This window comes from Adiantum capillus-veneris, chromosome 1 (assembly GCF_014529385.1).
Source record: "Adiantum capillus-veneris isolate H3 chromosome 1, ASM1452938v2, whole genome shotgun sequence".
NCBI lineage: Eukaryota > Viridiplantae > Streptophyta > Polypodiopsida > Polypodiales > Pteridaceae > Adiantum > Adiantum capillus-veneris.
In genome coordinates, this window is record NC_140931.1 from 131,524,309 (window position 1) to 131,596,397 (window position 72,089).

The window sequence follows — 72,089 nt, forward strand, 5'->3', positions numbered from 1 at the left end:
TGAAGAATTGCACAAACCCCCTTACGCTGGACATAGAGGATTTGCTGCAACTTTTCAAAATTTATGTCGTGATTTCTATTGGCCTACTATGAGAATGGATGTTAAACAGTATGTGTAAACTTGTTTGATTTGTCAAAAAATCAAAGCAGCTACAGGTAAGAAATTGGGACTTTTACACCCCCTCCCCATTCCTGAAAGACCTTGGGAACATATTTCAATGGATTTTGTTACTGGTTTCCCACTCACAACGCACAAACATGACATGATATGGACTATTATTGATCATTTCTCTAAACAAGCGTACTTTGTTCCATGTAAGAAAACACTCACAGCACATCAAGCTGCACTTTTGTTTCTTAAGACTGTTTTTCCACATCATAGTTTGCCTAAAGTGATTATTTCTGATCGAGACTCAAAATTTTGTAGTGCTTTTTGGACTACTGTATTTGAAAATCTTGGCACTACATCTGACTTCACTTTTGCATTTCATCCTGAATCTAATGGTCAAACCGAAGTCACCAACCGCACTATTATTGACTTGTTAAAAGCTTATGTTTCTTCTTAACCTAAGAAATGGGATGATTACCTACATATTTTGCAGTTTGCATACAACAACACCACTCACACTGCCACAGGTAAATCTCCATTTGAAATTTTATATGGTCACTCACTTCCTACTCCTGCTTCACGTCTTTCTAATGTTGTGCCTGCCGCTGATGATTTCACTACTGACTTTCATGATATTTATGCAAGTGTGCATTCTGCCATTAAACACTCACAAGAACTTTACACCAAGCATGCTAAAAAGCACCGCAAGGCGCACCAATTCAAAGAAGGTGATCATGTTTTACTTCGCATTGAAAAACGAAGGATCAAAAGTGTTGATACTAATGTCTTTGTTAAGCTTGCTCCTCGTTTTTATGGACCCTTCAAAATTTTAGCTGTCATTAATGATGTTTCTTTTCGTTTAGAACTACCTGCACATTGGCACATTCACAACGCCTTTCACATTAGTCTTTTACGCCCATTCCGAGGACCCCCACCTACACACCAAATTTATGAAGACCCACCTTCACTTGTAGACCAAGAAGAGCAACTCATCCCTAATAAAATAGTTGACCATGAGACCACCACTACACGCACTGGAATGGTTTATAACCGTTACCTTTTGACTTTCAAGGGCCACCCTAGAGAGGATGCCAAATGGATGCCTGAAAAGTTTTTTCGCAACTTCCCCGACCTTCTCCACATTTTCCATCACTCGCGGTCCAGTTGATTTATCTATTGAGAAACTGAGGACAGTTGCTATCCCTGGTGGGAGGGATGTTACGAGACTGGGCACCCTCCTGTTGTAGTGGTTAGCTGCAATTGGGATAGCTGGGCGTAATGGTTAATTATGTGCTGTCTATTTATTTTACTAATTGAGTTGATGATGATTTTGTAGAGTGGAATGCGAGGAGTTGATGAAGAGGCGACGGCAATTACTCTTGGCCATTTTATATTTGCACAGTACCTTAGAACATCAATTCAATAAGCCACTATGGCTCTGTCAATAGTTGTAGTGGGAACTCCCCTTATGGGTCATGCAAGAACTAATGAGCTTCACTCATTTGCAAAAGTAAAGTGGTTGTAAAAAGAGGGGCCTCAATTTTTGGCACCTTAAACTCAAAATAATATATTAGATACCAACTCCACAAGTGAGGTGCCGTGGAGTTTGGGGCTAGATTTAGGCCTTTCTCTTGCAGATTCTCTTCTCTACTCTCTTAAGCTATGGTTATTTGCTGTGTACTCTCTAATCTAGTCTCCATCTCTTACACATCTCTTACACTCTCTTACAAGCTTTTCTATGTCAATTCTATGTTTACTGTGTGTGTGTGCGTGTGTGTGTGCGTGTCATAGTCTAGGTGAGTGTGTGTGCTTGGAAATTGGAAGAAGAGGTGGACAGTTTGATGGTGATTGCTTGGAAGCTTGTGTTGAATATTTTAAGCGGTTGATCTCCCCCTCTTCTCCCAACAACACACACGCGCGCTTGCGTGCCCTTCCTCCCTTTACAGTGTTCGAAAATAATCGTTTCTCCAAACATACTAAATTCCTTTCCTTGAATTTGCGAGCATGAAATTTTAGAAAATTAGGTTTAATTTGCAGGGTTTTACACTATGTTTCTCTATTTTGGCGCAAAATTTCTTCTTTTCCTTTTGATCTCAATCGGAAGTTTTGAAATTGAAAACTACACGATATTAAGGTGAGACACATTTTTCCCGAACAATATCCCTCTAGCTCTTGCTTCAGACAAGTGAACCCTAAGCAGATATCGAATCCAAGCTCACGTCCTTGATCACCCGGTATGGTTCTGAAAGTGAGTGGGAAATTGAGGCGCCCTGGCTCCAAATATCAACTTATCAAGGCCGTCCACATCACAACCATGGTAGTCGTCCTTAGCCAAAGCTCTTTGATTAATCGTTGTTCAATAGCATTGCTTCCATAAGCATTTTCCCTCTTATTGCGGGTGTATTTCTTTCTCTCTTGTTGTTGCTATTGTGAAGCAAATGCTCGAGCAGTTCTTGTGATCACCCTCACAAAAGCAAATCAGTTGCAGTGCAACACGTGCGAGAAAAGAGGGTAAGAAAATCATCCAATGAGCGCAAAGATGTGGCAAGTGGAAACTCAAAAAGAGCTTCCAGGACCTTGAGTCCTCGACGCCCACAACTAGCCATAGCCACCTGTGCTTCAATACTCGGAACTCGGCACGTTTGTGAGTTTGGATGAGTAAAATGTCCACCTGCCACTACGTATCGCCCTTGCGTTTCGTCTCATCTTAATGTTTTACCTTCTAGTATGGTCGGCAGCCGGAGGCTGCCTCTCTCTCTCTCTCTCTCTCTCTCTGCAATTTCATATCCATCTACTTCAGTCTTGAAGGATCAACCATCAAATATACGTTTTGAGTCTGTTCGACAGTCGTTGCTAATCGCGTCAATGCAGGAGGCAGTGCTGGTTGTCCAATGTTCAGCACTGCTAAAAGACCTCTCTCCCTCTCTCTATAGATATATCTCTCTCTATCATGAGAGATAAAAGGCGACTCTCTCTCTCTCTCTCTCTCTCTCTCTCTCTCTCTCTCTCTCTCTCTCTCTCTCTCTCTCCAATGTTCGAGGAGAGTGTGCCTCGAGTGTTCAAGAAGAGTGTGCCTCAGCTTCTAAGGCCTTGATCCGGTTGAAAAACCAAATCAACTGGTTGAAGGGGGGGAGAAGCAGAAAACCCGCTTATAAAATTTGAAAAAATAGAGTAAAATTGCAATGATCATTGGTTATTTTACAAAATTTCCTCTTTGGATCTACCTTAAATGGAATTTTGTATGTTAGTGAAATTGTTTTTTCCCATACAGTCTGGTCCTCGTTGGTAGTACTCTCTCTCTCTCTCTCTTTCTCTCTCTCTCTCTCTCTCTCTCTCTCTCTCTCTCTCTCTCTCTCTCTCTCTCTCTCTCTCTCTCTCTCTCTCTCTCTCTCTCTCTCTCTCTCTCTCTCTCCCCCCCCCCCCCCCCGCTTGCTCCAGTTGGAACTTGGAGGATTTTGAGACTGAGCTCATCGCTCAGGCTACGCTCCCAGTTGGCTCAACTAATGCACTAATGCAGAGACCATAACCTATCTATCTCTCTCTATCTCTCATGAATGCGTAGGAGTGCATATGGACACGCCATATACGGGGACTGGTGCGATGCTGCAAGGACACAGGCACACTTGCATGGAACCAAGCCAGCTTCGGGGATCCCTGTCAGGATCACGGTTCACTGGTTTGAACTTTGTCCTTACAGAGCGATGGCAAATACTCCTTGCATTCAAAGTGTGCAGGCCGGCCTAGGCAGTGACCAGTAAGTCTCTCTCTCTCTCTCTCTCTCTCTCTCTCTCTCTCTCTCTCTCTCTCTCTCTCTCTCTCTCTCTCTCTCTCTCTCTCTCTCTCTCTCTCTCTCTCTCTCTCTGGCTCAGAAAGTCTCTCTTTCTCTCTCTGTCTCGCTATCCATTTGCGCCACCACCGGGCTTCAGGGAACACTGCGAGAACTGAGGTACTTCCGCCACGTGTAGGGGGGGGGGGGGGGGGGGGGGGGGGGGGGGGGGGGGGGATCCCTCTAATTTGGATCTACCTTAAATGGAATTTTGTATGTTTGTGAAATTGATTTTTCCCGTACAGTCTGATCCTCATTGGTAGTACTCTATCTCTCTCTCTCTCTCTCTCTCTCTCTCTCTCTCTCTCTCTCTCTCTCTCTCTCTCTCTCTCTCTCTCTCTCTCTCTCTCTCTCTCTCTCTCTCTCTCTCTCTCTCTCTCTCTCTCTCTCTCTCTCTCTCTCTCTCTGTGCGCTCCAGTTGGAACTTGGAGGATTTTGAGACTGAGCTCGCGGCTCAGGCCGCCGCTCGGCCTGCTCTCAGTTGGCTCAACTAATGGAGAGACCATAATCTATCGTATGAGTGCATACGGACACACCATATACGAAGACTGGTGCGATGGTGCACGGACGCAAGCACACTTGCATGGAACCAAGCCAGCTTTGGGGCTCCCTGTCAGGATCACGGTTCACTGGTTTGAACTTTGTCCTTACTGACCGACGGCAATGAGCAGTGGCAAATACTCCGTGTGTAGGCCAGCCTAGGCAATGACGAGTAAGTCTGTGTGTGTGTGTGTGTGTGGCTCAGACAGTCTCTCTTTCTCTCTCTGTCTCCTATCCATTTACGCCACCATTGGCCTTCAGGGAACACTGCGAGAACTGAGGTGCTTCCGCCACGTGTAGGGGGGGGGGGGGGGGGGGGATCCCTCTAATTTGTGGAAATTCCCTAAATATCCATCAAATTTCAAAAATTTCTAATTTTTAATTTATCTATTTTGGCTGGATTGCTCAAAATTTTATTCCTTTTCGATAACTGGGATCCGTTTTTGAGTGCTTAGCATGTCGCTCTCCCTCTCTCTCTCTCTCTCTCTCTCTCTCTCTCTCTCTCTCTCTCTCTCTCTCTCTCTCTCTCTCTCGTATCGCTGTTATTAATCGCCCGCTGCCCTCGTCGTGCGTACAACACAATGTGTCTTTATTTTTTTGTACAGCTACGCACTCCCGCCAGTGCTCAATTTTTATTTTTATTTTTCCAAAAACTTGGCAAACCTACAAATGTGAAACAATAGAGGTAAATTGAGAAAATGTATAGGGGGGGGGGGGATCCCTCTAATGTGAGGGAATTCCCAAAATATCCGTCAAATTCAAAATTTTCTAATTTTTAATTTATCTATCTTGGCCGGATTGTTCAAAATTTTAACACTTTTATTCCTTTTCGATAACTGGGATCCGTTTTTGAGTGCTTAGCATGTCTCTATGCAGCTTTGTCGCTCCCCCCATCTCTCTCTCTCTCTCTCTCTCTCTCTCTCTCTCTCTCTCTCTCTCTCTATATATATATATATATATAGTATCGTTGTTATTAATTGCCCGCTGCCCTCGTCGTGCGTATATCACAATGCATCTTTATTTTTTTGTACAGCTACGCACTCCCACTAGTGCTCAAAAAAACTTTTTTGCAAAAACGTGGCAAACCTACATATGTGAAACAATAGAGGTAAATTGACAGAATGTGAAGGTTTTTACACCGAATTACACTATTTTTCACAAAATTTTGCGGGTTTTCTCACCTTCCAACATAGAATTTAGAGGTAAATTTCAAAATTTGTAGGTGGGATTACACTAAACCTACGTTTTTTTATGAGCATTGAAGTCTCTTGCCCCCATGCGTGTAGCTTGTAGCAAAGGTCAGCAAACGGGCTTCCCTCCATCTGCCGTCTGAGCAACCACCAGAAGGGACGGTTGAAATTGAAAACGGCATGATATGAAGCTGAGACACATTTTTCAGTCTGTCGGCTTTCAACGTTCGCACGAAACTGGCCTAGGCCTGGACAGGTGCCAGTGGAAAAGTCTCTCTCTCTCTCTCTCTCTCTCTCTCTCTCTCTCTCTCTCTCTCTCTCTCTCTCTCTCTCTTTGCGTTCGCACGCTCTGTGTGTGTGACAGTGTGTGTGTGTGTGTGTGTGTGTGTGTGTGTGTGTGTGTGGTTCACAGTCAGGGCCCGAGCCGCCAAAAAGTCTCTCTCATATTCTCTCTCGTTCGAACCTCGTCTACATGGCACACTGGCCTGAGCAAAAAGTCTCTCTCATATTTTCTCTCGTTTGCACCTCATTTGCAGGGCACACTGGCCTGAGCAAGGAGACAATGACACGTGTCGGGGGAGGGAGCCGGAATTCCCTCCCCCATTATCCTTAGTATAGATAGATAGATAGATATAGCTAAGTGATTGAGAAAAATCATTTTTCCAAGCATACAAAGTTCCTTTCCTTGATTTTGTCAAGAAATTTTTCTAGAAAATTAAGTTTTTAAAAATATTTTTACACTATTTTTCTCTATACTAGGGCATGATTTCTCCTTTTCCCCTTGCCCTCAATATTTTAAGTTGAGACACATTTTTACAGAACACTGATATAGCTAGATTGTGGACGGTATAAAATGGAACGCCTGCAAGCTTAGTGCAAGTAGGTTTGATAGCAGTAGAATAGTAGCAACATAGCATTTATATGGCGCCTAACATAATGTCATGCAACCTGCTGACTGTAGTGTTGGTGATTGTGGAAGACGTCCAGGGGCTCAACCGGAGATCATGAGGAGGAGGCGGGGAAGAAAACAGGCAAGAGAGTGCTATTACACAGTGAGCAATTGACGTGGAAGACTCCACCACCTTCTTCCAGGCCAGTGACGCCGCCTCCACACTACAAACCACCCACCCAGAGCCTGCTAATCCGCCCGCCCCTCCCTGCGGCGATTGCAATAGACACCCTATGACATGTTTCCAAGACCGCCCGCATGTTGTATATTTCCCTGTGAGGAGTGGACCTTACGTGTGTGTGTGTGTGTTCCTTAGGTCGGGAAGGAAACAGAGATGAGAGCTTAGTGGAATGACAATCCTAGGAAGGGCGAAGCAGTGGTATGCGAGGCAAGTCGGTAGGCGTGCAGGAAAGGGGTAGTATGCAGCGGGTTGGGAATCAGGCACGTTGCGAGACTCTCTCTCTCTCTCTCTCTCTCTCTCTCTCTCTCTCTCTCTCCCCCCCCCGTGTTATTAGTCAATCACCGCACTCGCCTTTGTACCCTCTATACGACTGAACACTCATTAGAAGTCCGCTAAGGCCTGCACAGTGCAAGGTTGCCTGCTTCACTCTCGCTCGTTGTTTCTCCATTCGGTTACATGTTTCCAAGACCGTCCGCATGTTGTATATTTCCCTGTGAGGAGTGGACCTTATGTGTGTGTGTGTGTGTGTGTGTGTGTGTGTGTGTGTGGGTGTGTGTTCCTTAAGTCGGGAAGGAAACAAAGATGAGAGCTCAATGGAATGACAATCCTATTAAGGGCGAAGCAGTGGTATGCGAGGCAGGTCGGTAGGCGTGCAGGAAAGGGGTAGTATGTAGTGGGTTGGGAATCAGGCACGTTGCGAGACTCTCTCTCTCTCTCTCTCTCTCTCTCTCTCTCTCTCTCTCCTCTCCCCCCCCCCCCCCCCCCCCCCCCCCCCACAGTGTTATTAGTCAATCACCGCACTCACCTTTGTACCCTCTATACGACTAAACACTCATCAAAAGTCCGCTAAGGTCTGCACAGTGCAAGGTTGCCTGCTTCACTCTCGCTCGCTATTTCGCCGTTCGAACATGGCACACTTGCCTAAAGTGGTCAGAGCAAGGACGTCCTGCTACGTGGGGGGGGGGGGGGGGGACGTCGGAATTCCCTCCCCCATTATCCTTATTATAGATAACCAGTCAAGAATGCTCATCACACACCACCTCTCTTGTTGCAAAAAAAAAAAAAAAAAAAAAACCAATATCCAAGACTAAGAGGGAAGATCCCTCGCCTTTAAATAGGAAGGGGGAAACATGCAAGGACATTATCCCCTCCTCAAGCTAGTCTTTAGTAGGGTAGGAATTAGAAGTCATCCCCTCCATCCAACTAAATACTGCAAGAAGGAGCACAAGAAATAACAATTGATAGGACATGCTCCTCCAATGGGAAGAATGAACCAAAGGGCCCTATGTGCATACCGTGAACAAGGTAAGGGAAAGGATGCCTATCTCACTACAAGAGGTTGTGTGCACTTGTGACGCTTTTAGCGATGCAAATACATTGGGTTTTTATACTCCCCGGCGTTGTTAAGATCGTCGCTAGCAACATCAATACGGGAATGTCGCTATGAGCATCACTATAACGGTCACTATGATCATCGCTATATAGCAACGCCTATAGCGACGATCATAGCGACGTTTACAGGCCATCTATAACGACGTTTATAGCGACGCTACAGAGCCTTAAATAGCGACAGTCATAATGACGCCCGAGAGAAATTGTTTTTGGTAGCAGGGCATTGAATGCCCTGCCACCCATCAACCATATTGAATGTTTCAATAATTGAGTAAACCTAAATGAATCCAAGATAAGCCCAGATTCACCTTTGAAAGAAAGTGCAAGCTTAGATATAGACCCAAAGTAGTCACCCACAAGACAATATAATCATTAACTCCATCATCCATGGTATTGTTTTCAAAATAAAGATACAAAAATGACAAAAGTAAATTGATGAAAGTAAATCAATGACAATTGTACACATCATAGGAAAAATCACTTGATTGTTAAACTTTGCAAATGTAATAGTTACAACACCATTGTCATTATTGAAAAAATATACATGGTTTTCAAAAAGACGAATAAACGTCATCTCATGATACATATGCTATGACAAAAGGAAACTAATGCTATCTAGCTACGGCTAAACTGACGTCGTCTAATCAGACGTCTCATCGCTTCCAAGCGACGTATCTGTCGGATTTTGAAAAAAAAACAATAAGACAACTTTCTGTAAGTATAAACATATAATTTATAAAACAATACAACAAATAGAAAAGAGTAAACCCTAATACTAACCATGCCACTACGAGAACTCAGAATGTCCATCAGGACGTTTAAGCCCTTCTTGCCAACGTACTCGCGCTCGTACGATGTGGGGTTAAGTTCTGTCATCGACCACTATCAAAACATATAAAGAATCCATTATGTTAGAATTAAAAAACCCCTAAACCCTAAACTATCAAACCTAAAGAGCAATGCGAAAACACTTACAAAATCGGCCTCAAATGATGCCCACCCGCCGCTCCCCAAGTGGTACAAGCTCCTTGCCTCTACTCGCGCTCTGGTTGCCTCCTTTTGTTGCTTCCACTTGTCGAGATTCTCGCGCGCTTCTTTCTTCGCATTCTTCCAATCTTCTTTGGCCAGCCAATCTGGTCTGTTACACCCATGCTTAATTGCTTTTTGCACTTTGAAACGCTTGTGCTTGCAGTATTCGCGCATTCGAACCTTCATCAGTTCTTCATTGAAGCGGTCATCTCGTGTTGGAACGGGAAACGCGTCATGCAGCATACTCATGACTCTGTCTTTTAAATCACTTGGTATTTCACACCAGGTGTTTAGTATGTAGTGTCTAAACACCTGAGAGCAAATACCGCGCATGCGCGAGATCACCTTCTTGCCTTCATCATCCAAGATGATGCCTCCACTGAAGTCGACGAAGTAAGGCAAGTCCTCTCGCCGGTGACGCGTGAACGTGGATGTCTCGGCAAGGGTCTCTAGTGGCGTGTCGACGGGGGTACGGACATCAAGTGTCTCCACTGGAGTCTGGGTCTTGAAGCGAGGAGTGTTGACTGGAGTGACACCTGGAGGAGTAGCTAGCGGTGTGTAGCCGCTAGGAACGGCCGTCAGCCGCACAAAACCTGGTATAGATGGCGATGTCGTGGCTGGTGTGGGAGCAGGCAAAGAAGGGAAGGGTAAATAGACTCGTCGAACATGAAGTAATATCGAGGCATCAACGGCGGCATCCCCACAACAACCGTCGCCGATGAGTGAGATTTTAATCTAAATCTAACGCGCGTAAATAAACCTAAACTAATCTAACGTAAATCTAACTTAAAATAAACCTAAATCTAATCTAATCTAACCTAAATAAACCTAAATCTAATCTAACGTAAATTTAAATCCAACCTAATCTTAAACTCAACATAAACATAAATCTAAATGTAATCTAACTTAATCTAATTTAAATTTTAACATAATCTCTTTCGCTCTTTGTTTTCTCCCCTTACCTCTCTGTTTCGTCTTCTCCGCCTCTCTCTCTCTCTCTCTCTCTCTCTCTCTCTCTCTCTCTCTTTGTTCAACAGGTCTTGAGTTCAACTCCTCGTCGGCTAGATCTTTAAGGTCTCTTGGGATAGTTTCCTACGACGTTAAAACTTTCTTCTTCTCGGGTGTGTGCGTGTGTGGGTGTATGTGTGTGCCAATAAAAAGAGGAAAATGGTATAACCTTTCTATCACCCAAGTGTGGTAGATTGGTTATACCATTTCCCTCTTGAATAACAGGTCTTGACTTCAACTCCTCGTCGGCTAGATCTTTAAGGTCTCTTGGGATAGTTTCCTATGACGTTAAAACTCTCTTCTTCTCGAGTGTGTGTGTGTGTGTGTGTGTGTGTGCCAATAAAAAGAGGAAAATGGTATCACCTTGCTATCACCCAAGTGTGGTAGATTGGTTATGCCATTTCACTCTTGAATAACAGGTCTTGGGTTCAACTCCTCGTCGGCTAGATCTTTAAGGTCTCTTGGGATAGTTTCCTACGACGTTAAAAATCTCTTCTTCTTCTTCTTCTTCTCTCTTTGTTTTATATCTTTCTCTCTCTCTCTCTCTCTCTCTCTCTCTCTCTCTCTCAATGTGTGTATATGCATTCTTTGTTTATGCATGTGTGTGTGTGTGTGTTTTTTTTTTTTTTGTTTATGCATGTGCTCTCTCTCTCTCTCTCTCTCTCTCTCTCTCTCTCTCAAAAACACAATGTGTGTGTGTGTGTGTGTGTGTGTGTGTGTGTGAGAGAGAGAGAGAGAGAGAGAGAGGGAGAGAGAGAGAAAGAGGGGAAGGGAACATGAGAGAGAGGGGAGGGAAGGAGCATATGTGGCTCTCCTTCCTCTCCTCGTGTATATGTGTGTGTGTGTGTGTGTGGAGAAGAAAGAGAGAGAGAGAGAGGGAGAGCGCGGGTTACCTTTGCTTGTTTGAGCGCCAAAAACTCAGATCTGAAATCTAAGTTTTCGTGTGCTCTCGATTTATTTTTTATCTCTATCAACATCGCTATGATGTCGCTAAATTACCGCCGTGGGTTTTCACTTTTGAACGTCGCACTACGAACGTCACTAATGTAAAGAACCTCTTGTATTGTATATACATTTCAAAACCCAAGTGTCTAATGTGGGGTAAAATAGCCCAATGCACCTCATCACTTCCATGATAAAGTATGGGTAAGCTAAGGCAATGAGGATGCGTACAATGTTCTTATCCAATGTATAAGCGAGAAACAAGGAGCCACATACATATAGTAACTCACTCCCATAAGAGAGAGTGCTCACTACCATAAGAAAGAGTGCTAGAAACACTACATAAGAATCCATTGAAGACTTGGTATGCAGAGGTTTGAAAGGAAACAACCACAGAGTGAGAGAACCCTGATGTGTAGAGAGGGGAAAGAGAGCACGTGGCTACCAAGGTGGTGGTTAATGCATCACCAAGGTATAAGGTGAGTCAAAGTCCAATCTAGAGGCACTGAAATCCCATGTTCCCACTAAGCCAACATGAAGCCACTAAAAAGCTCCACTTATGGGGAAGGTTTACACTATAGTAAAAAAGTAAAAATATCAAAGGGCAAGTATCCCACACAAGCCAATGGCATAACTTAATTGATGAGTAATGCATTGTTAATGCCAAACTTCATCTCAGGATTGGAAAGGTTGTTTAGAGGCTAATCCAAGGAAGAGATCCATCAAAGCAAGCACCTTCGACATGAGTTAAAAATATCCAAGGCCTATCCAAGACTTGAAAAATAGCCAAGCCTTGAATGGACAAAGATCTAGGTAAAACACGCCCATGTTTTATTGATATGTGTGTGAGTGTGAGTGTGTGCCCACCCTTTCCCAAGCACCATATTCAATGAATTGGTAGTAGGCCGTTGAGTATGGGCCTATTGCCTCATTAAGTCTATACGAGTGTCATCTCAAGCTTGGGTCAAAGCGTGCACGCACATGCGCATGTGTGCACATTTTTTTACTTTGTGTGTGTGTGTGTGTGTGTGTGTACCTCTGTGTGTTTGGGGGAGGAAGGGAAACAAGTAGGGCATGGGGAAAAGAAGAGGAAAAGGGGTTACGGTTACCTTTGTTGCAAGAATTACACACATTTGCAATTATTGCCTCTAAATCTTTGTCTTGTTGCTCGTGAGCTCAAATGAACTGGGAAGGTTCAAATTATCTTTCTTTGAAACTGATGTTCGTATGGCATCGGTAGCAGTGTCACTAGTAAAGTCTGTTTATATGGTGCTAATATTGATATTGATATGGATCATTTGACTAGCATCAATACCTTTTCTAACGCCTAGTAGTGGGTGGTTCCCTGTTGAAACGACTTTGACAACCAAAAGTTTTATATATATTTAGGATGTGGTCACACATCCATCAATTAGAGGGTTCCCCCATACACCCTCTAAAAGCATTAGTAGAGGGCCCTCAACAATGCAATTGTGTGACCCATAGCTTTTCCTAGCTTTATGTCACCCTCATCCACAAGCTTTGGGGTCGCCTGTAAGTACTACAACATTTTCTGTAAGTACTACAACATTTTAGGTGGGGGGTGCCTCAACCACCCCCCCACATTTTAGGTGGGGGGTGCCTCCACATCAAAAGAAGCACCATTGGAATAAGCTACAAGAGGTGAACACAGGAGGGATGTTAGAAATAGAATGAAAGTAAAGGGCTATCGTAGGTCACATTTGGGGATATGGGCGGCTAAATGCCATCTTTAAGGGGCCTCCAAAAGGTAATTGACCCATGAACTTGAAGGCCCTTTGAAGGGCCTATGGGGGAGCCCTCTTACCAATAATATTTAAGTGGTGCTTTGTTGGGTGGAGATGTGCATGTGCTAGTCCCTAGTCTCTCATATTGGTATCGAGTGAGGTGCAACCATGGAGGACGAGAAAAGCATGGAAAGTCATGGAGATTCTTGGTCGTGAAGCGTGTTATCGATCTCTCTCTCTCTCTCTCTCTCTCTCTCTCTCTCTCTCTCTCATCTTCAAGCTACCATGGCATGGGCACGGCCCCTTACGAGGAGGTCCTCATCTCGGTGTGCAGTGTGGGTAGGGGCCCTTACAAGGAGGGGTGCCAAATCAATCTGCATGAAAACAGCCGTGGCCGACATCAATGGAGTCGCCCAGGGCTGTGGAGCATGTTTCGTTACTGGAGCAGAGCTGGTGGAGGTCTCCCCCCCCCCGCTCGACGTTTTCGATCCCACCCACCATGAAACTTTCTGTCTTTTTCTTTCGCCTTTTTACATGAGGGCGTCCTCTTTTGGGAATCCTCACATAGTGAGGGACGGTTCCCATCCTCTCGATGGGTAGCCAATGCAAGGAAATGATTTCTTGGATCGCATAAGAAGCACAAAGAAGCATCATCAAGAACGTGGAGCAATGATCCATGCATGCAAACCAGAACTTGGTTGAGCTTGGAGGAGGAAAAGAGTGCAATGACATCATGCAAAGAGGATTAGGCAAGCCATGCACATTCATGCAAAAAGGAGCAAGGTTCCATTTATTGTTGTCGTTGAAAGGAAATTTTCCCTCAAATCAGGCCATATGGGCTCCAAGATCGAGAGAACAAGGTAGCTTCTTTCAATTTTTTTAGTAGTTGCTTAATCATAGCTAATGCATGTAAGCAAGTTTGCCTTGCAGTAAGGCAAGTTCATGGCTTGTGGCTAGTAAGGCACACATTCGGAAGGGCCGACCATTTATTACAATTCAAGAAGTTGATAATAAAAAACGGTCATGATCTCGGCAAGTCGGATCTGATGGAGTTTCAGGGGTAATTGGCATGCATGGTATGACTGTTTTCTAAATCTGTTTAAAAAAAGTTTTTCTTAATTTATTGCATTTTAACCTTTTCCTCATCTCCAGTAATAATCAGTGTCCCATCCTTGCTCTTCACTACCTGCCAACTTGACAACTTGATAACCCCACACATTCCCCCACACCTCCTTTTCTCTCTCAAAGCATGGCCACGTGGTTGTAGAGATGTGTGTGTGTGTGTGTGTGTGTGTGTGTGTGTGAGAGAGAGAGAGAGAGAGAGAGAGAGAGAGAGAGAGTACATGCCCTGCATTTGATGGAGTGGAGATCGTGGGGGCCTTCACGATGTTCTCTCTCTCTCTCTCTCTCTCTCTCTCTCTCTCTCTCTCTCTCTCTCTCTCTCTCTCTCTCTCTCTCTCTCTCTCTACACGATAGGGATAGGCAAGCTGTCTCTTTATTTGCCACGAGTTCATGGACGGGAATCAATGGTCGTTAAGCGAAGGAGTTGTGTTGCTTAATTGAGGCCAACGAGATTGCCCAAAATCTCATCTTGTAATAAAAACTAAGATCTGAGGGAAAAAAGTTATCTCGAGTGCACTCTAATCAGGACGTGAATCTTGGGATGCTCATAGGGATGCCCCACTTCTCACCATTGAGATTTGAATTTGTCATAATAATCAATATCTAATTCTCCTAAATGATTTTCTCATGTTAAACTGATCATTTAATATGGGAAAGTGCAAGGGGAGAAAAAGCTAGAATATTGGTTAAGCTAGCAGACTGCTGACCACAGTAGGGATCCAAAGGAGGGAAAATAGGGATCCAAATGGGGGGGCCATCTACAAAAGAGCTATGTGCAACAATGGGCTCAAAACACCCTTAAGGTTCAGCCCATTAAGACTTCCAAAATGCTAAAGTTCCAAAATTCAAAGGTTGTCTCCAAAGGTCAAACATTAGGGGAATTGGATGCTTTGAGTGTGTCCCAAAAAGTCTTTGTCAAGCCCTACATAGAAGGGGGCGAGACTTGCAAGTATGGGATGAGAGAGAAACTCACACACACACACTCACAAGCTTCATTTGTACACAAGGGGAACGAGGGACACATGTCAGCTCCCTAGCCCAGATGCCCACAAGGTGTACTCAAATCCTATTGGATGGCCTTGGAGGTGGACCAATGAGAATTAGGCTAGAGTAAATCTAGTTTAATTAATTTAAAAACACTTAATAAAAGAACCAATAGGAATTAAGCTCTTTAGAAGACTATTGGACAATCTCCTAAGGGGACCAATGAGCATTCAACAGCCCTATGGCTTGCCTGATTCCTATTGGCCAGGAGGCAAAGGGGTCCAATGAGAGTTTAGTTGAATTAAATAATAACCTAAAGCTCTCATAGAAGGGGAAAGGGGGACACATGTCAGAAGGCTATCACTTATGCTGCTTAATTTCCATTGACTAAGACTGGGGAGGTCCAATAGGGCTGTAGCATGAGTAATTAGCAAGGGGGGGACCGGCTCCATGCAAATCCGGTCCTCAAATGTTGTCAATTACTTAATTTTTCTCTCTTTTGAAGTATTGTTCATGCTATCTAACTAGGTGTTATGTTTTTTGTTGCTCTCTCCACCCAAGCACTCTTGTTAATTTCATTAGGAATCTATTCTAATGAAATGCTCACTATGTTCACGCTATTTTCTGCCACACACAAGCTACTAGGCCATTCAATGTTACATTGGTATCATAGCACAAGGTTTTTCTTTTCTTGCTCAAGAAGGGAGGTCCTCAAGCTAGCTATAAATGGTTGGTACTATTAATTGCATGTGAGTAAGTACAGCCTTGCAGTGCGCCTGCCTTTGTGCAGTTAATGGGGCATCACCGTCAAGAGCTATGGTCTTAATAGTGGAGTCCTACGGGGCTTGGCTACGGCTTAGCCACTATTGAGCTATTGTAAGCTTGGCAGGAGATGGTGCTGTTTTGGTGTTGTGAACGACCCTCTCTTCTATTCCTTGCAATTAATGGTATTCGAGCCACGGGTACAATAGCTTGACTGCTTTTTCTAAAGGGGTAAAGAGAAGTAGCAACTAAGGCTTGAGTGCCAAAGTAAACCTAAAAAGATTACACCTAAAAGTTGTTAGAATGGCTGACAATAGTAAAGAGAGTGAAATTAATGTTGATAATTTTGATTTTGCTAATGAGCAGGCTACTAATGATGCCCCGATGCTTGTTAAGTATCTTGTTTCTAGGATTCAACAAGCCATGGGCAATCCATCCCTCCAAGGTGAAGTGCAATGGCAACTTCGTGCTCATGGGATTCTCCAAGCTCCCCACCATGATGAGAGAGCACCTAGGAAGCCTCCTTGCGAGACTTCCAAAAGAGGTCTCTCTCCGATTCGGGAAGAAGAAGAGGATCCATATGAAGGGCTCAAAAATTTGCTCCTTGATGACGCATCTCCTTCTCAAAGGAGAAATCAAGAGCCTCCACCAAAGGAACAAGAAATAAGTGAGTCTCCCGCCACCTCGATGGAGATGGCTCCACAAAGACCGCGGGCTAAATTCTTTCCATCACCTCCAAAACGGAGAAGACCATCATACACTTCTCCACACCATACTTCAAAGAGGGATGACAAAAAGCAAGAGAAGAAAAAGGCGAGAAAGAGGATACCCTCTTCTCTATCTTCTTCATCCTCGTCCTCTTATGAAAGTCATGGTGAAGACACAAAAGATCAAGGAAAGAAAAAGGGAAGAAAGAGGTCACCCTCTTCTCCATCTTCCTCAAATTCTACATCTTCTGAAGAAATGATGGTGCAACCTTTGAACCATAAAAAAGAAGAGGCCATAAGAAATCCTATGCCGCGTGGAAAAGGTCATCCAAGCTCAAGAAGTTCAAAGAGGGAGGGAAAAACATCTCTTTCCTTACCTACGATGGCACTTTTGGTGCTACGGACAAAGTCTTTGCCTTTATCCAATAGTTCGATGTGGCATTTGAAGATGAGGGATTCACGGAGTCCTCTAAGAAGCTCCACGAACATGGAAAGCTTTAAGAGCTTCCATTACGAAGCAATTTTTGGCCACCGATGCCAAAGACAAAGTACTCATCGAATGGCAAAGCTTGAAGCTCTCTCCCTATGAATCCATTCACAAATATGTAGACAAGTTTTGGGACCTACAACTCAAAGCCACTATCTTCAAAAATTTGGATTTTGGAGAGCAAAAGCAATAATTTTGTGTGGGCTTAACTGAAGAAATGGCGGAGTATGTCAACTCCCAAAGGCCACGCACCATATCGGCGGTTACTCACCATACTATGGTGGCCTCTCGAATCAATTTCCAAACAGGGGCTAAAAGAAATTAAAGCCCACGGAAAACAAGGGTTCCAATGAGCCTAAGGGAAAGGACAATGTCCAAAAGTCTCCTAAGGGAAACTCCAACAAAGCTAAAGAGAAGGGAGTTTACAAAGGCAAAAATAAACTCTCTCCTGAAGAGCTCGAGCGTTATTGCAAGGATAACCGCTGTTTCAAGTGCGGCGAGCAAGGGCATGCGTACCGCGCTTGTCCCCAAAAGAACACCCACCTTGAACCTCCTAGAGCTACCTTGGTTGAAATCCAAGAGGAGGAAATTCACCACAAAGGATCTCCTCTATGCCATGCTTGGGGAAAGGTAAGAGAACATGATGCTTTTATTCTCTTTGACCCTCACAATTTTATATCTATAGAGTTGGCCACCAAGCTAGGCATACAAGCCTACGAGATGGGAGATGTCATACCCACAGACGGTGCTTTCAAGGGGCAAGAAGCTTCAGTCACTCCCTTAATCGGGAAATTGAGGCTCCATGTCCAAAGCTATGTGGACAAAGAGGACTTCTTTATCCCTCCTCTCAAGCATGAGGATGTAATCCTAGGGGCACCATGGTTTGATCGCATGGCTGCCAATGTTAAATTCCTTGAAAGGAGAATATCCTTTAAGTTCAGGGAAAAAGATATGTATATAGATGCTAAGGAAATGGGTAACACTATACCCATTGTAAATATACAAGCTTTCAACAAGTCAATAAAGAGCTCTATTTTTGTGTACATGATTTTTGTTAAAGATTCTCAAAATGAACCTAATGTTTTAGCAAAAGAAAATACACACAATCAAAAGGAATTAGAGTTATCTAATTTTTTCAAGGGGTTTCAAGATGTCTTTATTGACGACATCCCTTGTGAGCTACCTCCTGAACAAGGCAATGATGACCATGCAATTGAACTTCTTCGAGGAAGTTCACTGCCTAACAAACCTCCTTATAGAGTTTCTCAAGCTCAACAATAGGAGATTATGCAGCAAGTGTATGAGTTAGTTGAGAAGGGCATGGTTAGGCCTAGCTCATCTCCATTTTGTTCTCCTGTGCTACTAGTGCAAAAGAAAGACGGCACATATCATATGTGTGTCGACTATAGAGCACTAAATAGGATCACTATCAAGAATAGGTTTCCCGTTCCACAGGTAGAAGACCTATTTGATAAGCTACAAGGGTCCACCTACTTCAGTAGGATTGATCTAAAAAGTGCCTATCATCAAATAAGGATAGTTGATCAAGACATTGTAAAGACCACATTTCGCACTACGTTTGGTCTTTACGAATACATTGTCATGCCTTTTGGCTTGAGCAATGCACCAACCACATTCAATCGCTTGATGGAGAAGCTATTCAGGCCTCATCGAACCTTTACTGGAGTGTTCTTTGATGATATCATCATATACTCTAATTCATTAGACGAACACAAGCAACACCTCCAGGTAATATTTCAAGTTCTAAGAGAGAATAAACTTTATGTTAATCAAAAGAAAAGTGAATTTTTCTTACAAGAGATTCAATATTTAGGTCACATTATCTCTCAAGATGGCATCCAAATGGATCCATCAAAGTTAGAGGTAATAAAAGGATGGCCTAAACCAAGGAATCTTCATGAGTTAAGAAGCTTTATAGGTATGTGCGCATACTATAGACGCTTCATAGAAAAGTTCTCACTAATAGCAGGACCATTACATGGCCTAACAAATAAAAACGTTAGGTACACATAGTCTGCCAAGGAGAACAATGCTTTCGAAAAGCTTATCTCTCAACCTGTGCTTACACTACCGAATCTCTCAAAGCCATTTGAGGTCCAATGTGATGCTTGTGGTGATTGCCTTGGATCTGTTTTGCTTCAAGAAGGGCATGCCATAGGCTATGAAAGTCGAAGGCTCGACCCTGTCTAGAAAGCTCTAGGCATATATGAAAAGGAATAGGCATATATGAAAAGGAACTCCTCGCAATTCTATATGCCTTAGACTCATGGAAGCACTATGTATTGGGGACTCCTTTCATTCAGCGAGCGGATCACCAAAGTCTTAAGTACTTCATGACGCACACCAAGCTTTCCGACAAACAAATGAGGTGGGCAAACTTTCTTTCGCAATTTCATTTTCATATTGCTCACATTGTTGGCAATCATAATCAAGTAGCCGATGCACTCTCAAGACGGCCGAGAGTGAATGCGGTTTCCATAGCAACTCACAATGATCTACCTTCTATGATAGATGAGTATGCTATTGATCCCGATTTAGAGATGTGATTTCAACCCTTGCACTAGGGAAGAAAGAGGAACCATTTACTTTACAAGATAATTATCTTCTCTACGGCAATAGACTATGCGTATCTAGCTCACTACATGAGAAAGTAATGTATGAATCTCATGCTCCTCCTTATGCAGGGCATAGAGGGATTTAGTCTACCCTAAAGGGGATTAAAACATATTTCTATTGGCCTACCATGAAAGCAAACATACAAGAGTATGTTTCTAAATGTGTGGTATGCCAAAAGACGAAGTTTGATAGAGGGAAGCAACCTGGATTGCTTCAACCTTTGCCAATTCCTAATTCACCATGGGAGAGCATATCCATGGATTTTATCTTTGGATTGCCTAAGTCTATCCATGGGAATACGGGTATATTGACGATAGTAGACAAGTTCAGTAAACAAGCTCATTTTATACTTGTCAAAAAGACTATCAAAGCCCATCAAATGGCAACCCTCTTCATTTCACAAATCTTCAAGTACCATGGCTTGCCAATGTCCATAGTGTTGGATAGAGATCCTAGAATGACCAGTAATTTCTGGAAGGGTCTCTTTGAGAATTTGGGAACAAGGCTAAACTTCTCTTCGTCCTATCATCCGCAAACGGATGGCCAAAGTGAAATAGCTAACCTAACAATTCTCGATCTACTAAAAGCCTATGTAACGGAAGTAGATCAAAGATCCCAATGGGAGAAGTACTTACCCTTAGGGGAGTATGTCTACAATAACACTATACATACTTCCAGGGGAAAAGCACCTTTTGAGGTAATTGAGGGAAGATAAAAAAGTCCCTTGCTACTTAAGGTACACGGGAAGATCTTCGCTGGAGATGAGTATAGCTGAGACCTACAAGAATCTTTCCAAAAGATTAAGGATGCTATCTCTATCTCACAACAAAGGCAAAAGGTTGCTGCTGACAAGCACAGAAGAGCGAAAGCTTTTAAAGAAAATGATTGGGTCTTACTCAAATTTCCCAAGGCTCGATTAAGGCACACCACGGGCAAGAATCCTACGGGACACCAAAAGTACTATGCTAAGTTAGCAAAAAGGTACTATGGTTCCTTCCAGATTCTTAGACCAATCAATGAGATGGCCTATCAACTCAAGTTTCCCAATCATTGGCTCATACACAATGCGTTCCATGTGAGCCTATTAAAGCCTTACAAAGGAGAGCCATCTCAAGAACCAACTATTGAAGACCCACCGGAGATCGAGGACCAAGAAGAGGTGTTGCAGCCCGAGTCCATTCTCCGACATGAAGACAAGGTACTAAGAGGCGGTAAGACTATCCGAGATATCTTATTAAGTTTAAAAATTATCCTTTTGAAGATGCTTGATGGATGCAAGGCATACAATTAAAGGATAACCTAAACCTTGTCAATGCTTACAATGCTTCCCTAGAGTAAGCAAATGTACAAATATTAAAAATGAACAAAGTTTTTGTCTTATAAGACTCTCTTTTTCTTTATTGTGCACAAAAATGAAGTAGTATGCTTGCTTAGATCAAGTTTGTGGGGACGACGTCTCTCGAACACCAAGTAGAGCTTGTCACTCTACTATGGAATACTGATAGGACTAATGTGCAGACATGCTTGCAGCAGCTTAGACTCTCAAGCGCCAAATGGACTAGTCATCCATTCTTGAACGATGTCGTAGGGTAACATAGGGATCCTCTACCTGCTACGAAAAGGACTAATGAATATGCTTTATCTTCTCTATCCCATAGTCGAGGACGACTATGATTTCAAGAGAGAGGTAATGCCATAATAATCAATATCTAATTCTCCTAAATGATTTTCTCATGTTAAACTGATCATTTAATATGGGGAAGTGCCAGGGGAGAAAAATCTAGAATATTGGTTAAGCTAGCAGATCGGCCACAGTAGGGATCCAAAGGAGGGAAAATAGGGATCCAAAAGGGGGGGCCATCTACAAAAGAGCTATGTGCAACAATGGGCTCAAAAGACCCTAAGGTTCAACCCATTAAGACTTCCAAAATGCTAAGGTTCTAAAATTCAAAGATTGTGTCCAAAGGTCAATCATTAGGGGAATTGGATGCTTTGAGTGTGTCCCAAAAAGTCTTTTTCAAGCCCTACATAGGAGGGGGTGAGCCTTGCAAGTAGGGGATGAGAGAGAAACTCACAACACACTCACAAGCTTCATTTGTACACAAGGGGAAAGAGGGACACATGTTAGCTCCGTAGCCCAGATGCCCACAAGGTACACTCAAATCCTATTGGATGGCCTTGTGAAGGGGATCGGGGAGCACCACAGACGGAGAGTGAGAGAGAGAGAGAAGGAGATACACACACGATGTGGGTGGGGAGACTCAAAAGAGTGAGCAGCCCCCTATACACTTATGCTACGTATAAGGTATACAAGTCAATGGGCGCCCAAACTCTGGGCGGTCGGGCAAGGCACAGACGCCTATACCCCAACAACCTCCCACTTAAAGGCGACTGTGCCTTTAAGCAAGAGAACCTAGTCTAAAGACTACAAAATGCGAGAGAAAACCGCTCTCAACCGATGCCCACTGGATGGCTGTGATCGTGTGCATCCGGCTGTCTTGCTCTCGTGTAAGTCCATACACCACCAGACGTACCGCACACGTACTGCAAGTATGTACGCAATACCTGCATATAGCCCTCGTGCACTATGCCATCATCAGTCAACAAACGACTGACAACCCCAACTGCAAATGCTCCCACAGCAGCTGCGATATCTGGTCTCAAGATCAACATCTCATACATGAGACCACCGAATGCCGATGCAATGCTAGCGGGCCCTGCTAGCTCTACGGAGCATGCATCAACATATATATCCCTGGAAATAGGCATCTCTGACTGACAAGGCGTGTCAGCCACATGCATCTCCTGACTATCCGCAAAAGACGCATCAACCTGACGTGCAACCTCAGAGCAAACCAGCTGCTCTAGGTGTCTGCTGGAAGACATATCCTGCACAACTATATCCCCATGCTCACTGTCGAGCATAGAAAGGAATGACTGCATAATCGCTGACATCTCAGCCTCCTCTGCAATCATCCACTGTAAACATGACCACTCAATCTGCTGTGACTCACTAGAGCTCTCATGCTCTAACTCCGTATGCATAGACTCTTGCACAACGTCCTCCTGTCGTGACTCACTAGAGCAAGACCTCTCTACCTGTCTATCCTGCATAGAAGTATCTTGCACAATTGACTCTCTGCTTTGCTTAGTCACTAGCAAAGCATGCATGTCTGACTCTGTCACCTCTCTATGTGACTGCTCAAGTCGTGCCCCAACTGTGTGCACAACGAGCTCACTACTCTGCACTCCATGCAAAGCATCCTGCAACCCATGAGCAAAAGAGACTCGCCTGCTCTCTCGCTCTCTACCTGGTTGCATGATCACAGAGACAACATCGTCTCTTGCGTGATCCACATGCAATGGGTAACCTGTACCACTCCTGGCACCTCTCGCAATCATTAGCGAACCCAAATGCATCACAAAATCTCGCTCTCGTAGCGAAATCTGACATCCACAATCTCTAAGCTGACCAATCGAGATCAAACTCACTGTCAAATCTGGTACATAGCGCACATGTCGTAACAAGTAAGATGCACCACTCGGTAATGACAGTCTCACATCTCCTGCACCTGCTATCGCATGCACCGATCCATCGGTCAAACGTACACTGCCAAGCATCCTGCTAGAATAGCTACAAAACCATGCACGATGTGGCGTGACATGAAACATAGCATCTGCGTCTAGCAACCACTGCGAAGGGAGTGCACTATCCACATGTATAGCATCTCGTGCATAGCTCGAGGTAAAAGTGACATCCCCGTCACTAGTATACTCCGACACTACATGTGCCTCAACTGTCAAAGCAATTGAGTCCATGGCATCACTACATACATCTCTGAGACTGCCATGTCTCCTACGATGTCGCATACGACGAAAACAGCGCCGTCTAACGTGTCCAGAATGACCACAATACCAACATGTCACCTGTCGGCGTGCTCGTGAATGTACATGTCTCACACGAGTCTGTGATGACTCATATCTATCATACATATCATGTAATCTGCGCCAAAGTGCTCTCGAAGTAGCCTCATACATAACAAGAGCATATACAGATTCCGCAAGGTGCAAAGAGAGTGTAGATAGTGCCATCTCCTCTAGCTCCTGCCACTGATCGTCAGACAAGTTTGAAGGTCTACCTACATCACCACTCAATGGTCGATGCAACCCTCGCTGTGTCAATGCATCAAGCATACACTCTCTCCATGCCGCAAAGTCTGACCCATCAAACATGCGCATCTGTGAGAGGTCACAATCTGATCGATCACCTGTCTCTGCCATGAGCACAATGTAGCAAACTAGAAAGAAAAACCACCTCACCAACAACACCTGAAAACTGTCTACCAATATGGCCAGAAACACAATGTAAAACCTGTGAGACACACTCCAAAATAGAGCTCCCGCAATGTCAATACAAGCCTCGCATGCTCTAGTATCACACTGCAATCTGTGAGCTAATCACCAAGCCCACACTGTGCGGTATCGATACATACATACGCACAAATCTCCCACCTGTAGAGAACACTACACGCAAATGCTGAGTGCAACCCGCAATCTCTACCTAGATCGCATAAATGATGCGCATAAAACTCCTGGGAAAATTTCGCCAGAGTTTCGACGCACAATGGCTATCAACACAAAATAACCATTGTCCTGCAAGCTCAATACAATGAGCAATCAATGCGCATCAAACTACACTCAACATACATGCATAAGCTCTGCAAAACTATGGCAAACAATGCTCGAGATCACAAGACTCTCCCACCTGAGAGCAAACCACTGTCTCAAGCAAAGAAAGATACACAACTCCTCACTCTTGCGAGAGTGGATACAAAAACACAAAACTGTGTACAAACTGACAAAACCTGTCAAAGTGAGAGTAAACACTCGATCACAAACTATGGCGAGAATTTGGGAAAAATTCGACAGAATTTCCCCTGAAAACTGAGCAAAAAAACTCAAGTACAATCTCTACCATAAACCATAACACTACTCAATGCCAATGAGTAGAAATGCCAAAATGGCTCCACATTTTCACATACAATGGCAATCCGCACTCAACGTACATCAACGGAGTGACTGCGCATAAGCAAACGCCAAAAGATTTGCAATTCGGAAACTTGATCAATGCGAAAACAATGCTCTCAAGAGAGCTTACCGGCACTTGAAAGTGCTCGCCAAAATGCATATATAATGGGCATCAACCATGTGCCATAACCATATGCAAACGATCCGCAAAGACCATGAATCCAAGCACAAAATCACTGCCAAAGTATCCTGTGAAAACCAGTGAAAGAAGCTCCACCTGTGTGCTCCAAAAACCTGCGTCTCTCAAGAGACCGCTTCGGTGGTGTGTAAACGCCTCCGTACTTCGTTGCCCAAGTCTACCAAAAATCCTCAAACCACAAGCTGCAATTGCATCTTCAGCTCAGAATTTATGCACTCAACTTCAAGCATCTCTCGTGCTTCCAAAAGTGCATCAAACTCGCACACAATGCGACAACAGAAAATCTGGAATTTCTGTATACAGTCAGTCTGAGCTGAATATCAGCAAAACGGTGAGGAATTTGCAAAAAGTTTCTTCTGCAAAGTTGTAGACCACGTCGAAACGAATGAGCAAGCAGGACAGACTTCTCAGATCTGCATTCTACAAGGAGAAAAACGAATCTGAAAACAGTGCTGCTGTGCACACAGTTTTAGGGCAGCACCTTCACTTACACACAATCTTCCACACTCCTTTCTGAGCTTCCACAAGAGCATACATCACTCTCAACTGAGCTCACAAGCTCCCATTGCATTCTCACAAAGCTTCCAAGATTTCTTAATCTCTCTACCGTCGAGAGCGAGCGAGCTATCGCCTCGAAGCTCTCAAAGCCGTCGTGCTCTCTGCGGTCACCATAGCTCTGATACCAATTGAAGGGGATCGGGGAGCACCACAGACGGAGAGTGAGAGAGAGAGAGAAGGAGATACACACACGATGTGGGTGGGGAGACTCAAAAGAGTGAGCAACCCCCTATACACTTATGCTATGTATAAGGTATACAAGTCAGTGGGCGCCCAGACTCTGGGCGGTCGGGCAAGGTACATACGCCTATACCCCAACACCTTGGAGGTGGACCAATGAGAATTAGGCTAGAGTAAATCTAGTTTAATTAATTTAAAAACACTTAATAAAAGAACCAATAGGAATTAAGCTCTCTAGAAGACTATTGGACAGTCTCCCAAGGGGACCAATGAGCATTTAGCAGCCCAATGGCTTGCCTGATTCCTATTGGCCAGGAGGCAAAGGGGTCTAATGAGAGTTTAGTTGAATTAAATAATTACCTAAAGCTCTCACGAAAGGGGAAAGGGGGATACATGTCAAAAGGCTATCACTTATATTGGTTAATTTCCATTGGCTGAGACTGGGGAGGTCCAATAGGGCTGTAGCATGAGTAATTAGCAAGGGGGGGACCGGCTCCATGCAAATCCTATCCTCAGCTGTTGTCAATTGCTTAATTTCTCTCTCTTTTGAAGTATTGTTCATGCTATCTAACTATGTGTTATGCTTTTTGTTGCTCTCTCCACCCAAGCACTCTTGTTAATTTCATTAGGAATCTATTCTAATGAAATGCTCACTATGTTCACGCTATTTTCCGCCACACACAAGTTACTAGGCCATTAAATGTTACAGAATTCCTACCCAAAGGTGATAGGCCAATGCTTTAACCAACATGTCCACATGCATCTTCTTGGTTTATACTTGGGGACCACATGAAATGAAGAGCAGGTATGACCTCAGCTCTACTCTAATTCACATGAGTGTACCTAGAGAGGATCAACGGTTGGGAGCATGAGGGCTGTCCAATACACTAGTGTAAATTAAGGCGAAAATCTAAACTTAAGCAACACCCACCCTTCGATTCTGTGTTACTTGAACTTGTACCTTGCCCTTGGAAGCCTTGTGATCTAAACATCTATATGTGTGCATTGCTTGATATATAGATTGGGGTGGGCGGGGGGTTGTGTGTGGGGGCATAAGGTCCCTTGTCGAATACAAATACATTCCATCATTTGATAGATAGGGGCATTGAACTTAGAGGGTCCTCTTCCCATAGGTTTGCTAATTGCGCCTTTAGAGAGCTCTTAATGATTCAACTAATAGCCCTATAGTGGTCCACACGCTCCATTACCTGCATCTGAATTTTTGTGAGATAACTTTTCTAGGGAGTGCTTCAACTACTTCCTACACACGAGAAGTGCCTTTTAACCATCTCTATCTGGCTCACAACAGGTGAAAGCTCCTGTTAAAGTTGTGTTGCTACTACCAACTCACTGAAAGAGTTCTATCATCTTGCCGATGAGGGGTTTATGGGGTGCACAATCTTATGTAGATGGTGCATCTTCCACAATGGTGTCCTTTCAAGTGGAGGACCTATGGGAGAGCCCTAATAAAAACTAATCTCGAGCAAAATAACTTTTGTGACTTATCACTTATCACCCGAAGGATAAATTTTATTTCTTGTTTTAGCAGATGATAAGGGTTATTATGAATATAAAATTCTTCTCTAAGGATTTGTTTGTGTCCGCGTTTTCTTCTGAGGTAGTTTTTGATAATGCATAGGGGAAGAGGAGCCGGATATGAGAGATACTTCAGTAGGGAAACATACCCATTGTCTAATCTAGAGACAAAAATTTTGAATATCCTTGTAATATTGCTTATGTGTCACTCTGTCATTTGCTAGAAAGTGTACCATTCTTGGGTTTTGACTATCTCTAGTACCTCATGAACCCTAGAAAATTAAATTTCCTAAATTAGAGCATTGATATAAAGTCTAAAAATTAACAATCTTGGTAGTATTTAATTCACTGTTTCAAGATAGATCTAACACAATTTTCACATTTAAATAAGGTGAGAACTCACACCGGCCTACATCAATTGCAAAGAGAGAGAGCTGTGCAGGGTTCTCTGTGTTGTCTCCAGTATGTGTGTGTGTGTGTGTGTATGTATATATATGTGTGTGTATATATATATATATATATATATATATATATACACACACACATATATATACATACACACACACACACATATATATAGATATATATATACATATACATATACATGTACACACACACATATATATATGTATATATATACATATACATATACATGTACACACACACATATATACATGTACACACACACACACATATATATATACATATATATACATATACGTATACATGTATATATATATATATATAGAGAGAGAGAGAGAGAGTGCTAAGTTGCCCTGACTCCAACAAAGAGAGAGAGGGAGGGAGGTAGGGAGGAATGCATGCATGCTCACAAGCCATTAGGTGCACATCCATATGTACACATTAAAGTCCAAAAGGTCCTGAAGTGTCTTGTGGAGAACATCCATACGCACACATTAAAGTCCAAAAGGTCCTGAAGTGTCTTGTGGAGAACATCCAACAATTCAAAAAAAAAAGACCATATTTGCAAATTCCCGTTGAGATTACTATTAGTTAACTAAGTGTTTCTAAACTTGCTTCTCGGACCTCTACCCTATGTACTTTTTGGCTTTCTAGAAGAAGCCTTAGTGTTGTGTTGGGTTAGGCATAATTGCAATGTTTTTCGGACGATTATGAGTGATGATTGAGACTTACCTTAAATGTTATTTTGGTTTTAAGGTATCAAATGGTTTTTTATTTTACCTTTCATTTCACTTCCTCACATGGCTTGACTTAGTGATGATTCTTAGTGATGATTGAGACTTACCTTAAATGTTATTTTGATTTTAAATTAGTAGTAAATGGATACTTTTATTTCACTTTTCATTTCACTTCCTAGTATGGCTTGACTTAATGATGATTAAGACTTACCTTAAATGCTAATTTGGTTTTAAAGTATTAAATGGATATTTTTATTTCACATTTCATTTCACTTCTTTGCATGGCTTGACTTCTCTTGCATTTTAGAATGATAAAGTGAAGCTTCACCTTGCATAATTCTAGTAAGTTCTTGCGTAATTCTAGTAAGTTCTATACACACACACACACACATATATGTGTGTATATATATATGTACACATACACACACAATATAAATAAGTAAATATATAATATATATTAATGAGTTTTTTATTATATATGTGTATGTGTGTGTAAGTTTATTTACTTATATATACATACATATATATATATATATATATATATATATATATATATATATATATATATATATATGTATGTATATATATATATATATATATATATGAGAGAAAACCATGGTAATGAGAAGAAGAAACCGGTGCAATGATGTCAAAACTTCTTTGCTAGTATTTTTTGTTTGCTTCTTTGTGAGGAGGACACTTATCGCTTAATAAAAGAGTCATTCCCTAACATTCCTTCACCTTATATAATTCTAGTTAAACTCAACCTAATGATTTTATCACTTCCTTATTGTTTTAGAAAGCCATTGTGACCCTTTCACTTGTTATTCTTGATGCAAGTAATGTAATAGACCATGTGCTCACTTTGTTTACCTTTTTGTGGGTGGTAGTGCTTGTTCCATATTGCTTCTTTTTCAGAGGTAGCGTTTGGCTAGCGATCTTGTTGAGCTTTGATTTCAAAAAGTATTATGTCATGTGCTGAGCAGGGCTTAGAAAAAACATTTTCCCTAACCGAAGAAATAAGGGCAAACTTGAAACTCTCCCGATTTTTAGGTCAAAATTTGAAGCTTTTGCCGGTAATTACACTAAAACTTGTGAAAATTTCCCGGTTTTCTTCAAGGCAAGCTCAAAATGTAATCGGGATTTTAAGATTTCAGCTGGTTAAAGAGAGAGAGAGAGAGAGAGAGAGAGAGAGAGAGAGAGAGAGAGTGAGTGTTTGGTTGCAGGTTGCACATGCAAAAAGATCTGCTTGTCCCTCGACACAAACCTACACATGAGAAATTTTAGAGGTAAATTGAGTAAATTTGAAGGCTTTTACACTAAATTTTACTGAAATTTGTAGGTTTTCTTAGCTTTAAATTTAAGAATCTCAAAATTTGTAGGTGGGATTACACTAAACCTAGGTTTAATTCGAGCATTGGCCCTTAGTGTTCAAGAAAAGCGTGTATGAGCTTAGCCTTGAGCCGTATAAAAATCCAAGATAGTTGATAGGATAATGAAAAGGAAAAATATAGCTAAAAATACGGTTTAATTTACAAGGTGTCCACTTAAGAATTGGATCAAAGGGACTTGTGTATGTTTAATATAATTTTTTTCCCCAAACCGACTCTGCCTCCTCTTTATATGATGTGCCACAAATATTGAGGGGATCAAGGGTGGGGGTGAATCTGGTGGTCGCGGACGAAATCGAGGCCGTAGATCTTGATCCTTGAATTTACAAATGCCACATGAGCATCTGAATTTACCAAATCTTCTTGAATTTACTCGGGCCTGCATTTACAAAACCATGCGGATTTTCATTATTTCAAAAAGGATGCATGGGTGAAGTGGTTAGGGCATCGGGTTATAAGAGCTGGGTTGCACCATGGGGTAGTGGAATTAGTAAGGGTTCATTGTAACATAGGGTAGTGGGATTAGTAAGGGTTCATTGTAACAGAGGGTCGCACCCACTAGAGGAAGAAAAGCTATCTTGAATGTAGGAGATCATGGTTCAATATTCCACTTTTTTATTGGTCTATCTTTTCTACCCCCACTCCCCCCACTACACCTGGGTGCGACCCAACTCTAAGAGGGGATCATGGGTTTAATATTCTACTTTTTTATTGGTCTATCTTTTCTACCCCCACGCCCCCACTACACTTGGGTGCGACCCGGGGACTTGTGCCAAAATTTACACCTTTCACCCGAATTTACAACACGTGCATCCGACGATGCGATTTTGTCCGTGGCCACTAGATGCACTCCCACCCTTGGCATGTCAAAGGGAGAGCCTCCCCTTTAAGTGCCACGGGATCCCAATCGTGGGATCAATGGTCCCAAGTGAAAGATCAATATGAACCATCGATCTGCCAAAACTAAACTCGGGATCCCAAGTTTAGGTTTTCAAAACTAATCTCGAGATCTCGAGTTTAGGTTTTACCGACCAAGCGGGACTAATCTCGAGATGCCCGCGCTTCCCCAGCAAGGATTTGAACCCTCACCACTAGCTTGAGAATCTGGGGCCTTGACCATCACGTCCGCGTCCGCGTTCTTGAAATAGATGTGTTTTTTCATAAACTTAAACTTAAAACAATAGATTTCGACATAAAAATTAACCTCGGGATCTCGAGTTTAGTTTTTGTGGATCCCATTATAAAAATTAAACTCGAGATCTCGAGTTTAGTTTTTACGCATCGACGGTTGAGATTTACGAACGCCTTTGATTTTGCACAAAAGCCATTGATCCCATGGTCGAGACCCACGTGGCACTTAAAGCTCTGGGAGGAGAGAGAGAGAGGACTCAGCGCTGCTCACCTTGTTTTTGAAAATTTTCTTGCCATGTTCTTTGACTTGGGATTTGGAACATTTCATTTTCGGCGGTCAACCTTCAAAGCCTCCGTGGGAGGTTGAGGGCAGTGAGAGTCCCTCCCCTTTACGTACGCACACTCGTTTAAAGCGCGATCTGTGACGCTACTATGCACATTGCACACGCATTGGCGTTCACAGACACTCACAGAGGGAGCGGGAGAGGAGGGATACACTTATAGATACACACGCTCACATACAGAGTGGGAGATCTCTCGAGGCCCCCCACCTGCACCCCAAGCGCCCACACACACAAACCCAACACACACACACACACACACACACACACACACACACACACATTCTAGTTACCCATGGACTTGGCTCAGCAGCTGAGGTTTGTGAAATTGCCAGATGGCCGACGGATCGCGTACCGAGAGCTTGGCTGCCAGAGGCAAAATGCAGACAAAACTTTGCTGGTCCTTCACGGTCTCATGTCATCCCGGCGTGTTGCTATGCCAGGTAAACGCCCCCTCTGCTCAAAAATATCAGAAACTTCTGGTCGCAAAATCATCTTTTGAGTTTCATGATCAACAGAGAGATCTGCACATGCCAGCCAAAAAAAACTCAGATATGAATTAAGGATGCCTTGAAGACATTCTCCTATTTTAGTGGAAAATTTCTAGCAAAAGTTCATTTTTGTCCTTTGAATTTTTCTGCATAGGAGCAAAGTTAATATTTTTTCACTATTCTAGTGAAAACCCGATGTCAGATATGCAAGGAAACAATATTGATTCTTGGAGCTCTAGTTTGTATCTGTACATGCGACCCCATAATCGAAAATGGAGGTTTGATTTTTGTTTGTTTTAGAACACATGATTGAGGGTATTGGTGGATTTCCTTGTTGAATAGAGCCAGGTATCATGGTCAGGCAAGTGCCTCGGGTAGGAGTCATAGGGATGCGGATGGGGGACCGCCATAATGTAGTGCGTGTCGAAATAGTGGAGCAATGATGAGGGAATTCCCTTCCTCAGGTGTTTCAGCTAAGGAGGAGATATTTATTCAAGGGCAAGGGCCCTTACAACGCGAACACACCAAGTTCACATACATGTCCCTTTTCTGTTTGAGAGTTCAAGGGGACTTAGACCCTTAAGAAGCATAAGCCTCTACCATTAAACTTGGTTGTTACCATCATGTGATTATAAGCCTTAAGTTGCAAGGTCAAAGCCATTTTGCTTTGTTGTTTGGGTACTTAATTGAGTGCCCATGCTCTTTCAACTACTCGTTGATTTTTAGACCGAGCATTGCCAACTGCAAGAAGCGTGTGCTTTTTCTTGGAATGCTTTTGTGGTCACTTGCATATCTACAAGAAGTTAGTTATGTGTAGCAACATCTAGTGGTGCCAGGAAGTATACATAGAGAACAAAGTCATGTGGATGCTCTCTAAAAACATCAGTCAGAGCTTGTTAAAGTCATTGGAGCATTAGTGTGTCCAAAAGGCATAACTGTACACTCATACTGACCAACCCAAGTAGTAAATCCTGTCTTTGGTACATCTTCCTCCTTCATTCGGATTTGATTCTACCCAAACTTAAGATCAATCTTTGTAGATAGATGGGTGTCGCACACGGATGACATCGTACGATGGGTGCAAGCAGTCTAGATTCTTGTAGTTTCTAGTTTGCCTAGTGCAAGTAGGCATCATGAGGCTACTGCGTATGTGGTGCTCTCTTATGGCGAGTATGTGGGGTATTCTTAGAGCCTTCTTGATTGTTCTAACTTGCTGAAGAAGTGGCTATAGCCACATGCGCCCTTCTAGTCCTAATGTTCAGCTGTTCAGCTTTAAAGACATTAAACATGGAAGATGTTAGAACTGAGTATACAACATTTTATGAGCTTATAGGGTAGTTTTCTCTTTTGAGCAAAGGTTCTAGCCATTCGACTAATTTAATTTGAAAAGATCTGACCTCCCTGCGGTACTTGCGTGTGAATTCAGCTAAGGACCTTCACCCTTTAGAGTTATGAGCCGAAATGAGGTTGTAAAGTGTGTGACAATGGGCAAAATGCATCCTGCTTGTGGGAAGTGAAGGATTGGATGCTTCTTGAGGACGTCATTGTTTGTTTTACAAAAAATCAAAATGACTGGTAGAGTTGCCGTTGATCAATACTACACAAATGAATGTCAGACTAGTTATTTACAATTCTGTAGCTTCTAGCAAATCCAGGATTGTGTGAAGTACGAGGCTCATACGTAGAGCGTCATTTCACTTCAACGTTAGAGGAAGACCCACCAGTTCTCCTGGATTTACTGCCCAGCATAACAGATTCTGGATGTGCTTCCTCAAAATATTAATTTTGTTCTAACTTAATGACAGGATTTTCTTACGAAGCCACTGATATCACCAAGCACTTTGTTCCATTTGCATTTTCGTCAAACTTGTGTGTCATGTGTCCATCAATAACTGATCCTTTTTGCACTTGTTAGAAACCATAATCTTACTGTATGGTATGCTGATGCGTATGAATGTAGTGTGCCCCTCTGGCGGATTCTAGTTATGCTTGACAAATAGTGTGAGGACAAGGGTCCTGGGAAAGAGCCCATATGGCATATCGGCAAGGGATCTTTCTAGCAAGGGCTACAGAGGGATTGGATGGGTGGAGACTCATATGCCATTACCAATATCCTCTCATTGGTCTAGTTATGCTTGACAAATAGTGTGAGGACAAGGGTCTTGGGGAAAGAGCCCATATGGCATATCGGCAAGGGGCCTTTCTAGCAAGGGCTATGGAGGGATTGGATAGGTGGAGAGTCATATGCCATTACCAAGATCCTCTCAAATAGATTATGCCTAGAGATAAAGTATAATTATGGACGGAAAGGGTCCATTCCAGTAAACCAAGTGTAAGCTGTTAGTTAGCTTGATCAAGACACATCAAAAAGCTCCAGTTCCTTCTCAAAGTGGCAGAAAAGGAGCTTGTAGTAGAGAAAAAGGACAAAAAGAGTAGGTTGGTTTCTGTGAAGTTTCTTACTGGGCATATGCCTTGAGCTTCAATGCACTTTTACCGCCTTTTCTGATGTTCAAGTGAACTCTCTCAAGCTAAAGCCGTTCCAAGCTGTGGAAGCCGTTTTCCTTTCCCTCTACCATAGGGTTTCTATAGACGTTTACCGTTTCTGATAACTCAGGTGATAAGATATAGAGAATGAATGAGATTTTAGGTTTTACGAGCATTTTACTCACTCTTTACAATCTTCCCAAAGAGGCCACTCTTATTTATGTAAAATTCTGTTCTGATGTTTTGACAACCTTCTTTTTTTCATGTTATATCGCTTGCAGGAGCATCTGAAGACCTTCTAGAGAAATATGGACTGAGGATGATAGCTATTGACAGGCCAGGCTATGGGCAAAGTGATCCTCACTGCGCTCAAACATTCAAGTCAACAAGCCAAGACATAGAGTACATGATGGATGAGCTTGATCTTGGAGAGAAAATATGGCTTCTCGGATTTTCCATGGGCGGTGCCTATTGCTGGGGAGCTGCTCGACACATACCTGATCGGCTTGCTGGTATTGCGATGGCATCCCCTGCGGGAAATTTCTGGTGGAAGGTTAGCTTCTGTTAGCCCTTGCATTTTTGACACACAATGACTAGGTGCCTAGAGCAAAGGATAAAAGGCTTCTGGCCTGTTTGGTTTTGCTATTGCAGAATGATAGTTTGTTGGCTTGATGCTCATTGCAATGGGTCTTTGTTGAATATTATGCTAATAGTTTTAACAAGAGGTAAAACACAAAAGAGTAAGGGCATCCTTTGATGGCTGTTGTGATGGGTATTCGAAAACTCTGTTGTTCAGAGAGAAAGGAACAACATGTTCAAGAAAGCTTCTAGCCTTCTTGCTTTTCCTATTGTAAAATATGTATGATGATTGTTTGCCAGGCATTATGCTCAATGCAATGGTTGTCTTGTTGAGCATTATGCGTAGAGCGTTAACAAGAGGTAGGTCACCAAAGAGTAAGGGCATGCTTTGACGGTCGTTTTGACGTGTTTTCTGCTAAAAAATTGTTGTTCAGAGAAGTCTTAGAAAGGAATAACATGTTAAGACAACATAAATGGATGCTTCAACTCTTGATTATGCTTTCTCAAATCTCTTGATCACCTCATGTTGATAGAACCTTTTTTTTTTCCTAATTGGCAGAGCATACCCTTGGAGGATCAAAGAGCAATAGTTGAATCTTATCCTCTATCAGATCGTATCATATCTTCATTCAACAAGACCGCACCATTCCCAATGATCCGAATGTACACTCAATTTCTTAGTGATGTGCTGTTGAACCCCTCCACTGATACTTCAAGTGGCCTCTGTCCTCCTGATAGAGAGTGCTTGACAAGGCCAGGAGTGGCATCCTTTTTTTTCAGGTTTAATTCCAATCTGTTTCTCCAAGGCAACTCATATTAGTACACACTTAGATTAACTGCTTGCTTAATGGGCAGATCCCTTTAGAAGATAGATTATTGCTTTGAAAAACATATAATTTACTACACACATAGTGCAAGGATACTCTAAGGAGAAGAAAACACAGAAGGAAAGGTAAAGAAAAAGAAGACTACAAATGTAAAACGCCGCGCAACCTCTTTATATAGACGTGAAAAGCTTTTTGACTTTCCACTTTCATGAGGCTTTTCATTTCCTAGACTCTCCCTTCAGTTATGCATTTGAGATGCTTTGAAAGGATTTTTATTTTTCCAAAATTGGGGAGACTTGATGGACAAATCCCTTTAGAAGATAGATTATTGCTTCTTATTTGGTTAGCTTGCTGTACAAAAATGAAGCCAAGCATATGCCTTTGTTGTAACATGATGTTTTCTTGTATGCAGAGACCGCCAAGAGTCACTCAAAAAGAACAAAGGCTTTGGGATTGCGAAAGACTATGAGCTTCTTAACAGGGGTTGGGATTTTGATTTGAAGGATGTTAAAAGAGAGTTCAAGGGTAAAAAAATCCATATATGGCATGGAGATGTTGATACAGTAGTCCCTTACAGGCTCCAACAATGTGTGCATCGAGCCATTCCGGAGGTGGTCGATTTTCACTCACTCCACAACCATGGCCATTTCTCTTGGTTTTGCTTTGACCCAACAGCTCCCTTTGAGATACTTGCAACCTTGTTTGGAGAGCAGGAACACCACCAAGACGATGAACCCTCAACAGACCCCAAAGTGATTATGGTATGAGAAACCAATTGCCCACCCATTTTTATACCATCTCTTTCTGATACCAAAATATATTCATTTTTCACCATACCACATTCTTTACAGTAAATCTCAACCGGTTGTTCAATGTTGTGAATTGTAAACCCTTTTTTACACCCAAAGCTTCAAGGTTCTCTTCATACCAATATAAGTTATGTAACAAGATTGGTGGGCAAGGGCTCCATACCCTTAGGCGAGAGCCATTCGCAAACAAGCATTGCATGTGTCCTTTGATGACATGAGTACAACTGTAATTACTAATGATTCTCCAGCTTGTGACATTCTTCCTCAAAGGGTGGGGCAAGAATGTATAGGTGTCCATTTGCATGGGACTTGGAGACAAAAGTTTGAACAAATCATAAAAAATGTCAAAAGGCTTGGTATAGCCAAGCAAATTTATAATCTTAGTTATGAAATCCTTTGCGATGTTGGGAGCAAAGTGAAGCTCTCTGTGTGTGTGTGTGTGTGTGTACATACCTCTCTCTCTCTCTCTCTCTCTCTCTCTCTCTCTCTCTCTGTGTGTGTGTGTGTGTACATATGTACATATATTTGTGTGTGTGTATCTGTGTATGTGTATGTATATACATACATATATATATACACACATATATATAGGGTGTTGACTCGTTGACACAAACATCCACGGTTGCTAATTTTTGAGTCTATTCAAATGGCTTAATAAGATGTTCAAGGCATCGTCCGGTCACATACTTAGCATCATTGATATTTTGATCCAAAATACAATCTTCTCGCTTTAAACTCTCACTCTTCAAAGCTTCTCATGTCCTAATAGGAGTGTTTTTGTTTATCCATGATGGCAGCTTGATTTCAGCCGAGGTATTGAAATCAAATTGTTGTTTTTAGTTATGGATGATCCTTCAAGTTCACTTTCATAAAATTGATCCCACTTGTTTCGGGTACATTTAATCATTTTTCCAATCTTGAATCAATTGAACTTGCCTGATGAATAGTTGTCCCAAAATGATTTTATAGTTTTGTATCTTTCTAGAATTTACAATGGCAAAGGTGTATTGGTGGTCAATCCATAAGAGCTAATTATCACATTTTTCGATAATCCCATCGATCGTTCAATGTGATCATCTATCACTTGTAATTTCTTTTTGGCTTTCTAAAAGAAGCCTTAGAGAAGAGTTCAGTTAGGCATACTTTCAATATTCTTAGTGATGATTGAGACTTATATTTAATGTTATTTCAATTTAAAATATTAAATGGATCTTTTTATTTCACCTTTCATTTCACATCCTCACATGTTTTGACTTTTCTTGCACTCTATTGTTTTAAAATGTTTTTTTTGCAAAACTCACAATTGTGATTGATTGTATTATGTAATCGTCTCGATAGATATACAAATCAGCTTCAAACTCATGCCGAGTCTTAAGGTACATAGGGTTTAGTTGGTTCACTTAAACATTATTAAACAATTAATATATTGTTTTAGAATGTTAAAGTGAAGTTTTATTCACAACCTCACATGGCTTGACTTTCCTTGCTTCTATAGCTTAATTCTAGTCAATGTTTGGGAAAGTCTCTTTTATTAAGCGGCCCTCGGTCGAGTTTCCTCCTTGCAAAGAAGCAAACCAAAAATACTAACAAAAATTTGTAAGATGTTTGAATTATTTTGTCACATAATTCATCGATTTTTCTTCCCTCTACCATGGTTTGAAACCAGCTAGTCTTGATTTTTAATCAGCTCAAGGCTAAATCTTCGCTCAAACATTGATTCTAGTTAAACTCAATCTAATGATTTTTATCTCTTTTTTATTGTCTTAGAAGGCCACCGTGACCCTTTCACTTGTTTTGATTGTCTTATAGCAAGCTTTCCATACAAGTTTGGTGGCTATGACAATGCCAACCCCACTATCTAGTATTGCCATGGTTTTTGCCCTAGTTATACTCAAGAGGAAGTGTTGTATTCATTTTCTTCACAATAATCTTCTACTTTGTTCATTTGAACAAATCTAGCAAGATTCTTCTTATTTTAACTCTTTGGGTTTTTTCATTTTGAGTCCCGTGATTCTCAAAATTTTTAATGTTTTTAGTAAATTTCTCCATAAGCGTGGTATGATTTTCAACAATTCATTGAAGGTGATGGTACATCGGATAGATGTTGACATTATTGACAGGAGATCTCCCACTTCTAGAATTTGATTTGCTCGACTCAACTTGGTGGGCTTATATACCAAAGGTTCTCCTTCATTTTCTCCTAAATAAGAGGGTAGAGTTTTGACTTTTTGGGCCTTGGATAGGCTTGCATTTTCATACACTTTATTCACAAGTACGGACCCGTCCAATTTTGGTCTTCCTTCTTTGAACTCTATCGAAGTTTACTTAGCTCGTTTTTGGATCAATTTTTGAACTTTTTTCTCAATCTCTCTTCTTTGTTTCTATTTTTTAAGCTCATAATGTGTATGTCTCCTTCTTTTGGAATCTAGCAAGGATTTCTTACTATCCGCCAACTCTTCCATGTTGTTTTGTTTGTCTTTTATAGCTTGTGTCCTCGTAACTACTTGGACTGAAACTGTTGGTTCACTATTAGAGGAGGTAATAAGAGGAACATTGACAATGTTCATTACTGTTTTCTCTCTGTTTTCTAGGTTTGAAAGAGAATCCTTTGGATAATGACCCTCTTTTTTGCCACATTAAGTATAGTAGGCCTCAATTGACTTGATATTTTTGTTCATTTCAATGCAATCATTTTTTCAATGATCATCTGATTCACAATCATGAAAATTTTATGTTCTCAATTTAGGCATAGGTTTCATCATGTGTGGCCTAGCCCCTTGGGAGGAAATGAACTACATATGTGCTATTTTTGGAGGTGCCTAATAGAGTGGTGCAGCCATGGCAGGTTGTGGTTGATTATGCCAGTCTTCCTCTAGATGAACTAGCTTTATCATATGACATAACATGTACTAAGAACTGCTCCTACACTTATCCTTTAGGGTGCATATGCTTGAGTGGTATTCAAAATTTATGCAGTGAGAGGTTGATGATACTTATTTAATCTGCATCGATTAATCCAATTAGACATGACCTCCCTCTCTAATGTTTCAAGTTGGACGACACCACTTGGTGACACGTCATTGATCACAAATGGACTGTTACTCCGCTTTTTGAGTTTCTTGGAGTGTTGTTTTAAGGTGTATACTAAGACATGGTCACCCTTTTGAAACTCTTTGTTTACCACGTGTTGGTCATGAAATTCTTTCATCCGTCTTTTTTGTGCATAGATGGTGGCAACCAATTTGAGTCTCAACTCATCCAATTGGATTAGTTGGTCCAGTCTGTAAGACAACTCATCTTTCATCCATCATAATTCTTATGCAATACAAAGTGTAGGAATCAAGGATTCAACATGCAGTATGGCATTTATCCCAAACACCAAACTGAAAGGTGTTGTGTTCCATGGAATTTTGTACACTACTCGATATGCCCATAAAGCTGAGTGTTGTTTTTGATCCCAACCTGTTCTTGATTTATTGACAAGTATTGTGAGCACCGTGCATATAATTTTGTTTGTGCGCTCAACTTGTCCATTTGCTTGAGGGTGGTATGGTGCTGATTTTGAATGAAGCACCATATAATCTTGCAATAGATAATCAATCATCACATTGAGGGAACGAGTCCCACAATCGCTCACTATCTCAATGAAAAGCCCATTCTCGTGAAGATGTTCTCATACAAGAACTACACTATCGTTCTGGCATTGTTCTTTGTGTTTCCGTTGCTTCTATCCTTTTGGTCAAATAATCTATGGCCACTATGATGTATTGGGTATACGATATGATGGTGGTGAAATAGGCCCAACAAAGTCTATTCCCCATTTGGCAAAAACCCTTTCTCCCATCATTGGTCGTAGCAGCATCTCATCACGTTGCATTGGTACTTTGATTCATTGACAAGCATCACATTGTTTGACATAGTGCTCTGCATCCATGAATAGAGTAGGCCACCAGGTTCCTGCAAGGAGTATCCCTTTTGTGGTTTTGACAATAGAAAAGTGACCTCTTGTGGGTTCGATGTGTGCTTGCTCAAGTATCGGTAAGTACTCATGCTCAATTTCTCTGGTTGAATTGTTTCCATAGTTCCACTTACAAGCCTATCTTTTGGGTGGATTTTCAGCCCCATTTTTTGCAAGTTTCTTGTCATTTGTCCCCATAAATGTGGTCTGATTTTTAGAAGTTCAATGAGAGTAATGGTGCATCTTATAGGAGAAGATGTCAAATCATGTAAGCTCTTTGTATTCGTAGTCTAAAGGATTTTGACTCCATTGAGAAGGTACAATTCCACTTTAGATTTTATCTTGTGTTTCCCTATAAAGGATGGTAAAGTCCTTATGATAGCTGGTTTATTCTCCACAGATACTTCTATCCCTGTATAGCCATATAATGATTGAATATCCCCCGGATAAATTTCATGATCCATGTTGACCTCACAAATTGGTGCTGACAGTAAAGTGGCACTTCCGTCCTTTCTATTTCTGATTGTTTCCCATAGTGATTGTGGCCACGGCTCATCCCACCTCAAAAATTGGTGACATCTCAAGCGATTTAGCCTCATCCGCTATGTTTGTAGTAACCCTCATATCCAATGGTCTTTCCTTTTCCGCTATTGTTGAGTTGATCATGTTGTCCGGATTCTTATAGTGTTTGAGTAGGTGATCCCATCCACAACCGTTACAAAACCCACATATTTTGATTAGTTCTCCTATGTTATTTTCCTCGAGCGCTTGTTTTTTTCTTTTTTGGCTTATACACTACCTGCTCAGGGGGATTCAAGGTTCTTGGATGTATTAGAGTTTGAGCTATCTCTATGAGATTTTTGCACATCTCCATTCATTTTGTTTTGCTTTAAGAATGCGAATATGTGAAAAATATTTGTTTTGAAGTTTGGTTGCTCTTCAGTCTTGCCTCGTAGGCTTGCAACATAACATCTAAATGCTTGTTTACCTTTCCTATTAAGACTGATCGGTTAGATACAATCTTTGACTCTTCTGACCCCCTCATGTTTTCTTTGCTCTCCATGTTTACGTCTGAGTTTTTCCTTTGTTTGGGCTAATCCCTTCTCCAAGGTTGTCTTTTCCCTTAGCTTCTTCTCTTTCATTCATTTGGCTTTCCATGATTTTTGATGAGTCTTAACTTACCCATTTTCAGATTTGTTTTGTTCTAGACGTTTCAATTCATCCACCATTGGCTAATTTTTAGCTGCTTCTTGGGCTCGAGCTCTAGTCACCACTTTGACTACAACTGTCAGCTCTGACGCGGATCTGCATCATCAGAATAGGATTCCAATGACATTGATGGTTGCTTCCCCTAAAGTGTCAAGATTATTAGCATAATGTTGAAGCAAGCGAGCCTTCCCACAACCCCTCATAGAATCCAAAGATTTTTGTTTGCCTTGTATGGACAACCTTGTGCCCAATGGTTACCTCAACATTCAAAGCATGGGTCTTCTGGCTGGGTTGTTGGTGGTGCCTCCATTTGCTAGCTTGTCCTAGTGCGAATATCCTCTAGGCTCGTAGTTTTGATTTGCTATGAATATAAGCATATTTTCATCCATCGTGAATTGATTTCTAGCATTTTTAGTCACATATGAAGGTTCAATAGCTTCGTCAATTCTAGCCCAAAATGGACTATCTTCAGTAGCATAAGCTACACCCTCAGGTTCTCTTGCATGGGCTTCTGTAGGTTCCTCATAGTAAACAACCAGTAGCATCATTGGATTAATTATGAGCAATAAGTACAAAAAGGGGTAAGCCAAACAAGGAAGGACTGATCTGGAAAGTTTTAGGCCAAAATGCGCAGGAACATGGATCGTGATGAGGCATTTTGGACAAAAACCAATACCAAAGGGTCCTGTGAGATTCCAGGCCACTAGATATACACTTTTGGCAAAAAAACACATGAGACTCATCCAAATCGATAAATTGGGCAAAAGCAAAAAAAACTTGGAAATAGACCAAAAATTGGGCCTTTTTGAATTTTTAGAATTTAAATTCAAAAATAAGTGGAAATCTAACATCTACAGGGTGCGGACATACATCTGACTGAATCATGTTCAGATGTGATGGAACATGGATTGTGATCCATGGGCTTTGAGGCATTTGAAGCTGATACTTGAGCAGCGAGTAGCTGACAATATTTGGGGCAACTTTAATAAAGGGGACCATAGCAAAAAACAACCAAAGTTGACCAATTCACCAAAATATCAATTGCAAGTCAAAAACCACAAGGCAGACACAAAAATTGGCTTTTGACAAAGAAAAGTTGGCTTTTGATAAAGAAAAGTTTTTCCAAATCCAAAAATAAGTGGTGGGGTAGACTCCATAGACTGCAGGTAAACATCAAGCCAAGTTTGGGGTTCGGATCTAATGGAACATGGATCGTGATCCATGTTTCCCTGCTAAAATTTTGGACAAGGACCATACAACCTTGTAGCAGAGACCAATACAAAAAACTTACCCAAAAGCAAGGATACCAAAAAACTTCATGAAGTGGGTCAAAATAGGGCAAGAGTCAGTTAAGGACAAAAACCACCAAATAGACCTAGAAAACGACTTTTGGATTATCTAAAGGGATTCAAACCACATAAAAATCACATATCAGGGATCCTGTGAGAGATCCGTGTGCCAATTTTCAATAGATTTTGATTTGGGGTACATGGATTGCGATCCATGACCCCCTGCCAATAGAGTGAATTTAGGTTGGTAATAGAGCTAGCACTAGTCCGTAGGAGCATAGTGGTCTTTTCAAAATTCAAGTTGGATTCAATTTGTGCATATTACAAGAAAAATAATTTTGTGTCGGAAGTGGGATAAAATTATGATTCGAACAGATTTTGACTAACCAAGATGCTAAAAAGTTATGGCCACAAGTGATTTTTTGATTTTGTATCAGCTTTTGAGCTTTGATGATCAAACTTCCCAACTTTTAGATTTTATGGTCTCTGCTACCAAATTATGGTTTTGAAAAATTTTCCCATGATCCCTTTTGCCCAATTTGATGGTTGTAAATGTTACCTAACCTACTCCTAAGTACTTAATTGAATCCTTTGAATAGAAACCAATAAATGGTGCAAAACTGGAAGGAAAACAGATAAGGAAACAATATTTTCAAACCATAAAAAATTATGCAAAATAAAATTCTCTTGTATCTCACTCACAACTCTTAATACCTCTCAAGAATAGACCTAAGAAGTCCCCGACTTCTAGCCTCTACCAAGCACTAAACCCCACGTCTAGCTGTATGACTGTTAAAGTGTAAATGGAATGGATATCAAAATCAAGGGTCTCTTTAGAAGTAAAAATCTATGACTAGGTCACTCACCACCTAAGGATCACTATCCCCGACAACAGTGCCAATGTTAGCGGGTCGCCACGAGGGATGTGTGTAGCATAGCTATCAGGCACTAACATAATGTCAATACTTAGGGAAGTGACTCAGATGGGGCACGGAGAGTCTTTGAGGGTGTCAATCTCAAGAAGTGAACCTAAAAAACTAAGCCATCTAACACACTAGAAAATATATCACTCTCAAACTTGGAAACTGCCTATGTCCTATGTCATGGCACTAGGTCATCATGCCATTTTGGCACTCAAATGAAGTCCAAATACTACAAAACTTTAGGAGGAGGTCTAAGACACCTAAGGGCACAACCCTACCAAGTTTTGTTGAAATTCAATGAGGTACCAAGATCACGATCCATTATGATAAAGGTTCAAAAAACTGTGAAAGAACATACCCGAAAGGTCGTCCTATGGTCTATGAACACTCTGTTATGGTCAAAATGTAAAAAAAAAACCATTAATGCACTCAAACACTTGATTTATCTCACTGATGTGTAGCCATGAACCACAACATAATCGACAATGATCACACTTAAATGAAAGAGCAGTAGACAAGGAACACAATGCAAGTTTCAAAATCAAAAAATAATTACCAGAGCTAGCTCAAGATATGAAGATTACGAAGCGCGTAAGAGTAGCCACTCTCAGTCGTACGTTCAAAACTCAAAACCTTGTTCCCAATCATAGGATGGGAGAGTTGCCACTTCTCTTTGGGATGATGAAACTTTTGCATGAGGCTACTGGTCCGCATGCTCAACTTATGCTTACATTGTATGGCTATGCTGTGGGATGGCAAGAGCATTGGAGTTAGTGGCATGGAGGTTTGCACCCAAGATATGATGTTGTTTTCTTCACCAACATACATTCTTTCATAGTGTCTATTGTGTCCTTTGGTATTTAGCATGCTTAGAAAAGCAAGATCCCTATAATTTTGCATATCGCATGTCTTACATGTCCTTTCCTGTGCTTCTAGACATGATTTGTCCACTATTGCCCTTAGCTGAAGAGAACCTTTTCAAGGAGCCTATTTCTCCAGAGGTTGTGCTTTCTTGCATCCTTTGGCAGCTTGCACATGGACACTCTTCATGAAGCATAAAAAATATTTTTGGCATGGGTGAGAGCACCATTTGCAAATATTTGGTGATCATTTATTGCATATTGAGCAGTACAAACTTCTTGCATAGGTGCAATATTAGATTATCACATGGAAATTGCCTTGAGCATATAATGGTAGGATTTGAGGCTATCTCTGGTTTGCTGCATATTGCAAGTGCACTTGATGGGACACACATCCATCTATAGAGAAAGCCAGCTAGAGAGTTCTATCTAACACAATACATCAACAAACATGGTTTTCTAGGCATCCTCCTACAGGGTTTTGTCGAGTATGCATAATTAGCTTGAGGGTTTCCTTGGATCAAAAGTCTCCAAGTATTACCAAATCCTGATAAGAGTCTGGCAATGCATCGAGAATCAAGTGAACGACCAGAATTCGCCTGTAGAAATGAGTTGCTCATTGATATCCTTGATACCACTAAGAAAAATGTTCATATAATCTTTCTCTTGCATAATCTTGGACTCCAACTTTGTATGAAACAATGAAATTTTAGCCTCATTGCGACTTGCATACAGACTAGCCAGAGCATCTCAAGCCTATTTTGTTGATTTTGTTGAGCGAACGTGAGGCGTAATTGTGTGATTCATGGGAAATGTAATCAATGCATGAGCTTTCACATATCTAACATCCCAATGATATTTCCAAGCTATAGGCAAAAAACTTTAGTAGCAACAGACTTGTTAGAACTTGCAACATCCTCAACAGAGAATGTATCCACAAAAGGTGGATGTATATCAAAAACTTGCAAAACATTCTAGATTTCCTTTGACAAGAACATGCATCATCATGTAAGCCCACATTTGGTAGTTATCCCCATCCAATTTGTCGTAAGCAACAAACATCTTGAAAACGTATGTGTTTTTGTTAGCCATGTTGAGCGACTACACTAGATATGAAAATTGCCATGAAAGAGGAAAACAAAGTAGGACTAACTCATGCTATACATGAAACATAACCTCAAGAGGATTGAAGGAACATGTTCTCTACAAAACTATTGGACAGACACAAATTTTGCACAAAAATATTGGACAGACTGAAATTCTGCACAAAAGGTTGAAATTGCTTGTGCAGTACTACCCGTAGTGGAAACAAAGACCAAAATGAGCTTGAATAAAAATTTTGAGAACACCTAGCTATCACAAAGTATTAATTGACCTAATGATGATTTGGTTATTACTTGACCTAATGATGCTGACCAAATCTCACTCAACTCTGAGAAAGTGAGTAGGGGGGTGCTGACAATGCTAGCGACTATGCTCGGGAGGATGAAATCTTCTTTGATACCAATTGTTGGAATTAGGATTGTAGGGATGCACACAAAACTTGGAGACAATGAAGAAGCTCAAGGCACACAATTGAGTGTATTGCTTAGTGTGCACATAGAAAGATGAGTTAGCCCTAGAGTGATGGGAATATATATAATGCACAAGAGAAATAACCATTAAGTAAGGGAGAAAGTACCCTAACGGCCCTAAGTGTGTTCGCACACATCACTACCACATATATAGTATTATTAAAATCTCTCATAAGACACTAATACCCCTCAACATGGGAGTCTCTAAGATCCACCCATAGTTTGGCTCTCTCTTTGGCATTGTAGGGGATATAAATGTTGAAAATGGCAAGTGGTTGGCCTGTCCATTGTAGGGCCCATAAATATTGAAAATGGTAAGCGATTTCCTTGTCCACTTGATCTTAATGCACAAGATTCTCTCAAAAGCGTGGTTTAGGTCTTCGGAGGTTTGAGTCTCTATTAATAACCATTGTAAGCACTCCATTGAAGTCACCACTTCCTTCTCCATAAAACAAGAGTTTTTTACCAAATGCTTGTGGAATGAGCTGGTCACTTGATAGCTATTCTAGGCTAGAACTTACAGTCAAATGTAAGATATTAGATCAAATAGAATAACCAAAATTAGACTTTAGATGACTAAACAATAAATCAAATAGGAAACTAGACTGAACTAAAAGTACAGAATCAAACAATGGATAACGAGACAACTAGGATTGAGATATTGAGATTAGTGAGTGTTGGATTACAAGGAAGTATGAGAGTTCCAAAGACTTATGGATACAATAGACCTCTGTTCAAGTCCAACTGATCAAAGGTAGACATACCCTCAAAATGAAAGTAGCAGGTCCTATTTACATGTACGTGTACTAGGTTCCGACTGTGTAATTATCGATTAGTTATTTTGTTGTGTACTGGTCACTTCTAGAGAGTTTGTTCCCTCTATCTACATCATCCTCCCCTTTCTTGAATTTTGGCGTATTTTCAAAAATTTAGAATCTGATCTAGTATTAGCATTTGTGTTTGGGACTTTGTTAATCTAGAGATTTCTTTAATGTGCCCTTTGGTACATCGTGGGGTGGCATTTGAAGAACTCTTGTCTGAAATTTTGGATCCACTGAAAGCCATATTTTCCTTTTGGATAATTTGGTAGATGGCCTCCTGCTCTCCTCCTGCTCTATTTTCTCCCACCGCTCTATAAGCATCTCTTTTTCATATGGTGTCAGCTTGAAACTCTTGAGCTAAACAAAGCGTCAAGTCACATTGATAACAACTGTTGGTCGTACCTCATGGGTACTGAGGCAACTAACTAAGTATTGGTACTGCCATCCTTGTCCAACTGACCTTTGCTGTTGTCCTCTAACGAACTCCTCCATTTGATTTTGAATTCACAAACTCAAGCCAAACAAGTTGTCGGGTTCTTTTGACAACTGTGCTGGTGCATAGGCCGCTAAATGGATGGTTGGCGATTCGTTATCCATAGCTTTTGGTCGATTTTGGTCGATGTTGTCACGCGTGCTCGAGCAAGGGGGTGCCATGTTGAAGTTGCAAAACCTGGTAATCTCATACCTTCTCACACTCCAATAGGCCACAAAAATCCCAAGCCACAAGAACTCCTATCTGTCCCTCTCCTTTGCTACTGTCAAGCTACTACTCACTCTTTGCAATCCAATTTCCCACCTCTTTATTCTCCCGAGCCGCACGAAGTTTTTCCTGTACACTCTGCTCACCAAGTGTCTGTCTTTCAACTTTGCATCTTGAAAGATGCCCTCCACAGCCAACAACAACGTTTTGAAACGCTTGCTGGAGAGAAGGAAGCCACTAATGGCTTAACAGTGTTTTGAGACGCCAAGGAAGCTCTAGGGAGCCGTCATCACCAAGACCACGACATAACAAAATTTTAAAACGCTTGTTGGCAGGTAGGTGCAGGGTGCTTCTGGCACAGTGTTTTAGAATGCACTTAATGGAAAAAGGGGGTGGGACGCTCTATCACAGAGGGTGATTCAAAACGCCATCACGAGGGGAGCTTTTGATGCAATTTTTGGGGCAGTGTTTTGGAACACGTGCAGGAGATGGGAGGGAATTTGGTGCCGTTGCGGGAGCTTAGGGAGGGGATCCGATGGTGTGTGGGACGCATGTCTAACCTCACCATCCTATCTTATTGCAGTATTAGCGAGAACCACGATTAATTTGTCAAACCATGGGACGAAGCTGAACCGACTAGTGCATAGAGGCTACAAAAGGTTGTCAATCTCTTGGAAAAAAACTAACAACTCGCATCTAACTCAAGTTACACTCAAGTGACTAAAATCACCAAAAGCCAATAGCTCATCGGCAAGCAAATCACATCCGTTACAGCATCAAATGACATCCAAACGTAACGAAACTTCTAGGACAAGTTTTTAAGACCTAAGCACACATGCCTATGGCCTCAAACCCCACTTTAGGTCAAGTTCCAAAATTGCGATTATTAACATCAGTGGATTTTTGACCTAGTCGTTTTCAACCCAGAATGCATCTAAATGCTTAGCAATGATGCCCCAATACCCCGCTATGCTTAGTTTTCGATTTAAAAGTGTAAATTCCTAGTTATGATGAAATTAGGCCACGGGTCGGCGATGCCAAAAGCTACGAAATACTGTGAATGGCGTACGTCAATGCGTAGAGCTCTTACCTGCGGTTGCAATGCAACAAACACATTCGCAATGTGACAACCGGAGAGGGAGTAGGAAGCGCGAGAAGGAGAGAAGTGAGCTCGTTAGCTCACGCTGTGTATTTCTTATCCAAAAAACTTACAAAAAACTTACAAAAAATGGCTTTTATACCTTAGCCAAGGTTTTTGGGTGGTCAAAAGTAATAATCTGGAGTTCTACCAAAGTTGGGAATTGACTAGCTGATACAATCTAGAAGCTTGTAGCCCTGGCTCATTAATTACAAAGTTTACCAGGAAAATAGGAGTTACAATATTCCCGATTTATCAAAATAATAATTGTTTTACAAAGAGAACTCCGAAAAATGGTGTGCGCGTTAGCTTGCTGCTAACATTCCCCCCCTCCTCGTGTGTGTTGTCCGTTGACACAGCTTTATGAGCTGAAGTAGTCTTCGGGTTGACGGCGGGCGAGGCGGTCTTTCAGTGCTTCCAGTGCCTTTTGGTATCTGATTTTGCATTCTTTTTCTGGCACTTGCAAAAATTGCATGGTGACTCTGTTATTCAGTTCCACTGCTGAGTATCCTACAAATCTTGACGTGAGGTTGCTTATCACCGGCGCAACTATCGTCGTTCGCCAGGTGAAGAAGCCAGTGTAGAAGGCCTCCTCAAACGCGAGCATATTATGCAAGGGCAGAAACATGCATCATGCATAAAATCCATAAAGAACTTCCTCTGAGGGTTGCCCACTTAAATCATAGCAGAGACCTTTGTTCCCTTCCAAAAATGAGAGCCAGGGGGCTCCTGTCTGCTCAGGATCATTGAAAACCTGTATGTAAGTGAGTAGCATCCTGCAGATTTTATATAGCATTGCGCAGGAGAGATCTGGCAGACTCTTGAAGAATGTCATGGCGCCCGTTAGGATTTTCACCATGTATTATTTTGATGCTTGGCGTCTCTCTGGAGCTGGTAACCTGAGAAAATTAAGCCATGTTGGCCTTTTCTTCTGCAGTGCTTCATGTGCTTGCCATGTCCTTACTCGAGGTACAGGACAGAATGTCGGATCTTTCTGTAGAGCCGCAGGTGCTCTTGTGAACAAAATCAGGTATCTTGGATTCTTGTTTAGCCAGCTTAACCTCCACTTCGGGTGGTCTTTATCTACGCCATGTTCTTGCATATCCTTGTATAATCTTTCCTTTACTTGTAAGAGTTCTACCTTGATGAGAGGGTATGTCATGGATAGTTGGTGCCATTGAGCATTGATTTGATTGGGAGTGAGTTGACTGACATTGATAGAGGGTAAAACTCTCAAATCCCAATCCATTCGGCCTTCCAATGCTCATCTTCCTCCAAGGTGATCTTCTCTTTCAGTGCGTCCTCTTCAGCCTTTGACAGCTGGACCATTGGCACTGTATCTTCATTTGTGATTTGGACCTGAGAGTCTTCGTCACCACTCGGCTCTGCTGTAGACTGCGTCTCAAAGTCAGCAAATGAGACGAGGGGATGTACACTTAGGGCGGCTCTAAAGTGCCTGCCTCTTCTTGTATATCTGGCTTTCCATCTTTGAGGAATTGGTTCATTCTTTTCAGTTCTGCAATTTCCTTAAGGAGCTCCTCCTCTCTTTGGACCCGCATCAATGCCAGGTCTCTGCGTTGTGAGTGCTCCAGCTTCAACTCCAGTTCTAAATCTCTGTTTTTCTTTTCAAGTGCTTTATACACTTTGTCTGTTCCCTTGATCGAGGCCACCGCTGGATTTTCTCTTATTTGCCGCAAGAAAGTGGCCTGATCATTGATTCTTTGTTCGGAATATTGAAGGGAAGCGTTAGCGACATCTAAGTGTACTTGGATTTTCTGATCTGACAGAGAGGTGGTAAGAAGTTCATTTGTCACTTCTGTCAGCTGCTCATCTTTCACTTTGCATGCATCAGCTAATTTAGTAAGGAGGTCACCCAACTCCTCCATTTCCTGAGTTGTTTATCCCTGGCTATCTGATGCCGTTCTGCTTTAGTCTTTAGCTCCTGTACTTGCCTTTGGAGATCAGTGATAGTAGCCATTTTGTCGTTGAGCTCTCCTTGAAGAGCATCGATGACCATTTTTAGTTCTTTGGCTTTTGTACTATGGTTGAAGGCTGCTAAGCGGAGTTTCTCCGTCATGAGTTGCATCTGCCTTGCATACTCATTTACTTGTATAATCACTTCGTCATTGCCGGATTGCCACTCCTCCTGTCTTGCGAGTTGTGATGTGCCAGCAGCCTCCTGTGTTGCTTCTTGCTGTGATGTAGGTCCTGGTGGCTCTGTAGAGGTGGATGGTTGTTCTTCTCTTTGGCCATCCTGAGGCTTTGATACCTCGGCAGTTTTTGGATGAGTGGAAACAACTTGTGTGGTCTCAACCCTTACCATTTCTTTGGTTGTAGGCCTTTCTGTCTTCTCAGTCTCGATTTCTTCCTCATGTGTTGGGCTTGCTCTTTTTCTGTATTTTCCTTTTGTTCAGTTCCATCCACCGGCTTGTGAGTTTCCTCGGCTGTCTGCTCTGGTTCTGGTTCAACTGCCTTTTCCTCATGTTGTTCGGTGTGGTCAGCTTGCTGTGTAGCTTCCGTTTGGTGGGTGAATTCAGAATCTTTTTCCTTGTCGGTCTCGGCTTCTTCATTGGTCTCTTGGCCTGGCGGTGATGATGGTGGAGTAGGCATGGGCTGGTCCTATTGTTCCGGCGCCAGGGAGGTGGGTCGGGGAGATGCCTGGCTCTGCTCTTGAGTAGCCGCTTCCTCAACTTTCTTTGCCGCTTCTTCGGCCTCTTTCAACTTTAAGGCTTCTGCCTCTTGGTACATCCTTTCTAAATAATCTTTGGGATCCTCGGCCTCTCTTCTTGAATGATGCTTCGTTCGAAGTCCTTTCAAGCTGGTGGGTACCCACTTTTCTGAATCTTTTCCCTGTGCTTGTCTAGTGCGCTGATGCGCGTGTTTTTCTAATCTTGCTTGTTTTTGAGCTGGCTCCTCTTGGTGGGCAGTCACAGCTTTTCGCTTCATCTCTTTCCTCCTAGCTCTTTTTTATTCGTTGTCAGAGCTTTCACTGCTATACTACTCTGATGAGCTGTCATCTGATTCATCACCTAATTTAAATGATCTACCAGATCTTGTAGCTCTTGGAGAGGGTTGTGTTGCCAAGATCCATGTATTCTGATCCGGGGCAGACGGTAGGTTGTCAGTCATGCCAATGGCATGATAGGCTATTCTTGTTAATACTTCTTGCGCGCCCAAGTATGCTATTTTTCCTTCCTTCTTGGCGGCCTTCAATGTTGTCAAAACATATTGCGCATGGTCCACAGGCTGCCTCGTTGTTGACTTCAGAATTTGTGTAAAAGTGGTGGCCACGACATGATTTGGTATTGTGTACCTTGGTGGCCTTTTTTCCAAGAAATGAAAATGTTGATGGTACAGACGGGCTAGCTCTTCCACCTGTTTGTGGATGAGATCGGCAAATGTAGCCGCAGTTGTTTCCTTTGTAAATGTGCCCGCTGTCTTCTTGTCTCTTCCCCGCATGGTCATCCCTTCAGTGGGCAGTCTGAGTGCCTTTGCCACAATATCCTTTGTAATTACAACCTCTAGCTTATTTCCTTGGCTGTCTGATATGTGGGCACTTCCATCTTCTTTGATCGTGGACAGAAGCTCGTAAGCTTTCTAAAAGTCCGCCCTGCAAGGCTCTTGTTAGTAGAAATGTCGGAGCCCCAACCTGCGGTTAGCCTCTTTGGTTTCCGGCTTTGCAACTACATCATATACCTCTTTAGGCAAGAGCTGCAACTCTACCTGATGTCCTTCTTCACTCTTAAACCTGCCAGTGAATACCGTGGTGTGGTGCTCTTCCAACTGTTCTTTAGAAAGGTAGGATGCTTTTGCCGCCTTTACTGACTCAGGGTCCAGTTGATACGGGGGCAGTTCTTGTAGTTTCTCCTTTTGGTTTAACTTCTTCTTGGCCTTCTCCGCGGCTTGCATTGCTCCTGTTCAGTGAGTAGAGTGCAAAGTTAGCAGAGTTGTCAGATTTTTCTCTGGAATGTCCTTTTAGACTGAAATACTGATAATCTGGTCCAAATTGCTTCAAATCAGTTTTTGAACAAGCAAAGATGCATAAAATCATGCAAGGAACAAAACTGTATGGTCAAAACAAAAATTTGCAACCAAAGTAAATAATCACGATTATTTACAGCTGAAAAAATTTTCAACTTTTTTGCAAACTTGGCTTTATAGGCTTGAAGTACATGCCAATTGCATGCTCTGAGGGAAATATGGGCTCATTTGAATGCACATGTTGGAAATGGTACCAGATTTTGGGTTTAGGTCACTGAAACAGTAGATATAAGGGTGAAAGCACGAATAGGTGGAAAGCTATATATGTGATATAATTAAATAGCATAGCATGACATTGGGGGTGTGGTCATTGGTGCCATATTTCAGATGTCCAAATTTATATTCTAAAAAATGTTTTACTAAAAAATTCAGCCTTCACACACCCACTTTGTTTCATGAGTAGTTGGCAGTTTCAAACACCGTGCCCCCCGACCCCCCGACCCCCCGCCTCTCTCTCTCTCTCGCGCGCGCGTGCTCAAGGTCTACTGTGCTTAGAGATTCTACTGTGCAAGCTTGGATGCTTCAAGGACGATTGCAGTAACCGCCCTCTTCTCTTCGAGGTATGTCTCTCCCATTGAACATGTACACTCTCTACTGCTTGAGCACGCGCGTCCCACATGGGATCATTTAGCTACATTAAGCTGCATTTGGAGCTACATGAGTGCCACACCTTGCTCATTTGAAACAAGAGGCGAGCTCCCGAGGTAATTTGCTAGTCCACAAGCTGCATGCAATCTTGGGGAAAATCCCATAGCACATCACCTTGAATGCCCTGCTTACAAGAGCAGGCCCATGAAGTTCTTATTTCTTTTTAGCAGGGATGATAAGCAAGGGCACACCACATCTCATGAGTTCATTGGATGATGTGCAGGTATATCACTTGAGACTGCATCATGGCACCTTCCTCAAAGCATCCGATTCAAGCAAGCAGCAGTCTAGTTAGGAACATTGAACCACCTCTGCATACGAAGTTTTGTCGTCTTGCCGAGCAATTTCATATGGAGCGTGGATTGCCATTGGAGGGAGTTGATCCGCGTAGCTTGACAAGAAACAATGACATCTCTGAGGAGGACTGGGAAGCTGTCTTTATATGCACAAATCCTGTTCCGGGTAGTTAGAAGAAAGTGAATGTTAACCCTCACGGCACACAGACACCCTATGATCTATAAACGTTGTATTATTTATTTAAGTAGAGTCAGGTACCGGGCTTGTCGGACCAATAGGGAAAGGTAGAGTGATCGTCGATGAGAGGCGCACTTTAACTTGGACATTCAAGGGATTAGTTGGTTAAGCATGGGCGCCCAAGTGTGAATGGGGTGAGCTCCTATAAAAGCCAACTAAACCTAATTTTTACTCATTCTCTCATTTGTGCAATTGAAGAGTGCTCTTGCTCCATCTCCATCTTCTTCTTCTTCTTCACCTCCGTGTGTGTGTGTGTGTGAGAGAGAGAGAGAGAGAGAGAGAGGGAGAGTGTGTGTGCGATCGAGCATTACGAAGGCACGACGGCGGCGAAGCGGTTGAGCGCGGCACGACTGCAGCTTCTTCTTCATCGCGGCGAGGAATCCACCACGAAGGCGAGCGTAGAGCGGTGAGTGACACACCCTTTGTTTTCTTGAGCTTGCTAGTTTAGGCTTGTTGTGTGCTTGGAGCCGTTTGTGGCTCGCATACGGTGTATTGGCAAGTCCCTTGCTTCGACAGTGCGGCAAGGAGCGCACATTTTTGGCGCCGCTGCCGGGGATATGCCCTACACTAAGCTCGGTTAGCACTTTACGCTTCCTTGTGGTGCAATTTCTATCATAGGAAAGGCGGGGAAGGGGTGTGTGGAGATTTCTGTTTTTTGCGTTTTCTGCAATTGCTGTCAAATTTCAATTTCTGCTATTGTCTGTGTTTTTTCAATTTCTGCATTTTCAAGTTCGGCGTTTTCAATTTCTGCAATTTTCCGCATTTCTGTCAATTTTCTACAATTTCTGCGTGTTTTCTGCATTTTCTGCAATTTCTGCGTTTTTTTCCGCATTTTCTGCAATTTCTGCATTTCTGCATTTCTGCGTTTTTTTAAATTTTTAAATTTTTGAAAAAAAAGGAAAAAAATTCGGAAATAAAAAACGCGAGCGAGTGGGTGGCGAAATTTTTCGAAAATAAAAAACGTGACTCTTAAAACGGACGGGTTGGTTTGTATAAAAGATAGATCGGGATCGGGATCATTTTCCCAAGCCCAAGCCCAAGCCCAAGCCCAAGCCCAGGCCCAGGCCTCAGTCCTCAGTCCTATGATATATACTAGACTCACTCTTATATATATACCCTACTCCCTCAAGAGAGAATGAGAGCATGTGGGACAAGTCCTCCACTCTCCTCCTTTCTCTTCCCACTTGCACCCTTAGACTTTCTAGTTTGGGCCTAGTTCCCTACTGGAAATTGACAGTTTTAGGGATTCCGAGGGCATAGAGTGACCAAACGGAGGGCTGTAAAGCACGGCACGACCCTCTGACCGATACGCTCGTTTTGAGCTATCACACGGCCCATTCCACGACACGCTCTAAAAAATCTAGCAAAAAAAAACAAACAAAAAACACGCTAAAAACTAGTCACAAGGCCTCCTAGAGCAGCTTTTTGACACCTTAGGGTATCAAAAGCACATGCACTTACGCTCTGGGCGGGTGCTAGAACACGAGCATATTGAGAGTGCCTCTGTTCATACGGACATCCATTACCCATCCACGATAAGCTCTAGACCCTCAGCGGGGACACAAGGTAGCACCACCCAAGACCCTAAAATAGCCGCTAGTGATTCCTCCTCCGACTCAGAAATCATGGAAGCATACCCTAACCAAAACACTGAGAGAGAAGGCCATGCACCTCCCGAAGCTCCACAGCCTAGTACTAGTATGTTTAGCCGTTTCATGGAAACATTAGGTAGAGCTACTCGCTCGGAACCTGATGCAAATGAAGCACACGAAGAGGATGGGTTGGACTCTGACACACCTCTACGATACCCCAGTGAGTTAAATAGTGCCTATGGAAAAGTGCTATATAACGCCTTATTGGACACGGGTGCTAAATACAATCTGCTATCCTATGGGGTGTGGTGTCAGTTAGGGAAGCCACCTCTATCTGAGAGTATTATCCAAGTCAAGGGTGTCAACAAGAAAAAAACTGCGGTTTTTGGAATCTGGCACACTTCTGTCAGTTATGACAATGGGGTGGTAGCTCAAGACTTTTTGGTCATGCCTACTGGAACTATGGAGGGTAATATAAACCTAGGCCGCACGTGGATGATAGCCACCAAATGCACTATTGATTGGGGGACTGGGGGTGTTACAACGCAAAAACCAACTCTTAGCCCTACCACTCAAGCCATAGTCCCTGAGATATTGCCCAAGGAAATAAAACCCAAGACATTGCATGTCCAGGAGGTTGAACCATACGTCCCCATAGCCCAACTCTCTAGAGCTTCAACTAATGTAGTTGAAAGAAAGCTTGAGACACACAAGAACCATCCTAATGTAACAGAGAAAACATACAAGTGGGTCCCTAAAACCTCTGTAGTGAGCATGGTTGATGCAAAAAAACGGAAACCTAGTAAGAACCGTACCACTCACTCCAAGAAATGTAAAGAAACGCTGCGTTGGATTCCTAAACGACTATTGGAAGCCCAAGGATACTATGAAGGAAATGATCAAATCTGGGTGCCCAAACGTAAAGTATACTCTTACCTGTCACCTGGCCCATGTAAACCCAATCCTGTGGCTCCAAAACAAATTGAAAATCGCGGAAAGGAAAAAATCATGGAATGTTACACACCCGTTCTAGAGCTAGTTTGGGTACCAAAGAAAGAACGATTTGTTCCACCTAGCTCAAGAACAGGGAAATCAAATGAAGCTTCTTGCTCTTCATGTAGTTCCTATATGCAAATAGAAGCTTCGACACAACCTCCACCTACCACTGTACATATCCATCCAAGCACGAAAGAGTTTGCACCTTCCGGGGTAAGTTCACCACCTACAACAACGTTGCAAATAAAATCCTGGGAGAGTACCTTACCACCCTTACAACTTGACGAGGCACCTAGGGTAATAGAAAACTACTGGAAAAAATCCTCACCTATTACCAACTGGAACAATTGGTTTCAGCGGGTGACAAGCTCATTTCAAACGGTATGATCTACCCAAGGAAGGGGGGAGTGTTTGTGGACAGTCATCATTCACTTGTTTCCCTCTCAACCTTTTTCCCTGACCTCTCAATCACCAATCTTAGGGAATGTACATATAAAGCTTTATACTCAAAAAAAAAAAGAAAAGAGCAAGAGCAATTAGCAAACGAGTATGCACATTAAAAGTCAAAACATTGACTCAGACCTACACATGTCACATCTGGTACAGTGAAACAGAAACCTATGCCATAAAACACCTTTGATCCTCATCACTTGAGTGATGGAGGGTAGGTAAGATTAGTACGATAGGAGTGTTTCTGTTTTAGAGTTGAGTGATTAACAAAGTTCTCTTTTCCCACTGATGTGCCTCCTAGAGGTATTGTTTGTGTTTCATAGTGTGTACAGGAGCGTGTTTCTATTGATAGTATTTGGACCTTCATGGAACCTTCAAATCAAGCGCGACCATCAACACAAACAGGTGTTTCTTGTCCATTAGCATTGCCCTTATCTTTTGTGCATCCATGTTTGTCTGCTTTGATTGTGATTGGTAGCATAATAATCAGCGCATTGGCTTAGTATCCAACATTTAATTCAATGCAATCTTTTGTCATAATCACTTGTCTAGGTTTAAAAATCAAGCAGTCCGACTAAGCTAGTTTGACCAAGCTAGGTATTAGAGATCTTCTCTTAATACCATGGGGAATGCCTTCCTAATAAGCAATGGTTACTTAGGTTCTTAATCCGATTTAGGCAGCATTGTATGAAATGTACTAGGGCTTTCTAGTGGGCTTAAACCTATTGACCTTTAGCTTAAGTATTATAAAGGGAGTTTACTAATGTGATGAGCCTGGGGAGGGTAACAGTGTTATATGACCTCCCAAAGTTACAAAATTAAAATGCTGAAAATGAACAAACAAAAAATCAAAGTGCCACAATGTAAAATTTTAAGCTGGAAGAGAAATCTCAGCTTGATTTGGTACTTCACTCACATGTATTGCCTATGGTACTAGAGCCCTAGAGGTTCCCAGTGTGGGTGCTTTTCCTTGAAAAGCAAAAAACCCAAGGCATACAAAATAAGCACACACATCATAATTGAATCACTGTGAAAAGACCTTGGGGGGTCAAAGAAAAAGTAATCAGTCAGGCGATGATTTCATGAGAAATTCCTTTTATGGTAGCTTAACTACAAGGTTTTCTAGATATAGCCTCTAGTCAGCCCTTGAACATGAATACTTGGCTCTCGCGATTAAACAACTTAATTGACCACAGAAAGTTAAGAAGCTTACCCATGGTATTAATATTCGATCTCTAGTGCTTTTCGACCGTCAAATTAGTGACCCCAGACTTGTTTAATTTTCTACCTTTACATCTGTTTATGCATTTGATTACATTGCAATTTAATGTTCATTGCTACCAAATTGTTTGAAATTCTTTTACCAATCAATGTGTCTACCTAAAACTGCATATGCTTTTTAAGAGAATGCAATTACTGTGCCAATGTTGTTTGATTTTGCAGTGACTGAAGAAGGCTAAGGACATTCATCTCAAATGCTCTTCCACCTTGACGACCCAGCTTCAACTCAATAGCTTCCGAGGACGGAATCTACATCAGGAAGGGGGGCATGTTAACCCTCACGGCACACGGACACCCTATGATCTATAAACGTTGTATTATTTATTTAAGTAGAGTCAGGTACCGGGCTTGTCGGACCAATAGGGAAAGGTAGAGTGATCGTCGATGAGAGGCGCACTTTAACTTGGACATTCAAGGGATTAGTTGGTTAAGCATGGGCGCCCAAGTGTGAATCGGGTGAGCTCCTATAAAAGCCAACTAAACCTAATTTTTACTCATTCTCTCATTTGTGCAATTGAAGAGTGCTCTTGCTCCATCTCCATCTTCTTCTTCTTCTTCACCTCCTTGTGTGTGTGTGTGAGAGAGAGAGAGAGAGAGGGAGAGTGTGTGTGCGATTGAGCATTACGAAGGCACGACGGCGGCGAAGCGGTTGAGCGCGGCACGACTGCAGCTTCTTCTTCATCGCGGCGAGGAATCCACCACGAAGGCGAGCGTAGAGCGGTGAGTGACACACCCTTTGTTTTCTTGAGCTTGCTAGTTTAGGCTTGTTGTGTGCTTGGAGCCGTTTGTGGCTCGCATACGGTGTATTGGCAAGTCCCTTGCTTCGACAGTGCGGCAAGGAGCACACAGTGAAGGCATACCATGCTCGGTTGGAGTTCTTACAAAAGCTTGTGTGGAGACACTGGGATGTCTACCAGGAGGGTCCCTTCATGTATGAAGTAGGGACTCAATTTGCAAAGGCCTTTGCATTGGAAAACTGCAGTGAATCTGGCAAACATCAAATTTCTTGGGCTATCTTTGCAGAGAGGGCAATGAGAGCCTCAGAAGAAAGACACAACTTGCAAAACAAGATCAAGAGGTGGGAAGAGCAGATGAGTGGTAGAGGGAGAGGTTCCAAAACCACTGCTGCCTCTACCAGATCATCATTGAAAACAGAAGGTACGTCTGTACCATTGTCAAGCGTGCCTACAGGAGGATGCGTGGTACAATTGGCAGAGGAGGATAGCAGGGCACTTGCAGAAATGAAGAATATTGCAGAGGGCAGATTGCAAGACTATAAGTCAAGACTTAAGGGTGCAAAGAAGCAGGTAGAGGATCAAGTCAGAGAATTTCATAGGGCTGAGGGTGCTCAAAGCTCAAACACTTTGGCCATAAAGTTGCAAACGGAGATTGATTGCGTGCAAGACCCTGTAGCTCGACAACGCCTGATTGATTTGATTGGACAGTTCTCGAGTACTACTAGAGAGAACATTGCTGAATTAGAAGCCAATGTGGCTAAAGCAAAGGTGCATACCCTCCTACATGTGCTTCACTTTGTTTTGGAGTATGTGGTTCACTTCCATGTGGTTATGTGGTTAGAGTGTTATGGATGATTGTATGGTTATGTACTGTATGAGCATATTCTATTTCTGCTATGTGCTATATAGCACAAAATATGTGCTATATGGCCACAACATAGCTATCATCTTCATGGAGTGGGTGGTTATATGCTATGTGCTATGTGCTATATGGTCACAACATAGCCATCATCTTCATGGAGTGGGTGGTTATATGCTATGTGTGGTTATGTGCTATGTGCTTTATAGTTCAATCTAGGTGCATCATGTTCACAATAGTACCCTCATCTATTTGGAATGTGTGTGATTCTATGCTATGTGCTTTGTGTGGTTATGTGCTATGTGATACATAGCACAATGGACATGTGTAATATGTGCTATATAGTATACCTGTATGCTATATGCTCACAATATAGCCCTAAAGTGTGTGTTAAATATTGATATGTGCTACATAGCACAATCTTTTTATGTGCTATGTGCTAAATAGCACATTTTGTGTGTTATATGTTCACAATATAGCCCTGGAGTGTGTGGAATAGTGAATTGTGCTATATAGCACAATCTCTATTTTTGCTATGTGCTACATAGCACATCACTGATTGTGATATGTGCTACATAGCACAATATTTGTGCTATATGCTATGTGCTATGTCTCATATAGCCCACTGCATATCATATACCCAACAAGATTGTGCTATATAGCATATATAGAGAAAATGTTTGGGCTATATCTGGTATTTTAAAAAGTCTCTCTGCTATGATCTACAGTGCATACTCTATGTAGCACTTATAGCACATTATACTTGGACTGTGCTATGTGATATATAGCACAGTGCATATCATATACCACATCAAGCTTGTGTTTATAGCATATAGAGTAAGTGCTTGTCTTATATGTGGTATTACAAATAAGGGATAAGATTCACGCTGCATATTCTTTTCAGCAATCTGCTTTTGTTGGGTTATTGAGACTTAAATTAGATGTGTTGTCTTCTTTGTTTCATAGGCACTACTTGCAGAAGTAGAGACCAACATAGCACAGGAATCAGATCACTTTAAATTTTGTGTTACCATGGAGAGGACTTCACATAACGTGGGAGCTAGTTTGATGAAGCCTTTTCCTCCTGTGGATTTTAAGCAGAGCATTAGCGAGGTGGCACTTAATGGGTTCTACCATTGTGTAGGATGTGGATTCCCATTCGATGCCAGAAGCTTGGATGTATTCTCCCTGCCTTGCACCCATGTGTACCATATGCTATGCTTCGCGCATGTATGTAGGGACTATGGCTATTGTGTTGCACTAGATTGCAACATGTTTGTTCCCCCTTGAGCTAAGCATATGATTGGTCTGAAGGTGAAGAGTGAGATGAAAGAATCAAGTGCAGGTAGTCACTGTGTCACTACTATTGCATGCCCACTTTCCATTGGTAGTTTAAACTCTTGCATTTAATGAAATCATTTGCAGGTACAGACATTGCAGCAGAGACCTGTATACAAGAATCATTGAGGAAAAAAACAGAGAGAATCTCTACGTAGGACACTGGTAGGTACCAAAATCAGTATTTATGTGTGTATTTTGGGATACTCCAAGTGAGACTTTGTAAATAGCTTGCTTTGTAGAACAATCATCGCATGCTTGCTCCAACAAGACGATGCATTCCACAAGGAAGAATGGCCTGATTACCCCAGGGATGCAGCCAAGCCTTGAAGCGGAGTCTACCCGCGGGATGCAGCCAGCCCTTGAAGCTGAGTCTGCCGTAGGGGATGTAGTACGTGCAGTAGTTGAAGACATCTTGATGGCAAAGTCTTCTGCAGTCAAATCACCTAGGCAACAACTAACTCCAAGAAGGCTGTTGCGTTCTCCGTTGAGTGCCAAAGCATCACCAAGTGTGGACACTAGAGATGATGCATCAGATGAGGCAGTTGCAGATGCGGTGAAAGCAACACCCCCTCCAGCGGGGAAGAAGCCAACACCAAAGCGCAAGAAATCGACTCCCAAGAACTTAGGTGGAAGTCCCACAATGGATATACCTCTTGATTCATTTAGGAAGAGAAAGAAACCAAATGCAAAGCAATGAGTGTGTTTTTTTTGTAACTTCATGCAATTAGAAGATGTCTTTAGAAGGCATGTGCAATCCATTGCACCCCTATTGTATCCATGCTCATTGATGAATCAAGTGTTGGAATTTGTTAGTGACATGTCTCTTAATTCTTTGCATCGAGTAGTTGCAAACTTTGATTTATTTTCTGTACATGTTTAGTAATATGTTTCTACTTTCTCTTGTCGTAGATAATCAAGAAGCTGAAAAAAGAGGAACTTGCATGAGACGCACTCGCTCTTCAGGGTTTCTAGATGAGGGGTCTGTAGGTTCACTGACTCAACTTATCCTGTGAAGAATCCAAGAAGGGATGCTACAGCTTCCAGGGGTGCTACAGGCAAAAAAAAAGTGTCTTTTGATACAGTTGAGGGGTCTGTAGGTTCACTGGCTCAGTCTTATTCTGTGAAGAATCCAAGAGAGGGTGCTACAGCTTCCAGGGGGTTACAGGCAAAAAAAAAAGAGTCTTTTGATACAGTTGATCCCTGCACACCTACTAGTACTGCTGAATTTGTTCCAAATGTGCCTAATGCAGTTGATGTGCAGGTTGTGCATGATGATGTGCATACAGATGTTGACCGTGCTAAACTTGAAAAGGGTACATTACCCACCCCCACCACAGTTGAATCTGGCACAGATGCCATTGATGATGCTATGGTAGTTGATGCCTGCAGAGATGCCATTGCTGATGCTACGCTAGTTGAGGCCTGCACAAATGACATTGTGGATGCTATGGAAGTTGATGCTCGCACAGATTCTGCTGCTGATGGCAATGTTAATGATGGTGGAACAGAAAGAATTGTTCATGCTGTCATAGATGCCCTTCTTGATGCAGTTGTGGCTATGGGTACAAATGCCATTGTTGAATCTGGCACATATGCCATTGATGATGCTACCACAATTGATGCCTGCAAAGATGCCATTGTTGATGCTACGGTAGTTGATGCCTGCACAAATGACATTGTGGATGCTATGGAAGTTGATGCTCGCACAGATGCTGCTGCTGATGGAAATGTTAATGATGGTGGAACAGAAAGTATTGTTCATGCTGTCATAGATTCCCTTCTTGATGCAGTTGTGGCTATGGGTACAGATGCCACTATTGAATCTGGCACAGATGCCATTGATGATGCTACCACGGTTGATGCCTGCACAGATGCCATTGCTGATGCTACGGTAGTTGATGCCTGCACAAATGACATTGTGGATGCTATGGAAGTTGATGCTAGCACAGATGCTGCTGCTGATGGCAATGTTAATGATGGTGGAACAGAAAGTATTGTTCATGCTGTCATGGATGCCCTTCTTGATGCAGTTGTGCCTACGGGTACAGATGCCACTGTTGAGGATACTAGAGGCATGGGTGAGGAGGTCCTCATTGAGAGAGAAGCTGGAACACATGAGGCAGTGGGTGCAAGTGATGTCACAGCTCAAGCCCAGGTGGTCTGTCCAAGTGATGCAGCTGATGACATTGTTGATGCAGAGGAGACAAAGGGTACAGATGCTGCTGTTGAAGGTATGGGAGGCTTGGGTGAGGAGGACCTCACTAAGAGAGTACCTGGAATAGGATCAGCAGTTGGTAACGGTGATGTCGCGGCTTCTGCCGACATAGTTGAGGCATACGACAGAGCAGTTCAATCGAGAGAGGCAATGGGAGAAGTTCTCATGGCTGCTACGGACATGAAAGAGGCAAATACACATAATACAACTGAGGCATGTATAGAGCAAAACAATGAGGCAGGGAAAGGCGCTCAGTCGGGAGAGGCAATGGGAGAACATTTCATGGCTGCTGTGGACACGAAAGAGGCAGTTGCACATGATACAACTGAGTCTTGTACAGATACCACTGTTGGAAATACCAAAGGCAAAAGTCCAGAGGTCCCTATGGGTCGAGCGGCTGCTATAGATACAGATGAGGCAGTTACAAAGAATGCTGATAAAGAGGCCAAAAATGGACATGAATATGAGAGGCAAGAGAGGCCGTGTCTTGTGGTAATTCCAGTACAGATTGTTGCACTACCTCCTGCGTCTTTTGAGGACAAGAAGAGAAGGGACAATTTATGCATCATACTGGATGTGAATGGGCTTCTCATAAGGAGGTAAAAGGTCTCCTTCTACAAAGGAATAGCGAGAAGCAGTATTCCTGATTGGGCAAGATCAAGGTATCAGGTAGTCACTGCCCCAAATGCTACAAGAAAGATGCAATTTGAATATGTGGTTAGGCCCAATGCATCAATCTTTTTGCATGCACTGTTGCAAAGAGCACAAGTTGCACTATGGAGCTGCATGACCCAGGACAATCTAGCACTTGCTTTGAGTGCATGCTTTCCTAGGCTGAACAAACAACATTTCCTCGATATTATCGGTCAAGAGGGGTGTAGAGAGGCAAGATTCAATCTAAATGAAGTTCCTGGGATCCCTCCATGTAGAGATAACGCAAAGCCCATATTTTTCAAGTGTTTGAAAGACTTTTGGAAGCACCATCCTAAGTTCAACTTTGATAATACACTGGTGGTGGATGACACACTCTACAAGTGTCTGCTCAACCCTCCCGGGACTTGTGTCTGTCCTACTTCATTTGAACCAGCAGATATTTGTCAGTCCCCAATTTACCTAGTTAGCACATTGTTCCCTTGGTTAGTCAAGTGGACAGTCTCACCCACCCCTAATGCTTATGCAAAGATGAACCAGTTTGAAAATCCTTCGGACAGTGTGTCTGCTCGTGTCATCAGCCACTATAGAAGTCAACAAGAAGTATGTAAGGAAGGTTGATTGTGGTTATGGAATCATGTATACAACATTTTGTGCACTGAATGTACTTGCAATTACTATACAAAAAATTGACCTGTTCAAAGTTCTCTAAACCTAATGATTGAATGATGTAATTTTATTTTGGTGATATGATGTAATTTTATTTTGCTGGTATGATGTTGTCATACTCTGATAGAGTCCTGCTACATGGCACACATAATAGCATAGACAGGACCATCGGGCTATTATTACACATAGTTATGCTATATAGCACTCATACTGCAAGAAATACTATGACATAATAGCATAGATAGGGAGATTGGCCTCTTATTACACACACTTACGCTATATGGCACACATAGTGCTCTCAATATGTAATATAGCTCTTTCACATACCACACATCATATCATAGACAGGAACATTGTGCTATGTGATACACACACTTTTACTGTATAGCACACATGTTGCTATCTTACTACAATAGAGTCCTTTTATAGCATAGACAGGGACATTGGGCTATTATTACACACACTTGTACAATATAGCACACATAATAGCGTAGGTAGAGACAATGGACTATCTTGACACATTACTTGGCTACATATCACATATAGTAGCATGTACACAACTCCATAACACCCAATGGGTAGCTATTCATAAGAGTGAGATGATTGTAAGAATGAGACATGTTTACTTGAAATTCATCAAGAAAGTGAATGGGATGCTCTTGATAATGTTTTCTTCCCAATCGTTTCCGAAAAATATCTTGGCTAAATTTTTTCAAGGTGCAACATGTTCACAATAGTAACCTCATTATATGAAATGTGTGTGATTCTATGCTATATGCTCTGTGTGGTTGTGTGCTATGTGATACATAGCACAATGGATATGTGTAAGGAGGTACTGAATGGTGAAGGCTATATAGAACATAATATAAGCCTGTTAAATAGGTATCATGCTGCTTCATAGAGCATGGCATTGTATATGGTTTCATGTAGTTCCGGAGATAAATAATATGTCTTTGAGGTAGCATCTACCAAAGGCATGTCAAACTTGATTGCCCGAACAAGGTGAGAGTACAGGTTAGTAACTCCCCTATCATCAAGTAGAGTGTAGTGATTTGGGTCCCGCTCTTGCTGTTGATAATAACACCCTGTGACAACATAAGTGTTTTTATCACATTTGTTTTTCCACTTATCTCTTAAGATGAAATCTGTCATCCACTTTCTCTTTGTACATCTCAAAAAAAAGAACTCTACACCTTCTGCATTGCCAGCGTCTGCATTGACTGCAAAGTTATCACCTTCAATGAGATACTCACTCAGCATATCCTGGGATCCCTCAAACATTGCAGCTTCATCTTCTGGTACCTCAGTCTCTTCTGCTACCTCAGAGAGTGGTTTCAATGCCTTATGTGTCCACTTGCCTGCATATGATTTGCTGGAACAAGTCCTCCAATGGCCCTTCATGCAAGCATCACAAAAACAAGAAAGCCGCATGGTCCTTAATTGAGTAAGATCATGACGACAAAAGCCTGAAATGCAATGGAGTGATCGAGATCCTGGTACTCTCTCACAACCCCATAGATTAGACCTGTCCACTTCTGTCTCTTTTACTAGCCAAAATTTCCTGTTTATAGTAGGACCTGCTTTAGGATTGTGCATAAGAGCTACATGCAGCATTGGACATTGTTCTCATAAAAAATGCAACCACGTCTGCAGCTTGCCTAAGAACAACTCCATTACTCTTGAGTTGTTCATGTGTAAGGGCTCTCTTTATCAGAGCGCCAACGCCATCATGCTCCCCCTTGCCATGGCCAAAGCCAAAAAAATTCCATGTCATCTCTGTACCTGTTAGTTGGTAATATCTAGCAACAAAGTAAAATGGCCTTGCAGCCTTGAATTGCGAGGCTGCACCATCTGACCACACCCAGTGCTTCTTGAAATTCAGCCTCTGGTCTTTAACACTAGAATGGTAACCTAACAGGACATAAAAGTGTCCTTTCAGGGTTTTGGGAAAAATTTCCAAAACCATAGTAGATTCACTCATTTTGAAAAATCCTTTCATGAGCTTATAGTTCAATAACTACTACATATGGAAAAAATGAAAAACTTGTAATTTTTCTCATCCCTTGGTCACTACAAGCCTCCAAAGTTGATGGACCAATGCATTTTGCCCAAAACAGCAATTTCTTACGGTTGATTGCATATAAATAAGACTGGGGATTTTTGTAGGACATGAGATAAAATGCCCCGTTAACTTGAACGGGTTGGTGACCAAAACAGATGGTTGCTTTTACCTCACTAATGTTTTTTTGTTCAAAAAAAATAGGTACAAAAAAGTTTCATTTTTGCCATTCTGCGGACCTCTCATCAAAGTTTCTATAGTCACGCTCAATACAGATAGTATATACATGTTTTATTAGTTTCCTTTGGGTCTTTGGATTCAAAAGGAGCCATGGAGCATGTCAAAAGGATAATGGATCTCTTACAATTGGAACCTTGGGGGCAATGATAAAGTGCTAAATACAGCAAACATGAAAAAATTGGGTTTAGCATTATGACCTCTAGAAACCTATAAAAACTACTCAATATCTAGCCAAGTTTGTAGTCTATGATTAGATATGGTTACTACCTACAAAATACACACAATTGGCCTAAGAAACTAGCAATATTGAAAAAGTTATACTTGCTACTCTAAAATGTATCGTATTCTTCAGCAATCAAAAAACTCAACCATCATCATATACTATCCTATATAGCATATTAGGTCCCCCAAAACTAAAGGAAGATTACATTTATGTTATACATTACACTGACACAATCAAAATTGAATTTGGATATCAAGAAAGCCACCAAAAAAATCATAAAAGTGCTAATTTTGGCCAAAAAAGAGGATTATGAAATTCTTATAAATTGGTCAAAACTTTCAATTTTAACACTTAGCTCTCCCTACAAGCATCAAAACATGTTGAGAACTATGAAGTCCTAACCTCTAGCCATCTAAACCTCACAAACATGAAGTTTAGAGTGGTATAGTTGCCAAAAATTGAAAAAAGACAAAAAACAGGACCCGTTTTTTCACACAGTTTAGGTTCAAAAATGTTGTGCAAGAGTAAGGTTAATGGTGAGATCGATACTCAAAAAAAAATGCTAAGTTTTTTTCAGCTCATAAGGCAACTTTGTGGATATATAGCACCTAGAAATTCATTTTCATACTCTTCAAATAATTCAAGCAAAATGGTCACTTAACAGGACACAAAAGTTTCCAACGACATAAAAGTGTCCTGTTACCATTCTAGTGTTAAGCCACTGATCACAAAGAAGAAAACAATGCTGGACAAATAGCGTATCATGTTGCCTATCATCAGAGATGTAGAAATGCATATACTTGATAATACTGTCATCTTCCTTGTCACACATGTACGTTATGTGAACAAGGATGGTGCATTGATCTGTATGCCAATGCATGGATTGTACTTCATTTTGCTCTTTGAACGAGTAATTTTCAGCAAAGTCTACTACAGATATAATGGTATCTGAAGGTAACACCTTCAAAAATTCTCTCTATTGATGTGCCTGCCATCTGTAAGTGAAATTGTGCTCGATGAAGATTCTGATGTCGTCTTTTATCCTCCCTATCAGCTCACTTAAAGCCACCTGTTTGAGTGACAAGATCTTTCTCTTACTTAGACCATGCTTAGTTTGAACTTTAGTGTCCTCGAAGACTTGCAGTGGAACTGTCTTTGTCATCTCTGCAAGTTCTCGTGGACAAAGGCTGAGCTTTTCCACACCACAGTTTTTGCATTGGCCCATCAAGCAGGTGTGTTTATGGAACATATCCCCCTCAGCCTTTGTACATACACATGATTCCCACAACTTCGTGATCCCTGAAAACGAGAGCTCAACGGCAAGACATTCTGCATTCACCCCATCTGATTTGCAAACATTGCATTTACATGTACATGACCTCCCATGAAAACCAAAAGCAGATGAGCGCATAACATTAAATGCATCTTTGAGATACATCAGTTTGATATGATAAACACAACAGCAAGTATTTCGATCTTTCAACTTTCTCACGAACCAAGGCTTCAGCTTCTCAAAGGACCTTCGCCCAATTGTCACATGTGGGTGGCTATCTTTAAACTTCAAGAAATACTCTGTCTGCTTGAAAAAAAAATGCATTAGAATTACATTTTGCTATATATCACACATAATAGCATAGCTACAGATGCATTGGTATAAATACACATAGCTATGCTACATAGCATAGATAGATAACTCAGCTTTCATTACATGCTCAATTTTGTTATATAACACATAATAGAATAGATAGGGATTTTTAGCTGTTATTACACACACATCACACATGTCTGCTATATAGCACACATAGTGCTCTCATATTATAACACAATTCTTCTACATAACACACAAAAGAGCATAGACAGGGATATTGTGCTATTATTACACATATCACACTCTGCATAACACACATAATAGCATAGACATGGATACCGTGCTACTATTACACTAACATCTGCTATGTAGCACACATAGTGCTCTCATATATTATAAAATCTGATAGCACACATAATACCATAGATAGGTATATTGTGCTATTGCTATATAGCAGACATGATGTTGTCATACTCTGATAGAGTCCTGCTACATGGCACACATAATAGCATAGACAGGACCATCGGGCTATTATTACACATAGCTATGCTATATAGCACTCATACTGTAAGAAATACTATGACATAATAGCATAGATAGGGACATTGGCCTCTTATTACACACACTAACGCTATATGGCACACATAGTGCTCTCAATATGTAATATAGCTCTTTCACATACCACACATCATATCATAGACAAGAACATTGTGCTATTCTTACACACACTTTTACTGTATAGCACACATGTTGCTATCTTACTACAATAGAGTCCTTTTACATGGCACACTTATAGCATAGACAGGGACATTGGGCTACACTTGTGCAATATAGCACACATAATAGCGTAGGTAGAGACAATGGACTATCTTGACACATTACTTGGCTACATATCACATATAGTAGGATGTACACAACTCCATAACACGCAATGGGTAGCTATTCATAAGAGTGAGATGTTTCACTTGAGAGTTATTCATTGTAAGAATGAGACATTTTTACCTGAGATTCATCAAGTAAGTGTATTGGATGCTCTTGATAATGTTTTCTGCCCAATCGTTTTCGACAAATATCTTTCTTATTTGGAGACACCCTACTGTGCTCTATCCAAAATGTAATAATTGTCTGCTTCAATTCCTCCTATAAGGACCCAGCATTTCCAGACTTCCTTTTGCATAAGTCGAACCTCAGTGTACTTGACATAGGATCACTGTCAAGTCTACCCAAAGCTGAATATAAATTCCTTGGATGAAAATTTAATAGCTTTGCCACTTTATGTAGAGTAACACCTCTACCTTGGATCCCATTATCATGCAGTAATCCATTCACCAGCATGCTGAATGTGCTTCGTTTTAAAAACATCTCGTCAGCTGATTTTGGAATCTTTAATTCCTGTAAGGAGACCTTGAGTGCAAAAATAAGGCCATTTGCACGAAGATACAAATCTTCACAGAATGGCAAGATTCTATCATCATTAAAAACACCTTGAAGAATTGCATTCTTATCTTCTTTCCCGTAACTATGCAACTGTCTCACAATGTGCTGAACAATATTCTGAATAGTATGTTGCTTCTTGTATTCCTTTGTGTGTACATCGACGTCCTCCCTATGCCAATCTTCCCTATGACAATCTTCCGCTCCAATGTTGACGCTTCGCTGTACTTGCTTTCTTGCACGACATCGCTTTCTGTACTCACGTTTAGCTTGTGCTTCATACTTCCTCACTGTAATAATTTCATCCTCATTTAGACAAGCCTTTCTCTTGGAGTGCACCTGTGTATGAATGGTGTCTATTCCATGTGCCTCATCATAAAATCCGTCGTCCACCATCTTGGAACAGTCTGCAGTAGTTTGAAATGAATGAAGTCGTACAAAACTTCCTGATTCTAATAGTGAACTGAAATCCAGTTGTGCTGCATTGTTGAGTTCAAGAAGCTCCATTGCTGCTTGTGAGGAGGTATGAGCTGGAACCAAAGCAAGAGGAAGGGAGTCTCCATCATCCATATTCTGAACAGGAGAGTAGGAGAGAGAGAGAGATGGAGATGGGCATTGGAGGCCATCCGAGAGAGAGAGAGAGAAAGGGAGAGAGAGGGAGAGGTCCATGCGTGCTAACCGCTCCATGTCCTTCAATCTGAGTAGTGGAGTCGTGAAGTCAGTTATCTTACCTATATTCTTTTAAAAATTATTGACTTAAAAGCCCAGCTATGGTGCCATCCATAGCATCATACTTAATGTCCATGGACACCAAGTATTTAGACACCATTCTATGCTTTCACCCATAAAGGAAATTTGAGATTTTGAAATCCAAATTGACTAGTGGGCTTATCTCAACATGCTCTTTGGATGTATGATGACAAAATATCCAAATTTCCCAATTTTGACCAAAAAGTAAATAATCGCGATTATTAACTTGTCTTCCAAAATTGACATTTTTTTGGCATGTATTGGTTCTAGGCATGGTATAGAGCTTGGGTATGAATTATGAGGTGATTTGGATCAAGAAAAGTTGTTCATAACCCAAATTTTGGCTTATACAGACTTCTTTGTGTTTTTTGGCAGTTTTGCAAGTAAAGGGTGGTCATTTTAGCTCATACTTGATTTTTGGCATGTAATAGGTGTGTATGCATGATAGGTGAGGTGAATTGACAATTTCTAAGTAAAAATGTTGCAAAAGTAAATAATCGCGATTATTTACTACAGTGACAAAAACTTTGCAAATCTCACAAATTTTGACCTAGACATGTTTCATACACCTAATACAAGTCCTAAATTGAATTTGGTCAAGTTTGGTCATGCCGGCATCACTTGGTGCTCTGCCGACTCTGAAATCATCATTTTTTGTGATTAGTCTGTCTGTTGGGTTGGTCCGTCAACTTTGAGGCTTTGGACTTGTCCGTAACCTCGTCGTGAAGCTACCTGTTCAATTTTGGCTCATTTGGAGTGTTTGGCGGCTAAGTCAACAATGGCCAAACGGACCAGTAAAAGATGCTATTTACTATTTTTAGTAAATACTAACGAGGCCAGATGATGCGGATGCGAAGTAAAGATGAAGATGAAGCAAATGCAAGCAACAGATGCAGAGAAGAATTGGAATTGATGACTATCTATGGAGTTACGGTCACAATTGACGGTCACTTAAGTTTTAGGATTTTTCGTCAAATGACCGCAAA

At 41.8% G+C, this 72,089-nt stretch overlaps 1 protein-coding gene across 1 annotated transcript; it reads left to right on the forward strand.

Annotated features, from left to right (window-relative positions):
- Positions 1–31,247: 31,247 nt before the first annotated feature.
- Positions 31,248–36,738, forward strand: LOC147465575 (uncharacterized). Its single transcript, XM_086520620.1, has 4 exons — positions 31,248–31,576; positions 34,390–34,661; positions 35,247–35,467; positions 35,927–36,738. The coding sequence occupies exons 1-4, from the start codon at positions 31,429–31,431 to the stop codon at positions 36,279–36,281; spliced, it is 996 nt and encodes a 331-aa protein (XP_086376746.1). The 5' UTR covers positions 31,248–31,428; the 3' UTR covers positions 36,282–36,738.
- Positions 36,739–72,089: the final 35,351 nt, after the last annotated feature.

Coding starts and splice junctions, on each gene's coding strand:
- LOC147465575 (XM_086520620.1), top strand. CDS start 31,429: ATGGACTTGGCTCAGCAGCTGAGGTTTGTGAAATTGCCAGATGGCCGA. Junction 34,662..35,246: donor CGGGAAATTTCTGGTGGAAG/GTTAGCTTCTGT, acceptor CCTAATTGGCAG/AGCATACCCTTGGAGGATCA. Junction 35,468..35,926: donor GTGGCATCCTTTTTTTTCAG/GTTTAATTCCAA, acceptor TCTTGTATGCAG/AGACCGCCAAGAGTCACTCA.